Source organism: Plectropomus leopardus, chromosome 5 (genome assembly GCF_026936395.1).
Source record: "Plectropomus leopardus strain MGB_pleo_1.0 chromosome 5, ASM2693639v1, whole genome shotgun sequence".
NCBI lineage: Eukaryota > Metazoa > Chordata > Actinopteri > Perciformes > Serranidae > Plectropomus > Plectropomus leopardus.
Genome location: NC_142180.1, coordinates 1,581,563 through 1,653,651, shown reverse-complemented (window position 1 = coordinate 1,653,651; position 72,089 = coordinate 1,581,563).

Sequence of the window (72,089 nt, the reverse complement as noted above, 5' to 3'; positions counted from 1 at the left end):
ACTTCTTGGAAACACCTGCTTTGACTTCTCCACTTTCTTCTGCATAGCAAGAAAGCCGTGATGTTTCTTGTGTGTGTGTGAGAGAGAGAGAGAGAAAGAGAGAGCACTAGAGAGTGGAGGCAGGCTTCTGGCCGAGGCAGAGCTGTGTTGGAACAGAGAGTGAGAGTTTGAGACAGAGAGTGGGCTCCTGCCTCTGCTTATATAGGCGGGTTATTTTTAAACCCACACCCCCTTCCTTATTCCTTATTACTGCACTTCCTCTCTCGTTTGTTCAGGAAGCCCACTTGGCCGAGTTTCCTGCCGGCACGCCATGCTGACTCGGAGGGAACCGAGGGAATGATAGCACTGAGAGGGTCAGGCACTGGGAGCAAGAGACATAGAAACAGAGAAGCAGAGAGAGAGGGAGCGAACAGAGGAGGGGGGAAGCTGGCATTTATTCAGAGTCTGACATGCGAAGGACTGGGCCTCTTCCAGGCCTTGTTAAAGTGTCCCTCTGGAATACCTCAGAGAGAGAGAGAGAGAGTGAGTGAGAGAGAGAGAGAGAGAGAGAGAGAGAGAGAGAGAGAGAGAAAGAAAGCGAGAGACAGTGAAATGGACAGAGAAACAGACACAGGTCAAGTTTAAAAGGAATGAGAAATGAGAGAGATGTAAAGTAGCGATACAGAAACAATGACTCGATTTATAGACTTTGAACCAACCTGCTGACATCAATTTCTTAAACTGTCCTTTCACAGTTTTTTAAACCTAAAAGGAAATATTTACCATTCTTTATGTGGATATCCAACCAGTGTTGATGGTAAATGTTGTCAACTTAAGCAATAAATTCCACAATGCATTGAGCAGTATCACGCTATTACAGTATACCAGGGTGTTTAGAAATCCTGACGATATGTTTTTGAATAACATCCATAAATCCTCTTTTGATCAAACTCATTGTATGTATTGCACAGCACACACCAGCAGAGCTCAGTCTTCGGTCTCTACTGGTGGAACCCTATACAGTCTATGGGTGGAACAGGCAGCTGAACTGAAAGACACAGTGACACCTAGTGGTGGAGTGAGAAGTTACAGGACTGTAAACAGCTGGCAGCCAGCAGGCAGAGAGAGACTGTGGGGAATAATGGTGTGTTTTTACATCTAACTCGGTTGGTTTAGGATTTATCTTAACCAAATTGGAGCTGATGATTGTTGGAATGGAAAGAAGAATACGTCATTGTATAGTGCCTGGTGCTGTGTAACACCACCTTAGCCTGTAGCTATTACTTTGCAGGTAAAAACATAGCACTGGGAAGAAAAAAAAGCCTTACCCACTGAGTGAGGACAAAATCAATGGGCTTGGAGCTGAGAGCCAAAGACGGGACACTGAAATCAGAAAGTACTAAAAGATAGACACTTTAATTTCATGGGACTTGTTTTTTGAAAAATCTAAAATAATACCAGCCTTATCCTCTTAAACAGACCAAAGTTCAACATACTTATGTCATATAAGACAGTGTCCTCTTTGCAACTCATGGTTGGAGAAAGATTTGATATCAGCTCATATTTAACATTTTCACTCTGTATTTTTGATATATTTATGCTATAAGAACAATAACTATAATTTCTTAATTCTTGCAAATGCTAACTTGACGTGCTGGATACATTTGAATTTAAATCTTGATGTTTTAATGAAGTTTGTCGTAAAGCAAAAGTAGCACTCTCTTCGCCTTTGCATAGTGTTTGTCGCCGTCTTTATTTATTCGTTATCATTAGATGTCGGTTCTGAGTTTAGTGTACAAAGCTATTATTACACTACTACAGCAAAGATCACGATTTTAGAGTCAGAATACCAAAACTTCAGTTGTACGTGCACTATGTGGTTTAAACCTAAAAAGACACTTTTAAATGATCGACATGAACTCCGATAGTGTTATGTTTGGCTATCTGATTTTGATGTGTATTTGTGAGGCTTATTAGTTGGTCTTTTAGTGTTGATTGAAATGGTTTGCTTTTAGAAATCAGTTTGTGTAAAAGTTGCTACTTGTAGTGTGGCTGAGTTACTAAACAACCAATCATAAAGTTGTTCCGACAGGACCCTGTTTTAGCCCTTTAATGCCTGAGAAAAAAACTGTCTTGATTTCTTTCAAAAACATGGGAAGAAGGCTAGAAAGAAATGAATACAACACAATTACTAGAAAATTAGTAATAAAAAGAAAAAAGAAAGAAAGCTAAACAAATACCATGAAAATGACCTGAAAAAGTGCTTAAACATTATTATAATTTTAGTAATATTAAACATGTAATTATGGTTTGTATAAAAATATTTTTTTCCCCCTAGCCCCCAGCTTTTTTTTTTCTTTTTACCCTAGACATTTATTCCCCTAACTTTTTAAAAATAATTTTCTAAATCTACTACTTAAATTTCTTGTAATTTGTAAAACATTTCGTACCAAGTTGCTTATTGCCTTTCCACCATGTTTTGTAAGAAATTGCATACATTTTTTCAGGGCTCAAAGGTTTAAAAACATGTAAAAGGCGCCTGAAAGCAACAAAACAAAAGTGATGTCACTGCAGATTTCAAAGGGTTAAATACATACACACACATCCACATGATCCTTTGTGAAGCTGTTCAGCTGAAGTCTTCAGCTGTATGGGTCCACCTCTGTTTTAGCTGCTCATGTGTTACTTTATACCTTGTGAGCTCTGTGTGTTCTTGAATCACATCAGCAGAAAGTCTAAAGAACAATGTGCACTGGCATGTTTACAGCCTGTGAATACTGTTGATGACTTTGTTGTCAGGAGCATTTGACACACATCACATACTCTACCATGATTCACTCATGATCATGATAATACAGTCATTAGAAAGGATTATAACACCTTCAGTGAGCAGAATGTCAAGTGATGTGTGATTACTAACTCCAAAGTTGAATAGGGAATGTAGGAGAAAACAGAAATCAGACAAAATCTGGTTGGAAAAGGAGGGGGAGGATTCCATGCATAGCTGTGGGCCTAGTTGGACTGAGCTGTTCCTCTGTTACAGTGCAGAGCAGGAGCTCACATGGAATCTGGAGAGGAGAATTATACATAAAAAAACATTAAAAAGCATCATCATTCAATTCACGTTTGGCTGAACGGTTTGCATCATGTCATTCCCCTACTCTGTATCCCCGCATTTCCTGTCTCTCTCCGTTCCAATAAAAACATTAAATACCCCCAAATTGAAAAAAAATTCAAGTTTACATCCTCTTCACAAAGTTTAGACTGTGCTCACATATTCCCTCTGAGGGATACATTTATACACTATTCCGCACTGACTGTAGTGTATAGGCAAATCAACGTGTATGTATTATTTTAGTGTAGTTTTTACAAAAAATAATTACTTTGCCAAAAAACAAACAAACAAACAACGCAGACCTAAGTGAATCCAAGGTATGCTCTTAACATGGCATCCCTAACGAAAACTGTACAGATTCTGTGCTTTAAGCTTCGTAAGGCAATTACAACTGACTGATGAAAGCTGTATTCCTAAACCACACTGGCTTGTTATCGGCTTTCTCTAGTTTTCAGGTGTGTAAAAGTGGAAATGAAAAAGTGAATAGTCATTAAAAGCACTTTACCTGTGTTGTTGGCCATTATCAGTTGCTTCTTGAAGTTTGAGGTCAGTTGAAAAAATGCACAAACACATCTTTTTGCAGTTGGTGGCCATGTTAAAGAGGAGTTTTACAATATGATGTGTTTAAAGGAGAGTTTTATGAGGAAAATGATGAAAGCCCTTAGGGCAGTGAAGAGCTGTGAGGTCACTGCTACCCAGTTAGTGAATAATTGGTGTGTGTGTGTGTGTGTGTGTGTGTGTATGTGTGTGTGTGTGTGTGTGTGTGTGTGAGAGAGAGAGATCTATTGACTGTCAACACTATAAGAGTATTAACAACCTGGATACTGTTTCAACCATATCTGTATATTTGTGTGCATTCTGTGTGAGTGTGCATACATATACACTGCAGAGAAGAAGGTGATTTACTAGGTAGTTAACATTCCACCTGTAGCATCACATACTCACTTACATACTCTAAAAACCCAAACAAGAGCAACTACACACACTGCCAGGGATACTTTTTGAAAGAAATATTCTTGCTAATGCAACATGGCAGTCTATGTGTGTGTGTATGCTTAGCATTACAACTTTTAATGCATGTGTTACTGTTATTTCTGATTGCTCTTGACAACAAACATTGAAGTACATCTCACCATAATGGCCTAAATTAATCACTGTGTGATGGACATCCATGCAGTAGAAATCATTGTGTTTGTGGGAATTGAGTGGAGTTGGATTCATCAATGCAGCTCATGCAATAGAAGGAACTCTAATATTTAATTCCCAAGGTGGGCAATGGGAGATTGTTTTTGGTATAATGTGCTGATAAGAAATGGGCATTAGGTCCAAAAGAACATTTTTTGGACTGATAGGGCTTTGGAATTTTGAGCTGTTGTAACACGAGGCAACAGATCTACTCTGAGCTCCCGCTGGATGTGTGAGCTCCTCACCCTATCTCTAAGACTGAGCCCAACCATCCTATGGAGTAAACTCATTTTTACTGCTTGTATCTGTGTCCTCATTCTTTTCATCATCACCTCTGATGCCACACTAAACCGCCTGTCCATCTCACGCACCATTTTACTCTCACTCATGAACAAGTCCTCAAGATACTTGAACGCCTTTGGTTGGACAGTAACTCTCTCCCCACTCAGATGGGGCAATCCACCATTTTCCAGCAGACAACTGTGGCATCAGACATGAAGATACTCTCAACCAGACGACTTCACACTTGGCTTCAAACCATCCAGCAAACCAACCCAGTGCATGCTGGAGGTCACGGTGAGATGAAGCCAACAGCCAACCACATCATCTGTAAAGAGCAGAGATGCGGTTCCCCAAACTGGACACTCTTCTCCACTAGGCTGTGCATTGAGATCCTTTCGATCGATATCACAAACACTATTAATGACAAGGAACAACCCTGGCATATGACAACACCCACAAAAAAGTGGGCAAGGTGCTGAACCCCAAATAGCTCCCAGTGGCTGTGCCATCAGTGTGTGATTGTATATGACTGTATAAAAACTGAATAACACGTGGCACCTTGTACAGTAGCCTTGGCCACCAGTGTATGAATGTATGTGTGAATGGGTGAATGTGACAAGTAAGTTAAAGAGCTTTGAGTAGTCAAACAACTAGAAAAATGTTACACAAGTACAGGTCCATTTACCATTTACTTCCTCAACAGAAAGATGAAACATACCAATTTTGCGCTGTGTTTGCTGGATGTAAAGTTTGCTAACACATACATGATAGTGACTTGATTCAGTAATAATATGTCTGTGATGTGTTTACAATTTTCTCTGCTGCCCTTAGGTGGACTTTTGAAAATACTGCTAAAGGTTCAGGGAAAGACTGTAACTAAGTGATCTTTGAAGGGCAGCAAACTCCCAACTCCAGTCAGACATGCTATGCACCCACCCTGACCTCTACACATTTTCATCCGCCACATTAGGAGCATTTGGGAGCCTGCATTTGCACAGAATGTTGGCATTGGAGGCAAAAGTGTGCAGCAGAATTGTCTCATATAAATGGTTAAATGTAAATATAAATTCCTGTGGTGATGAGGCTGACAAATTCATTGATGCCATTTTCAACTAAGGTCAATGTAGTGGCACAGCATCCTCACCAGACAAATACCAGCATCGTACATTTGCTTGAATGCTTAACATGAAGAAGTTTTTCCTGACAGGAACCAAAAGAGAGCCAGACAAACCAGCGCCAGTGTTTTTAAACCACTCAACAAAGTGTGTTACACAGTGTGACTAAGAGACCCATGCACCTGCTTCCTAAAAACAGTCAACATTAGATTATTTCAACCATGACCACAGTGCTTCCCCAACCATGACCAAATTTTGGTTACCTATATCTAACTAAAACGGAACGACAAAGGTAGCAAATCAGAAAGTGCTCATATTTATTTGTAATGGCCATATGGATTGATCTGAAAAATCACTTGCAAACTGTAGATTACTATAGATATTTCTAGAACACCAGTGACTAGGTTTGTCTTTTTTAGGCATCAGGAAAAATACTTTTCAATAAAAGTACCTCTTTTTCTACCAGTTCCTGCAGGTAGATACATCTGTTTTTATGCAACCCAAATGCCACAGATAAATTACATGTACGTTTCATATAGCTGCAGTGCATGACAGTGGTCGCCAAATGTGGGTAGAATTTGTCAGTTGTGGCAGCAGCAACACAATCACAATTTTGTAAAGCTAATTCTTGGAGTAAATTGCAGCACACCATAGTCATCTTTAACACATAAAAATGATAATGCTGGGAGGCTAATAACTTTGGGGAGCCATTCATGTTTTGACAACACTCTATCAACTCCTTCTCCTAATGAGAAACTCAACACATATATATGTAATCTGAGCTACGTCACTTTTAAATGTGTTTGTGATATGCATGAAATGTAAATCTGTAACATTTTTGTTTTTTATTTTATTTATTCTGGCAACAAGGCTGTTATATGCCTTTGTCGGATGGTGATAAGAAGTGATTATAGGGAAATGATAGGAAATGAGAAGAGCTGCAACAAAGGTGCTTGCCCAGATCCAAACCAGGAATGTTGGTTCATGGTTGCTGTTTTAATCCCTAAAACACAGAAGTGCCCCACATGTTCCTCTCTTGCTTCCACCCCCCCACCCCAATAAAGGTTAAGAGTTTTTCCTTAGTTGATGTGAGGGTCAAAGGACAGAGGGATGTCCTTTGACCCATTATCACAAACTGTGATTTTGTGATAATGAGCTTTATAAATAAAATTGACTTGACTTGACTTGACATGTTGGTGTTTTTCATGCAATACCCATCAGTGCAGCTGAATTGTCAGAGTTGTGTAAGCTATATGTTGGGATTATGCGAGGATTCATAAACATGTATAAATGAGTTTCATCCCTAATAGACTTTGATTGTCATCGTTCCTCCTTGTGTACAGTTCTGCACAGTTTCCGGAAACACAAGTGCATGAAGGTTTCAGTGTGATCCTGAGGTCACATTGCTGCTCATCAGTGCATACACTCTGTGTTATATCTGACCAAAAATCAGACAGACAGACAGACAGGCAGACAGGCAGACAGACTTCTGCTGAACACTAGATAATCCTGAGGCTGGCAGGCTGGATACACACATCCAGCACACTCACAGCAGGGAAGAATGTCCAGCGGCTGTTGGAGGAGGTGATTATAAGGTTGAGTTGAAATTTTCTGGAGCTGAACCTCACTTGGAAGCATTTGGGTAAACTCGAACATCCAAGACAATCTCTCTCTCTCTTTCTCTTTCTCTCTCCTGTCCCACCCTTTCTTTCTTTCCCTCCATTTTTCCGAAGATGCCAAAGCCACAGGATTGCTGTTGGGATGGCCAGCCAGAAACCCAGTCTCCCTTTTTATTGAGGGGCAGGAATTGCAGGGTGAATGCTTACGATGTAGGCCTGTCTTTTTGGCAAAGAAAAGAAGAACATGTAGAGGAAAGAAAGGAAAAGAGGAATGGGGAACGAGAGAATACATGGGGAATCAGAGACAGAGGAGTTATCAAACACAGATCGAGACAGAGACAGACAGAGATTGCTCAGCCCACAAGATTTTCTTGCACTACTCTAAACCACAAACTCAGTCACACTCCAACATGTCTCCTTAAACTGTGCCAGCTGTCCAAATAGTGTGTCCTGGCTGCAGAACAGGTTCACCACTGTATTTCCACTTTGAACTCTGCTGTTCCAACATTGTCCGGACTGCTCTTCAGCATTTTCAGACCCAAGATATTTATATATTACAACACACATTGCCAAAGAATTCCCGTGCAGATTTCTCAGAACAGTCCTTTAAGAGGGTCATTCATGCCATAATTTATGACATTCATGACAAGTCCTTACACAATAGGTTTTCCCCCAAAAGCCACAGTTAACACTGAACTCAGCCAAAAACTGAAACTGACGTGAAATCTAAATAAACTGGTTTACATCACTGAGCATTGGACAGTTTGAAAAATTTAGACACATCTGCCCTGTTAAGAGGAGCTGAGCCTTCTCTGTCTGTAGGTGGGTTTCCATTACAGATTTGTGCAATACTTAAACAATATTTTTCCAAATATTGATGAAACACAACTGCAAGAAGACTGCATTTCCATTAGATGATGTTCTTCAACTACTCCTCTGGGAATAACATTCCAAAAAGCATGGTGATGGATGTTGAAAACATTAGCAGGTTTATTTCTATTGCTGCCATCGCACTAGCCATTTTCCAATCCAAGGCCACCTAGGCGTGTAATAGAGCCACAATGGAAAGGCGAGCCTCTTATACGTCAGAACGGCCATGCATGAGGGATTTCTAGGAGGTGATAGTCCACAATTTCGCAGAGGAATTGTGGATTTTATAACTTCTGGATGATCTACTTAACTTTTGAAGAGTTGTGCGATGCAATAACAGCTCTTGTAGCGCCTGCTGTATCATGCCCGAGGGAGCCAGTTCCTACTGACAAGCAGATACCCATAGCATCATGGGAGCTAGAAAAGCCCCCCCCCCAAAAGTGTTTCCATTGCTGTTTTGCAAAATATGGCTTTTTTAAATTGCCACCTCATGTGAACATAAAAACGTTTTTTTGTGATAGATGGAGTTGTTTTGAAATTGACATGTTTCCATTTGCAGTATTTTGTATTTGCAGTTGCAGTTTCAGTTTACTGGCAATTCCACAATGAATATAAGGTGCAGGCGACTGTGTTGTCTTGTAACACCAAACACTGCAAATTAACACTAAACTTTTATCAAAATCAAACTATAATATGACCACTGTGCCTTAATTTTCCTATAATTTACCACATTTTCTTACCTTTTCTTTCTCTGTAACCCTCTGTCTCTCATCAGCAATGTCCACATGTTTCTAAAGCTCCACAAGCAGTCTTGATATAGTAGTAACCCTTGTGCTAGCTTTTTGATTGGAACTTTTAGCAAGGCTTCTAACTAAGTCTGAGACTAACTAGTCTTCTATCAGGAAACCATGTTACTCAATTTTTACACACATACCCTGTGTGTGGGTGTGTGTATGTGTGTGTGTGTGTGTGCGTGTGTGTGTGTGTGTGTGTGTACTTGTGTGTTTGTGTGTTGGCAGTTTGGTAAAAGTTTCCTTCAAGGAAAATTCAGAATGACTATGTTGTAACCTTTATCTTAACTGGGATCATTGGTGTGTTCTTTTTTCCTGTGCAAATGTTTTAAAGGCCACACACTGAGCACACACTTTTTCCCCATATAAACAACTTTTAAAAGCTGCCTACCTCCCCACCACCACCACCACCACCACCACACACCTTTGTTGAACATATGCTCATTGGCATTGGACTTAAAAACTTATCACTTAATATTAGGGCTCAAATGATTAATTTGTGATTTATTGCATTTCTTAATTGCATCTTTCAGCAATTTCAGTTCCATTATTTTGCACTACAAACAGTACAGCCTCTTTAACAAGTTGGTATTTATTTATTTTTTTTAAATTAGCACATTAATTACAGACCGTAATTGCAGCAGGATTAATGCGTTATTGCTGACAGCCTGACTTAATACTATATTCACATACTGTATATATTCACACAGTGACTTGGTAGATAGCTTGATATGGCACAAACGTCTACGTCATGTGGTGATGTACGATGGCAGGTGTCCAGACAGGGCTTTACAAATAAATAGCAACCAATGCCTGTCCCACCTAACTGATAAAGGAGGCCAGCCGACTCTCTCATACAGAATGCAGTGATAAGTGGAATAACTGTCGCCGGTGATGAACGTAAGGGCAGAATGATAAACTTATGGTTTAAGGGAGTCAGCTGTAGATCACGTCTCTGTAATCCAGAAATGACAAGAAGACAGCTTCGACAATTTGCTTCCTGCATAGCATGGGGAAGTTTGTTCTATTTCTACATGAATATCCATTTTTTGTCTTAATTTTGTTGTAGGTTATCTATGTGAAATTTAAATGTGAAATGTTGATCTAGCCAGATACCAAGATATTTATACTGGTAGACTTTTTCTATACGTTGACCTTCCAGAGTTGTAAGTGAAATATTGTCAGTAAGATTTCTATTTCTAGTTTAGATCATGTATTGGTTTTGTCTGCATTTAGGATTAATTTCAGATTAAAAATTTGTGTAGTTCTTGTTGTAGTGTTTCAGTGGCTGACTGTGCAGTGTCGACAAAGCAATACAGAAAGGTGTCATCGGCATAAAGGTGGAATTATAACAGCGCTTTGCTCCGTTTAATGTCTGTTATTCTGTTTACCTGCTGTGGGAAATCATGATACGGCTGATGAATGTCTCTGAGAATTTTTCTTACTCGACCCTCTCCTGCACGCACTCCCATTGAAGACAGATAGCCAGTCATAAACTTGCTGCCATAAGATGGGCCCGTCTGTTATGAGAGAAATAGCCATTTAATCAACGTTTTATTTAACAGACAGTAGGCAATGCACGGAACATCAGGCCAGTTGATTAACTGTAGACCTAAACAAGCAAGAAAACTTACCTTATATATTGAGCCATGCACCACCCACACTGTAAAAAAGAATATGATCAATAAGTCATAGTAAGTTATTTCTTTAAGTTACTTCTATGTAACATAATGAGTTATGAAATTTCAACTTAATATCACGAGTTAAGAGTATTCCAATTCAGGTTTGTAAGTCAGTTAAATGAAATGTAAATTTCAATGTCTTAACTTAACTCATCAGTGTAAATAGTAATTTTGGTAACCGGATCTCTCAGCATCAAGGGCCATATTAATGCACGTTGCAAATAGTCCCGGAAATTTGGTCTTGCCTAATATGGGACGAAGCTAACAACAAGGGTATAAGAATTTTTTAACACTACATCCCCATGCTCGTTCTGGTTGCAATTCACCATTAACAGAAGAGGAACACCAACAGAGCAGATCGGCACGGTTAAAATGCAAGCGGCGGATGAATATGTTTTGCCAGCGAGATCACATAATGTGACCTGCGGCGCAAATATTACTGCGCAGTAAAAATAGTCCCGGGAATTCGGTACTAATAAGGGATAAATAACAAGGATGTAAGATTTTTTTTAACACTACAGCAGGTGCCCCACCCGATTTTTAATTCGCCATTTACAAAAGAAGCAGAACACCACGTGAGCACATAATCGACGGTGAAAAGGCAAGCGGCGGAGGAATACGTTTTGTCAGCGAGATCACCGGCCCTTTGTGTGACCTGGCGGCGCGACGGCGGGACTTTTCACAGCAGCGAAGCAAGGTGAGTGATTGCATTCCTTTTCAGTCAACTCGATTTTTAAACTAGTAATAATAATAAAAAATTCAGTTATTGTAACATTTATACACGCAGGTTAGTTAGTGGAAGCTAACCAGGTTACAGTATTGTGAATACTTTTTACTTTCATAAAGAATAAATACAAGCAGTCAGACTCTTACAACATTCACCCCTCAGAGAAGCACATTCATGGCGCTTGGTAAAAGTTTTGTATGGTAACCGTTGTTTGTGGCTGAGCTAAGCGGCTTTGAAAGAGGTTCTGTGTGTCGTGATATTCCTAATTAACGGTGTGTGCGTACGCCCGCCTCTGCTGTGTTGTTACTGAGCTGCTCCAGAGAAATTGAGAGGGTTATTTAACATAACCGGGACTGCGAGTTGCTTTTTCTCATAAGCAACGTAAACGTTTGTTTTGTGTTCAGCTCAAGCTAAACCTGAGGGTTTTTAAGACGCGGGAAAAAGTTGACTAACGCCATCTTGGCTGTGGGGGAGCTGCCATTAACCCTTCAAATCCTAGTGCGTCATCGGCCACACGTTTGGGCTAGCGCACTTTGGAATACCATAAATGTCACCGTTTGTGCTATCGGAAAACATCCAACGGTTTCTGAAAGCTGAGGCGTTTAGCTTTACAGCTAATATGGTGTTATTACAGTAATTTCATTTGCCCCCCCCCAGAAAGCTCTTGAAAAACACACACAAAAAAGTATGCTCAGTTTCATTTTTTCCCCATTAAAACACTAAAATCAAATTCCGTTTTAGTGTTTTCTTCATTTTAACTATCATTACACTCTGACAACAGGCAGTAAATCATAAATAACTGCCAGAAAATGAAAGTTTCTTCTTGAAAATGGGCACCAGCACTCACAGGACATTTTCTGACCTTTTGTAATCAAAATAAGAAAAAAAGACCAGGCGGACATTTTGAGGCTCAGGTCTTAAAGGGTTAAGTAGGCTTTGCAGCAGAATTATGTTCATGTTGTTTGGTGTACCTTACAAGACAGAGCAGTGACAAATATATATATATATATGTGTGTGTGTGTATTGTAGACACACTTTTTGAACTGTTTTCCTTTCCCGTTTGCCAGTAATTTTGTCCGTGATACTGCATGTAGTGTTAATGGCAAGATAATGTTAAACCAAAGGATTTGATATTTTGTTAATGCTCCAATTTTTAAAAGCTAAATTGCTAATGCTAAATGGTTCTGATTACTGTTGCCATTGTGTGCAGTTTATTCTTTGTCATTTTTCAGCTCATATGACTAAATACAGGTTATTTATACTATGTTCTAATTTATATTCTGTGTTTCAGGTGCAGATGGTTCTTTCATTGAAGTTTGGCTGCAACTGTGGATGAAGTGGAGTTGTAAGTTTTGCAGTTTTGCCACTTACAATGAAAAACAATAGTGAGTCATTATAAAGACAATCATGGACGTGGAAGACGGGCTTGAGCTGCATTTATCCAAACTGTCTAACAGTTCTCCAATCCCATGCAGACTTTGTGAGACATACAAAGGAGCACAAAACGGATCAAATCCAGTTGCTAAATTACGCTGTGAACTTTGTACTTTTCAGCACCAACCAACATCAAACAATATTTTCTTCATTTAAAGAGACATTTGAAAACTAGAGAGACTGTGAATTGCCCATTTGTGGGATGCTCTTTTAAGTCTAGGGTATTCTCAACTTTTACTGCCCATAGAAGTCGGTATCATCGTGCTTCTACGTTTCAGGATTTCAGACCTGACCTTGTTGTTAGGTGCCACAGTCAAGCCTTTGTAAATGATGAAGAGGATGACTTGGATTATTTAGTGTCACCAGATGTGTTGACTGAACCTGATTTTCAGCCTGTACATAAGTCTATTCAGCGGTATTGCATCCCTTTTACTTGACTGCAAGCCGTCCTTCATGTGTCACAGTCAGCAGTTCAAGTAATTGTGGATGATTTATTTGATATTGGTGAAAGTACTGGACAAATAAGTAAGCAGGCAATTGAAAATATTTTGAAGGGACATAATTGCTCATCTGAAGAATTGACATTGTCATTAACTGAAGCATTACGGAGTGCAAACCCACTCACTTTGCTTTCAAGAGAGGGACCTCTAGGCACAGAGTATAAAAGGCAGTCATTTTATAGACAATATTTTTCTGTCATTGAACCTGTTGAATATGTTTTGAGTATACAAAAAAGGTCTCATACTGTCGTTTATGTCCCTATTCTAAAATTACTCTCTGAAGTTCTCAAAAGAGAGGAGGTGCAGCATGTATTAGGGAAAACAAAGCAGGTTGAACAGTCTGGCCACTACAGGTCATTTCTGGATGGTGACTATTGTAAAGAAAATCAAATTCTCTCAGGCCAAGATGTTAGTTTATGCATAACCTTGTACATTGATGATTTCGAAATTTGTAATCCTTTAGGCACATCCAGAAAAAAACACAAAGTCTGTGGTGTTTATTGGGTTCTTGCCAATTTGCCAAGAAAATACAAGTCAGCACTGTCATCAATCTATCTAGCTTTACTGTGTAAGACTGAGCATATCAAGATTTACGGGTATAATAGGGTTTTGGAGCCACTGATTAAAGATGTTCAGTATCTAGAAACAGTTGGTGTATACGTGGAGAAACTTGCTTGTAATGTAAAAGGGACCATTGTGTATGTTGCTGCTGACAACTTGGCTGCACACTCCTTAGGTGGATTCCAAGAATCTTTTAATGTGGAGAAGTTTTGTAGGTTTTGTCTGGCTAATCGAGAAGAAATACAGACTTGTGATGTTAGAAGTGGGAACTTTGTTTCACGGTCACCAGAGTTGTATGATGGAGCTGTAGATGTGTTGAAGCAGAGTGAACTTGTGTCTGTTGATGGTGTGAAACGAGAATGTCCTCTTAACAGATTGGCAGGTTTTCATGCATGCAGAGGCTTTCCACCTGATTTTCTACATGATGTGCTGGAAGGCATTGTACCTGTAGAACTAAGTCTGTGCCTTGCAGATTTTATTTCTAAGAAGTATTTCACATTGGATGAGCTTAATAGTGAAATACAAGGTTTTCCTTTTAAATTCTCTGACAAGACAAACTGCCCTCAGAAACTTCCATCAACTTTTAAACAGAACAGGACTCTAAATGGTAATGGACATGAAAACTGGAGTCTTGTGCGTTTCCTTCCCCTGATCATCGGTCACCGTGTTCCAGAAGGTGATCTAACATGGGAATTAGTCCTTGAGCTCAAAGACTTGGTGGAGTTATTGTCGACCCCATATTTCACTCCAGACTCAGTTTGTTATTTACAATCAAAAATATCGGACCACAGACAGTTGCTGCTGACAGTTTTCCCACATAACAAGTTGCGTCCCAAACATCACTTTATTGAGCATTATCCATATCTTATTCAAAAGTTTGGACCCCCAATTGAGTGGTGGACAATCAGGTTTGAGGCAAAACATTCTTTCTTTAAGAAGGTTGTGCATGATGCCAACAATTTTAAAAACATTCTGCTTACCCTGGCCACAAGACATCAACTTATGTTGGCACATTATCTTGAAATGCCAAGCATTTTCAAGCCTGAGACTGAGACTGCAAAGGTGTCTGATGTGTGCCTGGAAGTCTTAGACAGTGGTGTCAGACAAGCTATCTTGAATAGATACAGTGATGTTGACACAGTTGGACTGACCCCTTATGTCTTCCTAAATGGAACAAAATATTCAAAGGGAATGATTCTCCCTGCTGGGAGTACAAGTGGACTACCAGACTTTGGAAGGATTTTGGAAATATGCATTGTGCTGGCTAGTAATGTTTGCTTCATTATTGAACCTTTAACAACGTACTATGTGGAACATCTGCGGAGTTATCATCTTGTGAAGAAAAGTCCTACTGAATGCCTCTTGGTGAAACCAGAGGATCTCAATGACTACGTGCCACTGGTGTCATACTTCATTCAAGGTCGTCTCTTAGTCACTCCCAGGACATTCTTGCTGAAATAAACATGCTGTAAGTAATTACACACTTAATTAGGGCTGAACGACCTTAAAAAATGTCCAATTGTCATTATTTTGACTGCTTTGATTATATTGCAATTAAGATGATTTGTGTTACTAGAGGGAATGATCATTTTACATTATATAATTTTATTGAAAAACATTAAAATCACTATAGTGTGATTTTTGCAGGAACTGGACCAAACAAAGATAATTCTTAAGTCTGTAGAATATGGTTTTAGGACATCTATTTAGAATGACAATTTTAAATTTAAAATGGCATTTTGTCTTTAACAAAATGGCACCTCCGTGATGTGAAAATTTAAGTAGGCCATATTGCAATTTTGATAAAATTTCAATTAATTGATCATTTCAATAAATTTGACTATTCAGCCCTAACTCGTATACATGCATAATATACATGCTTATATAGATTCAGTGGCCATTTTATTAGGACCCCTGTGTAATCTAATGCAATTGTTTACAACAGTTCTGCCCCAAATTCTACTTTTGTTAACCCTCATATCCTCTTTGGGCATTTTTGTACATTTTTCTTAACTTTGATTTTTTTGATCTGGTGATCTTTTTGGCTGTGTTACAGCCTGCGGCATGAATTTTTTCAAAAACGTGTCTTTTAGTTACATTTTCTTTCATGTCTTTTATACTCTGATGCATTTACTATACTCTGGACACCTTCGTGCCAAAAATGTACCCGCACAAAAAAACTGCTATGAAATCATAAAACATCTATATTTTTTCTGATTTTTTTTTTCATAAATCACTTAAATAGCTTCCAACTTAATCCAAAATATAAAGCATTCAATAATTTTCAGGATTTTCACCATTTAAATGCCAGTTTAACTATTTTAATTATGAATTATTATGACATAAAAGACTACATCTGAATAAATTTTTTTTTGCTTATGAGAAAAAAAATATCTAATTTTGGCCACTTTTGCCTGTACTCTGGCCTATTATATTTTTGAATAAATCCTATTTTGTGATTAAAAATGTTTAAGGACAGACATGTGGACCCTTTTACTGAATATTTGAACTTAAAAGGATATATTTTTTCTCCCTTTTCAGGTAAAAGTGGTCTACAATGCTGCTGCGCGTTATCATATCAGAAAATGAAATCAGACGTCTTTCAATTGAAGACATCCCCACAAGTGTTGAGGAGCTGTACCAGGTGTTAAGAGCAAACTTTGGCCTGAGAGGTGGATTCATTTTGCAGTTTGAGGATCCGGATTTCAATAATCAGTTGTGCAACCTGACAGATATCAAATACCTCCCTGCAGAGCGGGCAACATTAAAAGTTGTGTTCATAGCTGATGACGTCTCAGATTCTACACTGGACACATGCAGCTTCCCATCTCTCAGTAGTGTGGATTCTGCCGAATGGCCTGACCCCTTCCCGATTCCACAGTTCTCACATGATGTGGAGCTCCAGCTGAAAGAAGCAAATTGTAGGTATGCTAAGGATGGATCTGTGATGGTGATTCCTAAAGGTTTAAAGACTGGTATCCTTGACACACTTGCAGACAGTATGTCGAAGATTAGTGCTTATCCTGACAGGCATCACTACGAGAGTGTAGCCAAATCGCTCGTAGAGAAGCATCCCAGTCTGAAGGACCCAGGGTCTGAAAAAGGATGGTACTCGTGGTTTCACAGCCTGAAATTTAAGCTCGGAAACTATCGGCAAAAGTTAAGTGCTGCAGGATGTCCTGAGGTCATAATAAACAAAAGAAAAGCAGGAGATGTCAAGGGAAAACGTGTAAAGAAGTCCAAGAAAGGTGAGGTCAACTACTGTCCAGATCCACCTGAAGGACAGACTTCTGACGACTTGGAGGAAAAGCGTAAGATGATGGAGGTTGAAATGCTGAAAAGGACCCTGATCACCAGCTGGTAGAAGACCTGATGGCCGCTACGTTTTCCCAGCGCAGAAAAGAGATTGTTGGAGATCAGCCACTCATAACAGAAGTCACTTCCAGATGGCCTGCTCTGTTCAATGAGAGACAGGTAATCAGTTACACAATTCAATCGAATTTTATTTAGAGTGTAAAATTACCATGCAACACATTGTACATTAATTACACAAAGACATAAAGCATGTTGTGTCAGATACTGTATACTGTGTCCTATTCAGCAATGTGTTTGACTAATATTTTCTGTTTATGTCTCCTCAGATTAGGGCAGAGTTTAAGAGAATCGTCACCACAGACTTGCTGGAATCTTTTCTCAACGGACTTGATGGCCTGGTACCAAGACTGCTGGAGATGTACAAAGCAGCAACCAGGTCTGGAAAGAAGCAATCACTCAGAGACATTTTGGACTGCCTTGAGAAAGATGTAAGTGGAGGAGCTGATGACCATAAACTTAGGCACCCTTTGTTATGTTTGCTATAAGATTTTTATGGTACTGCATGTTCCTTTGTCTCGTAGGACACAAAGCGAGAGGAGGAGGACTGCTGCTCTGCTCGGCCTGCCACACTTCATAACCGCGAAGATCCATCAGACGTCATCAGGATGTGTAATGTAAGACCATAACTATATCTGTCATTCAAAACTGCAGATGTGTGTATGTTTTTGTCTGTTTCACTTTTGTTGTTTTGTTTGTTTATCCTATTGGCTGTGTTCATTCTAATGGTCATAAATTTGGCTTTTTTTTTTTAAATAAAATTTTCATATTTAAACCGTACAACCTTAAGGATAAAATGTTCCCATTGGATCATTAAAACTAACATTTTGATCCCTCTGCCGTTACGAGAGTAAAGAAGACCATTTAAAGGATTAAAATCCTGAAATGAATTAATATTTGGTTTTTATGTTGGTTCAGACTGTTCTGGGGACCGACGGACAAAATGGGGGGCATGACTTCCTTGTTCTATTTTTAAGGATTATGATGACTGAAATTTGAATTAGCCTTGTAAAGCCTATTTACTTGTCGGCGACAACAATTACATTATCATTTCTGCTTTTTCAAGGCTCATGTTGGGGCTCTGGATGAAGCCATGAAGGGATGCAACTTGGCCTACTGATAGGCTATGAAGATGCTGAACGGAATGCCTTTCCACGTGAGGTCTTGATTGTGGCAGTTGTGGTCGAGGAGACGATTGTGCTGCACAACATGAAAGATGTGCCATTCAGCTTTGCCATGCTGATGGGCGTCATCTACTGTGTGAATCTTGAGTATCCAGAAGCCATGAGGTATTCCTTTGAGTTTCTTCAGAGAGTGGTGATGAAGATCAAAGCAGACCAAGCCTCTGCTCGAGTACACGGTATAAGAAACAGGATCCTGAGGTACAAACTGTAACTTCTGTTCATCATCTGGAAAGAGTTCCTTGTCAATAATTTTGCTCATTCTGTTGAATACAGACTTGTTGTGTTAGAGGCTGGTTTGTCTGAGACTTTAAAAGGAAAGACTTGTATTTCACCAAAAAAAAAAAGTTCCCATTTCTATCTTTTCAGTGGAATAGGACTGAAGTGGACATGGAAATTACACACTTAAAATAACTTTAAGCACAGTCTAAGGATATAAAGAACTGATATTGACCCACTTCATTTTGTTGGACTGATTATGAGAGGTGATGGTCTCTGCTGTTCTCTGCTCAGGCAGAATTTTATTTAAGACATACTGTATGTTTTATGGATGTTGAATGCAGTTGTATGGCAAGCCCTTTTTAACATTTAATCAGTAGGGCTGACTAGTATTTTAGTTTTCACTAGTGGAAATGATATTTTGTTTTAATTCAGCAAGTTGCAGACATCTACAATGAACATTTCCATTAGTAAGCAATTAATTACTGATATCAAGAATTAACATTTTGACTAGTGAGAAAATAATTGTAGATATCCTTAATTAGTCTTGCTAGTAGTCAAAATTACACTATGGATATGCTAGCTCGGGATTCAAAGTAGTCAAAAAAAAAAAAACATTTTTGCTGTGTACATTTGCTACCACTACTGATTAAATGTTAAAAGGGCTTGCAATATACTTGTCCATTGCAGTAGTCCAAAGTAGTTTCAGGATTTACAGCACAGTTATTTAACCACTTCATTTTAACCACTTCATTTTCTACTGTTCTCTGCTCAGGCAGATGATTTTCTTTAACAGATTTTTGAATGTGAAATGCACTTTTACACAAACCATAAGAACAATCACAGGGTTTAAAGGATTTCTATTGGCCCACTTCATTTTGTTGGACTGATTACAAGAGGTGATGGTCTCTGCTCAGGCAGACTATTTTTATTTAACATACTATATTATTTTATGAATGTTAAATGCCATACTTGTCTTATGTAAGCATTCAACAGTCTCAGGATTTAAAGCATGGTTATTTAATTGTTTTATTTTAAACTGATGGTCTGGGGTGCTCTCTTTTCAGACATGATTTTCTTTAACGCATTTTTTGAATGTGAAATGCACTTCACAAATCATCAGAACAGTCACAAGTGAATTAGGGCAGCTATAGGGTGACTGTTGTTTAACATATTGTTTAAATTTTCTTATTTAACATGCATAACAGTCTCACTTCAACACACATCGGTTTGTTGTGTAGGTCTTGGAGATAAATCCTTTCATTTATTTTGGCTTTTAGCATTGTGTGTTATCCGGCGTCTGCCCTAAGTGTGTTCAAATGAGTTGAAGGCTGAGGCAATTGTTCAAATAAATGTTTTTGAACAGATAAGTTGTAAGTTTGTTGTGAAACTGGTAAACTTGCCATTATTAGTCAAGATAAGGCATAAAAATTAAAAATGTTAGTTTAGTTAGCTTGAAAACTGAAGTTAATTTGCTGCCTTAAAAACATGAGTAAACATAACTTGAAAATCCAATTGGTATGAATATGGTAATTTAAAAATGTGAGTTGAAATAGTGTGGAATTGTGTGTTTCTTTGACAATAGAAAGCAAGTTTTATTGAATGTATAATGTAACATCGTAAGTTGTTTTAACTTGGACTATCAAGTTCAAACAATGAATTATCATTAATTAAAGACTTCTAGAACTTAACTTTGTGAGTTGAAATAATGTGGAATTGTATGTTGATTTAACAAGACAAAACAAGTTTTATTGAATGGATAATGTAACATAGTAAGTTGTTTTAACTCAAAGTATCAAGTTCAAACAATACATTATCATTAATTAAACAACTTGTATAACTTAAATGTGTGAATTGAAACAAAAATTATCTTTAAGTTGAGTTAACTCATGTTTATGAGGCAGCAAATTAACTTACGTTTTTAAGTTGAACCACCTTGATTTTTTTTACAGTGCAGTAGCTGTGGCAACTTTTGATCCACTCAGGTTAACTTGTGATACAACATCTGTCCACCATATATCATAATTTATAGCCTATTGAAGGCTACAGCCATCTATGTATTTCATCCCATTTACATTCTGCATAATTTATTAATTAATTGAATGATCTTTTCGTACTAAAGATAGCTGATATGTTCTTATTGGGACCAAAAATAACGCCCAGCAATAGATTAATGTCATAATGTTTCAGCAGACACCGTCAAATGAATGAGATAATGAGGTGAAACTTTTGAAATGTTTATTTCCTGGTTTGTCCGCTCGTTCTCAGAGGCCACGTCTACAAACACATCTGTCTCTATCAGCAGTTAAACTGACCACCAGTCAATCTGTGACACCGGCAAAAAAGACAAACTTCCGGGTCACGCAGATCAGACAAATTAAATAATAAAATCAAATTCAGCCCGTGGCCCGTATTTCAACTTTCCTTTATTTGATCCAGATTAACAAATGGGATATTGAAAAACAAATTAATTTTCATTTATTTGTTTTCATTTCAAAAAGGAAAAAATGGAAAATGTCCCGTTTTTTAATTTATCGTTTTTTGATTCTCAATTGAATATTAATTGAAGGAATGATACATGAATCCATGTATCATTTGTTCTTTCTATTTTCAATTGGCAATCAAAAATGAAAAAACAAAAAAATGCCTGGTTTTTAATATTTCAATTTCAGGATCAGATCAAAAATACGAAATGGAAAAACGGGCCACATTGAATCAATTTGATTTTAATATTTAATTGGTTGGATGTACGTGACCTGGAAGTTTTGTCATGAGCGTTAGCAAACATAGCTATGCTAGCTTGCTAGCTGCAACAATCTATCGATCTGGACCAGCAGCCAGGAGCCACCAGCCCCATCAGCCATGGACAGCTATGTGTTGTTTCGAGGAGCAAAGCGTGTCACCCTAAAAGAGGAGGACATGACTAACGAAAAAATAGCCAGGATTTTCCAGGTAAAAATAATCTGTCACTTTTTTGTTTTTTCATTTTTGATTGCCAATTGAAAATAGAAAGAACGAATGATACATGGATTACATACACTATTCTTAACCCCTTATCTATGACTGTAAGCAAATTATTTGAGAAGCAATCAAGAACCAGTCAACACTCATTAACACTAATAAGGATGTAGCTACTAGCTATGTCACAGCTGTTAGCATTGATTTTAAGCACTTTAAATGTAACACTATGATCCAGTTTATTTATTTAATCCTATAGATGTTGTCAGTAAAGCAGCAGCCTCTGCTTCATTCTCAGTAGATGGAAATCAGACACCCAAGTCCAACACATTTACCATTGCAGAACGAGGGGAGGTGACACAGGAAGAAACAGCAGAGTGTCACAGGGCTGCTGCCCAGTTTATTGTGAAATACAGCCCTTCATTTCAGTGGAGTGAAGTTGCTTTAGGTTTGGTAGATAACTGCTGATAGGTATGCTAAGAATTAAGTTTAAGCTGCCCCAATAACAATAAACGTTAATTAACGAAGACTATAGTTATTATTGTTATTATTATTATTATTATTTTTTTTTTAACTCAAAGCAAACTGTGAAGATTCATGAGAAGCTCTACTGTAGAGAAACGTTGCAGTTCACTCAGTTTGTGAACGTCGGGTCAGTCAAAGAAAAAGCTCCATCATAAGGCACACAGGACAGGGGAGAAACCTGCAGGTCAGGTCAGTTTGTGCAAATAATATGTCAAAGGAAATCTGAATAGCCAGTGTCACATAAGAAGTCATACAAATCATAGAGTTTCCCAGTTTGTAGCAAAAACAAAATATCTTAATTTTTTCAATTTTTTTTTTACTGCTTAAAATGTCATGTCTTTATTTTTGGCACCAAATTGTAGAGAGTAGTATCGATAAGAGTACTGATATATGTACTGGGGCGGCTGTGGCTCAGAGGTAGAGTGGGTTGTCTTCTAATTTGAAGGTGTAATTGGTTCGATCCCCGGCTCTTCTGGGCAACATGTTGAAGTATTCTTGGGCAAGATACTGAACCCCAAAATGCTCAAGATGCTGCGTATGCATGCGTATAAATGGTTACTACCTAGTACGTGGCACCTTGTATGGTAAGCTCAGCCGCCACTGTTTGTGAATGGGTGAATGTGACATGTCTTTTGAAAGCGGGTTAGGGTCAAAAAGACTAGAACAGACTAGAAAAAGCGCTATACAAGTACAGTACATTTACCATTTACCATAAGCAGTATTGGTATAGATCGAATCCAATTGATGCCAATCCCTAATCTCACCACAGCGAAGCGTGCTGAGCACCAAAACTGAGAAAGAATTGTAATATAAAGTAAAGGATGTAATTTATTGTACAGGCAGGCACGCTGCTCATGTTCACACAGCTAAAGAATTCTTTGGCAGTAAGCCTGCTGGTGATAACTTCAGACGAAGATCTGACTTGTCTTTCTTTCCAGAGCTCGTTCAAACCTGTGTTTTTCACTTTGACTGGTGGTGAGCTTGTGGTCGGGTGCTGATCGCACTCAGGGCTGCTGGGTTCACAGTGTGTATTCACACTTCACTTATATGATTTTGGTTAAGAGGAACAGAGTGAAGGCCCTGTGTGTGTGTGAGTGTGTCTGTGTGGGAGTTACTGTGCACATGTGCATTCAGGTATTACAGTGCAAATTTCAACACACATTTCAGAGAATTTGTGTGTATGTATGTGGTGTGTGAGACCATGTGCAGGTTTAATTAGCATCGTTGCAGCAGGATGTGCGGTCTTCAAACCACAGGAGAGGTTTCATCACACATTCTTTGCTCTGTTGACTCAGGTTGACACCTATATGCTCTGCAGCGCACATCACCCACAGATCGATGTGAGATCATTCACTAATAGTTACACAGCAACAACAATCATTTTTGTAATGTTTGATGAGAAGATTGATGTCGGCGAGCCCAGTAAAGACATACGAAGGCCCAGTTTTTAACCTGCCTCAGCACAAAGACCTTCACCATGTCAGTCACTTGCAGGGGAGTCACAGCTTTACATTAATAAGGAGCCATAATACACAACACACAGTGCATGTGCATCACAGAACCTGCAGTTTTTATTTCAGCACATGCGGTAACAGGTTAGAGCAGCCACACTGCCTGCCTGAGCTGCGGCACATGTAGAGAAAGGGAGTCTCACCAACATTTCCATGTGACGTGCAGTTTTCTGCAAAAGTAGACAGTGATTATGGTTTTTTAATAATTATATTGACATTATACAACCTTTTACTACAGTTTCAATGTCTCAGAAATAAATATATATCTGTTTTACTTACCCTTTCCTGTTTCTGTTTCATAATAAAAGCCCTCTGACAATGTTTAGATTAGATTAGATTAGATAAGATTAAATTAACTTTATTATCCACCTTAGTGGAAATTTGTCTTTGGCTTCTCCAATACATTAAATTACGGACAAAAACAAATAAAACATTAGATACATTACACCATACAACAACAAACAAATTGTGCAAATAGAAACAGCAGCAGCAGGTGAGAATATAACCTAATATAACCTACAGAAAATGCACTTAAGATCCTTTGGTTTCCCTGGTGCAATCATTTTGCATTTAGTGCTTGTATAACATATGGAATAAAAGATTTCTTTTAAATGTTCAGGCTCACCCTTGGGGCCCTGAATTGGTGGCCGGATGGAAGCAATTCAAACGTCAAACCAATTTAAGGGGTATGAGGCATCCGGCGATATCTGTCTGGCCTTCCTAACTACTGCTGTGTTAAATATCTCACAGAGTTGCTTTTGTGGCTTGTCAAACACCTTCCTTGCAACACTGACAATTGTGGAAAGCTTGTTTTTGTACTTCACACTCACATTGCCATACCAAACAGTTATATCAAACTGTGAAATACTTTCAACAAGGCTTCTGTATGCCATTTCAAGTATATGTTGACTGACACCAAAGCTTGTCAGCTTCCTAATTAAAAACAATCGCTGGTTTGCCCTCTTAAAAACACTTCCTGAGTTTTCACTAAAGTCAATTCAAGTCAAGTCAATTTTTTTATAAAGCCCACAAAACACGGTTTGCCTCAGAGGGCTTTACATCACCTAAGGAAAAACTCACGAAAAAGAACCCCTGTAACGGGGGAAAGAAAGGGAGAAACCTCAGGAAGAGCGGCAGAGGATGATGAGGGATCCCTCTTCCAGGGCGGACAGACGTGCAATAGATGTCATAAATATCAGTTGATTACAATTATGAAAAAAAGGAAAGAGAAAGAGAGAGGGGGGGGAGGGAGGGGAAGAGATGCACAACAATAATGGAAACAGCCGCATGTCATATTACAATAATGATGGATGTAAAATTACTAAATGCACTCTATGATAATATTGTGGGTGTTGATAAGAGTCCCATACTTATATTGATAGTGGAGGCATGGCTCATAATAATGGCAGTAGAAGGTTGAGTCAAGCACGAACACAGGCATAGCTTCAGACAACTTAATTTAAGCTTAAAGTTTGATCAATAATGGTGCCAAGATACTTAAAATGGTCCACTACCTCCACAGGCTGGTTGTTAAGTACAACAGGGCTAATGTTACTAACTCCCTTTGGTTTTGTTTGTATTATAAGTTATTTTATTTTAATTTCCAAATTACTGGCTTGACATCAGTCCTACAATATAGAGACCTGACTAAAATAAGCATCCTCAAGGCCATATCATCAGCATATTTAAATAGCTGAACATTACTACTACTCACAGTCATGACATTTGTATAAATTGAAAACAACAAAGGCGACAACATGCGGCCTTGCAGCACTCCAGTATTTAAAACAAGCTTGTCTGAGTAGACCCCATTCATTAAGACTCTCTGAGGGTGGTCAGTTAAAAAACGTCTGATCCAGTGAATAAGCTCGCCATTCATGTTGATCATAAAAAGTTGTTCTAAAAGAGTGTCAATTTGCATAGTATTAAAAGCAGTACTAAAATCAATAAAAAGAACACGAGCAAGTGAGTTTGGTTGTTGCAAACGTTTAGCTACATGATCACAAGGGTAACAGCTGCATCCTCTATGCCCCTATGTGGTCTATAGCAACACTGAAAGGGGTCAAGTTGATCACTGACAGAGAGCATAAGATGGGTGCTGAGCACTCTCGCCATACACTTAGCTAAGAGTGGAGTGAGTGCCACTGGTCTAAAATCTTTAAGAGCCATTGCCTTAGAGATTTTAGGCACAGGTATTATTGTAGATTTTTTTCCATAGGTTAGGAAAAATGCAGCAATTCAGCAGAGTCTGAAACAGCTGAGTGACAACTCCTCTAAGCTGTTAAGAGCATGACTTAAGCACCCTTCCTCTGAGGCCATCAGGCCCAGGAGCTTTGTTGGGTCTGATTTTGAAGAGACACAAGGCTACTTCATCCTCGGGAAGCTGGATAGGTTCATATCTGCCTTTCTGATCACAGATAGTACTGCAGCCTACTTCTGGGTCTCTCACATCAACCCTTCTATAGAAGATGTTTAAATCATTAACAAATTTCCCACAGTGTGCTATGTTAAAACTTTGCTTTTTCATTTCCCTGCCGATTATTGCGTTCAATCCCTCCCATGCATGTTTTGCTTTACCTGTACAAAACCTTTGCTTTATCTTATTTTTAAAATCTATCTTGGCTGTAAAAACTCTATGCATGAACTCCTCTTTCTCTTTTGCTAAATCCATTTCTCCTCTTAAAAATACAGCCCTTTTCTCATTTAAACATATTTTAAGATCTTTCAAGAGCCATGGCTTGTTGTTACTGAACACAAGTTTCTTAGTTGTGATAACAATGTCCTCACAAAACTTAATATAGTATGTAATAGTATCTCTCCGTTCATGTGGATCAGATGATGCGTCAAAAAATAAGTTCCAGTCTGTGGTGTCAAAACGTCTGAGCTCCTCCTCCCCATCATCAGACTATTGCTGTACAGTTTTCAGGTTTGGTTTTTCACGTATGATTTTCTGTCTGTATGTTAAGACATTGTGATCAGACTTTCCAAGAGGAGGCCGGCTGACTGCCTTGTGTTGGGGGGAGATGAGGTGACAGCTGACATGTGTTGAAGTCCCCCAAAATAAAGACCAGCTGATCTGCTGATGGGGAGAGTGCAACATTGAAACTGTTGGTTAGGACTTCCACAGCTTCTTTACTTTTAGGCCTAGGGACATAGACAAGGATAATGGTGATTTGCCCAAACTCCCGCAGTAAGTAGAAGGGTCTAATGGAAAGACAGCAGCTCGTAGTCTCTAGTGCACACTGTCTGGAGCACTTTGAATTGTGTGGCCGAGGTATTGTCAATAAACATGCAGAGACCTCCACCGATGGATTTATGAGATGACACCTTATCACGGTCAGACCTTATGACTGCATATGCCTCTATGTCAATACTTGCACTGTCCTCGTGAAACCATGTCTCAGTAAAGCAGATCAAGTTACTCCTACGAAAGTCCTCATCAGAACGGAGGCATATTGTGATCTCATCCAGTTTATTGTTCAGTGATCTAACGTTTGACAGGGTCATAATGGGAATCGGGTATCTGCTTCCTTGCCTTCGCAGCCTGTTGCAGACTCCCTTCCTCCAGCCTCTTTTCTTTCTTTTCCTGCCTTGGGCTTTTACATGATAGACAGGTAAGACAGGGTTAAATCCAACAAGGTCACCTTTATCTCTAAGGGTGACAAGAAAGTCCCCCACTTCCGTCATTGTTCCCGATTAAAGCAAAATTCTCGCGAGAGACAGCTATAGGGTGAAAAAAAAGCACCACTGCTCGACAGTGTCCCGTTTCCATTTTGCATAACAAAAAGACGTAGACAGAGAACACACGTTAACTTCATGTTTAACTGCCAAATAACCACAGACAAACACAGGGTCAACAGCCGTGCTGCGTCCCTCCAGATTGACAATTGATACATCTGATTACAGAATCCAATCAGTTGTTGACACAGTGCATTTTATCGTGAAATATTTGCATTATCATTGTTGACAATGCCGTGGCTTACACAGCTTCATAAATGTGTGAGCATCATCTTTTAATTGTGGATATACGGTAGTTACAGCAGCAGGCAGAGGCAGCCCTGTGGCAGTGCTGCAGCATCAGTGCATCAGTTTGGTGAGTTTGCCGTCACAGGCTGCTCATACATGCAGTGTGGTCCCAGCGTAAGAGAAACTTGATTAGTGTGCAGGGGCGTACCAGGGGCTTTAATTCTAGTTTTCTTTTATGAAGAGATCCAGTACCAGCTGTTATCAATTCTATATGTGAGTCTGACAGACAGAGTGGAATATGAGGCAATTTAAACTGAATGTTGAAGGATTAATCACCTTTTGCTTTAGATGTGTTTGACTCTTCTTTTTACCCATTTATCTGAAGCATACTGAGGTCTTTTATCTTATTGTTGAGAGGAGAAGCTGAGTTTCTCAGAGAGATAGAATAGGCACTTAAATATGTAATCCTTTCCTTTTAAAGAAAATGTGAGACAGATCAGGCAGTTTCACAACCAGTCATTTTATTTGCAGCCTGTTTTTGTCACCTTTTTTGTAGAGAGATTACTGAGCTGAGTAAAAATAGAAAAGGCTTTACCATGGAGTTGTAGAGTTGCATCAAAGACTGATGCATGGAGCAGTTAAGCAAATGATCTATCAGGGAAAACAAACATACAGAACATTTGTATAGTTTGTATTAATATCTCCTGTTATGGAGATATTGACCAATCACCCAAACACCTCTTGCGTATTATATATTATCACTGTAGTTGCAGTCTGTAGATTTACAGCATTCCAAATGCAAGTTTCTTTAGAAAAACGCAGACCACTGCCTTCAATCTGAATGTGGCATCGTGAGCTAATCTAGCAGGCCTTTTCACCCAAATTAGACATGTTTGTGTTTTGCTGTGAAAATTTGGTGAGTTGACGTTATTTTTAAACTATAAGAAAAACGAAAAGATTTTCAAGATTTTCAGCACTGTGGATAGATGCATTTTCTTTTAAGTCAGAAAACTTAAAAGTGTCCTCATTGTGAACTTTTTAGATTCACAGAAATTACCATGGACCAAAACATCAGTTGTTGAGAGAACTTACCATAAATCTCCACATTCAGTTCTACCTACATGTGTGAACAGACCCTTTCACACTTTAAGACTGAGTTGAATCCATCTGTCAGTCAGCTGACAACAGTCACATGCATGTGTGCAGCTGGAAGTATTAACGTAAAGACCAGATGTAGCGCATCATATGGAAAGTCAGGAAAAGGGGTCACACAAATGAATATACCCATTTTACATTTTACTCATTAGGAGCCAAGTCACAACCTGGCTCTGGTATGTGTGAATAAGCAACTGACAGAGGGAATCCTGCACAAATAATCGGCCAGCCATAGGTGTCATTTACACTGAGGACACTGGGGACATGTCTCCACCACTTTTTGGAATGGCCGATTTTGATCCCCACACTTTTTAAAGACATTAGTAAAAAAAGCCCTGAAAGACAGATTGTTCCTTAAAATGTTGACTAACTTATGAAAAAACATTAAAAGAGTTTATTTGCACAAAGAGAAAACATACAATGCAATGTTTGTATGTATGTAAATATATATATTTGTGTATATATATATATATATATATATATATATATATATATATATATATATATATATACAAAACAAAAACAAATGTGCACTCCCAAAAAAAGTAATGTTAGGAAGAAAATAAAATCCTCCAACTGATTCTAATGTGACCCTAAAACACGCACATGCTAATCAGTAACTTTGACTTTTTGACAAAGTCACTCAGAATTGTGAACATGCCAACATGCCCAGGCGGTTATAAATTAATCCCCAAACAAAACTGAACATAATAGCAACTCATGCCTACATGCGAACTGACTCAGCAGTGGTAACATTAAATGAGAAAGTTTTTTAAGTGTCACTGGTGACTTGAGTTTATCAGCAGAATGCAGGAAATGCAGTGTTTGACCAAAATAGCATATGTTGAAGCCCATTTAAGAAATGTCCCCACCACTTTTCAACACAAAGTGACGCCTGTTAAGCCAACAATGCTATTATTTTTTATTATATACAAGGGGGAGTTGTTGCTATTTTTGATTCAAGCTTAGCAATTCACTTAACTATTCGCTAATTCGCTAAACTATAGTTCATTTGAAAGCCTTTTTCTTAGTCTTTCTCACCCATCCTGGAAAACTCTAATTTTCCAAAAACTCCAATTCTATTTGTTATAGTGAACCGCGCCCCCGGCCCATACTCTGAATTTCTATCTGAATTCTCTGAGCTTATATCAAGTTTCGTGCTTAAATCAGACAAAATTATTATCGTAGGGAATTTTAACGTTCACATGAATATTAATAGTGATAGCCTTAATTCTGCTTTCTCCACGCTTTTGGATTCAATTGACTTCAGTCAGTGTGTAAATGAACCCACCCACCACTACAATCACACCCTTGATCTAGTCCTTGCATACCGCATCGATATTGAGGATTTATTAGTCTTTCCTGAGATTTCTGCTTTGTCAGACCATTATTTCATAACTTTCAATTTTTAATTACAAAACTACAAGCCTCTCAGCAAGAGTTACTATTCTAGATGTCTATCTGATTCAGCAGTGGCTCAATTTAGGAAACTGATTCCATCTGCATTGACATCATTACCATGTCTCACAGCGACTGAGAATACTCTTACTAACTTAAGTCATTCTCAAATTGACTGTCTCGTCGATAATGCTACTGGCTCAGTGCGATCAGCTCTTGACTTTGTTGCACCCTTCAAGAAGAAAATAATGAAACAAAGAAAATTAGCTCCATGGTTTAACCTCCAGATTCGCAAATTGAAACAAACATCGCGAAAATTTGAAAGACATTGGCGTTCGACCAAACTGGAAGAGTCCTGTTTAGTCTGGCTGGACAGTCTTAAAGTGTATAAGAAGGCCCTCCGCCATGCCAGGGCAAACTATTACTCATCATTAATTGAGGAAAACAAAAACAATCCCAGGTTTCTTTTCAACACTGTAGCCAGTCTGACTCAGAGTCACAGTTCCATAGAGCCTTGTATTCCTTCGGCCCTAAGCAGTGACGACTTTATGACTTACTTTAATGACAAAATTATAACTATTCGAGATAAAATCCATCACCTCTTGCCCTTACCTGACTTGGCCCCGGACACAGATAGCCTGGATATGGCAGCAAGGCCTGAAATTTATTTGGACCGTTTCTCTCCCATTGACCTTCATCGACTCTACACTTTGATTTCTGCATCTAAGCCATCAATATGCCTGCTAGACCCCATCCCAACTAAGCTCCTTAAGGGAGTTTTGCCCTTATTAGACAACTCTTTATTAGATATAATCAATGCGGCTTTATTACAGGCTATGTATCACAGTCCTTTAAAGTAGCTGTCATTAAACCTCTTCCAAAGAAGCCCACCTTTGATCCTGAGATTTTAGCTAACTATAGACTGATATCTCCCCTTTATTTCTAAAATCCTTGAGAGAGTGGTTGCTCATCAGCTCTGTGACTTTCTCCAAGATAATAAATTATTCGAGGACTTTCAGTCAGGCTTTAGAGTTCATCATAGTACAGAGATGGCACTTGCAAAAATTAATAATGCCTTATTTATCGCTTCTGACACAGGTCTGGTCTCTGTTTTAATCCTATTAGATCTCAGTGCCGCATTTGACACCACTGACCATCAAATCTTACTGCACAGACTGGAACAGTTAATTGGCCTTAATGGAACGTCACTAGCCTGGTTTAAGTCATACTTATCAGATCGTTCCCAATTTGTTCACATCAACGATCAACCCTCCACACATACTAAGGTCTGCTTCAGAGTGCCACAAGGTTCGGTGCTTGGACCAATCCTTTTTACTTTATATATGCTTCCTCTAGGCAACATAATTAGAAAGCACTCTATAAATTTCCATTGTTATGCTGACGATATGCAATTATATCTATCTATGAAACCAGATGAAACTGATCAGCTAGACTTCACACATGTCTTCAGGATGTAAAAGCCTGGCTGAGCCGTAATTTCCTGATGTTGAATTTAGACAAAACTGAAGTTATTGTTCTTGGCTCCAAACACCTCAGAAGCTCCTTTTCCAACAATGTAATTTCTACACATGGCGTTACCTTGGCCTCTAGCACAACTGTAAGGAACCTCGGAGTTTTATTTGATCAAGATTTATCTTTTGCCTCCCATATAAAACAAACTTCAAGGACGGCTTTCTTTCACCTGCGTAACATCGCAAAAATGAGACATATCCTCTCCCAAACAGATGCTGAAAAATTAGTACATGCATTTGTCACCTCTAGGCTGGATTACTGTAACTCCCTATTATTTGGTTGCCCCAACAAAACACTTAGGTCTCTCCAACTGGTGCAGAACGCTGCTGCTCGTGTTCTAACAGGAACCAAGAAAAGGGATCATATTTCTCCAGCTTTAGCTTCTTTGCACTGGCTCCCTGTGAAATCCATGATTGAATTTAAAATCCTCCTCCTTACTTACAAAGCTCTAAATGGTCAGGCTCCATCCTATCTGTCGCAGCTCATAGTTCCTTACCAACCATTAGAGATCACTGTGCTCTGAAAATGCAGGGTTACTTGTGGTTCCCAAAGTTTCCAAAAGTAGGATAGGAACCAGAGCCTTCAGCTACCACGCTCCTCTCCTATGGAACCATCTTCCAGTTTCGGTCAGGGAGGCAGACACCGTTTCAACTTTTAAGGGTAGACTTAAGACCTTCCTCTTTGATAAAGCTTATAATTAGGGCTGGCTCAGGCTGCCTGGACCAGCCCATAGTTAGGCTGACATAGGTTTCACCTGCCAGGGGACTTCCTATGATACGCTGAGCTTCTTTTCATTCTCTCAATGCCGCCATCGGAAAATCATGCATGTCTGTTAACTGCATTGCCGTTTGCAAGCTTAGCTCAGTAGTTTAGCTTAGCCTTGCATCTGTGATAGCCATGTGGTACTGTCACTACATGGGGCTCGCAATTACAGAACCTGGGTCTGTTGAACTGCACTACACTAATCCCGTTGCCTCTCCGGAGCATTCCTGCTCCCTTGTTTCCTAGTTTTCCAGGATCCTGGCCGTAACCTTGGCTGTGCGTGAACGTGGTGATAGCTGTGCTGATGCTGTGACCCTGCGTTTGGTTGTGCTCGTGCTGTGGCTGTACTAATACTGTAGTTTTTCCTTGGGTGATGTGAGGGTCTAATGGCAGAGGGATGTTGTACACTGTAAAGCCCTCTGAGGCAAACCATGTTTTGTGATAATGGGCTCTATAAATAAAATTGACTTGACTTGACTTAAACCTCCAAATGTTGTGTAACTTACTCTTAGTTTATACAATGAAAATAAATGACATGTACATATACAAATGCCACTGGCATGCTGATTACATCATAAAATATGTTCATGACCCCTATAAGTCAAGTATTTACCAATCTCTGAATGTGTGTAATGCACATACTATAACAATTATTTTGGAATTTTATTTTTTTTTGACAAAACAAACAAACAAAAATCCAATATGTGGAATAACCTCTCACCAGCCCATGCAGAAGAGTCAATATCATATGACTAACTGAATGTCGTTGCACTCTTGCCTCAGTACAGTATATAGGATTGAGAGGGCTGACGTGCCTATAGACAATGTGAAGACTCAAGCAGGAATTACTCTTCTGCATGGAATTGATGCCACACCTATGGCCTAGGCTCTACATAGTTGCGTACCCTACATAGCCTGACATGCACTTCACCAGAAATGTGACTAGAAGTTGCGGCAACACAGACCTCCTGTTTCTTTTTGTAAACTGAAAACCATTGCCCCAAAGCTGTCATTTACTTTTATTTCACAGATAGAAACACTTAATTGCAAGGACAATAAAGCCCCCTCAAAAGAGAATTTTAGGTAGGTATCTGATTTAGCCTGGCTTAAGTCAAAGAGAGTTCACTAGCCATTATGCTACTTTCTGCAATGTAAAATGTCATAAGCTTATGCTACTAATATTAACATGTTGCATTTGTGGGGACAACAAGTTAATTATAACACATTTGTTTTGTTGGTGAGCCGTGTGAGTTGTTATGAAGGTACACTTTGTAACATTCCCTTTGTTAAATGTTGCTGTTTCTTGCTTTATGTGAGTACAGGAAAACTCTGCTGGTCACAAGTCTAACGAATGCAATTTAAATTGTCATAGGCCTGTGCTAACTACATTAGCATGTTGTATTTATGGGGAAAAGGTGTGATGAAGTAAAAAGATGAAGTAGAAAGAAAAGTTTTGTCTGTGAACCTTGCAAGTTATAATTGAGACAATTTCAGTACCTGTGTTTGATATTGTAGTATGGTATTGTAGTTGTTTTTTTGCAAGCAAGCAAAGATTATTTATAACACCTTTGACAGACACCAGTCAGAAACTGCTTCACAAACCAAATAAAATAGAAAAAATCAAAATAAAACCCATATCATGTAAAAATTTGTTTTAGGTGTGTTTTAAAACAAACACTTAACGGAGACCCCAACAGCCAACTAGCATTTTGGAGGTGTAACAGCAAAGTGATATAGACACCAACACACAGGTAGAAATGCTTACAACAGCCGGGGCCACTTGAGTAAGCTACGATGGCTCTTTGCCATATCTTATGCATACATATGAATCTGCCTTTAGTTTCTCTATTGTTTTGGTCAGAAGCAGCCTCGATCTCCATGGTTAAAGGCCATGGCTCTTCTCAGCCTCAGTGTAAATGGACCTGCACTTGTATAGTGCTTTTCTAGTCTTTTGATGACTCAAAGCACTTTCAAACTAATAGTCACATTCACCCATTCACACACACATTCATACAGTACGGCCGTGGCACCATCGGAGTGTGAGTGCATATGAGTGGTTACTAAGTAGCAGGTGGCACCATGTATGGTAGCCTGGGCCACCAGTGTGTGAATGGGTGAATGAGATTGTAGTGTGAAAGTGCTTTACAAGTGCAGTCCATTTACCATTTTATTATATGCCACTGGATGCATCAGGCTGAAATGTTGATGTTCCTGTGTTAACTACCATGTGTTTTTATTACCTAAACATAACAAGGTTTGTAGCATAATCCAACCATGTGCTTTTGTTGACATCCTGGCAGCAGTAGCAGCATACCGTAATGTTAACAGCAGATGCAGAAGGATACCTAGAGCTTATATGTAGATGCAGAGGTCAACTGACAAAGTGATGTGACAATTTGGGATGAGAACGTATTGAAATGTCAGATTACTTGGATTTTATTTTGAAGATAGTTTGCCAAAATACCATCTTGTAGTTGAAATATGTCGTAATGAGTAAGATGGATGAGTATGACTTTACCCAGCCGGGCTGCTACTTGTCAGCTAAGTTGCCCAAAACTTCAGTTTGTATATTGTTATTTTAAATCTGCTCTGGCAAATTTTGTCATTCTTGCTTCTTCAGTGGGAGAAGCATTGTGGCGGCTGTAGAACAGCTCTGCTGAAAGCCACACCAAGGCCACTTCAAGTTCAGCTGAGCTCAATTCATTCTCTGTGCGGTTTATCATGCTAAAAGAAACTGAGCACTGAGAGCTCACAGACGTCCCCTAACAGATATTTAAAGTGTAATTGAGTGTTTGGTGGATTCAGAACTGTAACTCAAGGGCACAGGTTAGGAAACCTTCAATATTATAGTGGTTGGGGGGGGGTAAATAGGGATTTTGCCAGGGTGGTCTTTTCCCCTATAGTCCAAACACAGGTGACAGAACTGGTTAAAGACATACCAAGTGCAGCTGGGTGGCTCCAGGGCTCACACACGTAGACACACACACACGGTTATATGCACCGTGCATTCAGCCACTACATGGTCACAGATATGCACTTAAAAATGGGCTACACACACACACACACACACACACACACACACACACACACACACACACACAAGAACCTTGTAGTGCATGCACACAAATGTACGCAAGCAACAAAGTTTGTACATTTACACACCATGAACTCACAGATATTCAGACACACACATGTAAATATACAAGAACATTGCAGACACATGTGCCCAAACATAGAAACAATTACATCTCACACTCACATACACTCACTCCCTCACAGATACTCTTACACAGTACAGTAATTGTATGTTTTTGGTTTTGTGCTGTGGAACATTTAGGCTGGCTGAGGGGCATAATAGTGGGTAGCAGGGCACCGCTGCACGGTAAGTCACCAGACGCTGGAAAATACCAGTTGGGTCCGTCTTTGTTTGTCTAAGTTGGATAAAAAGGAAAGCATGGATGGCTGTGATGCCGGTGTGTCTTGGAGGCACCACATGATTGTGTCTTTGTGGCACGAGGTGGTTGTATGTCTGTGTTTGTTTAATCTGCACAGAAATAAGAAAAGGAAGGTGAGGGAATGTTGTGGTGTTTGGTGCCTCTGAGTCTTGAAGGCTCCATGTAGCTGTCTATCTATACACACACTAGGATGGGTGTTTGTGGCATAAGGTCTTTTTTATACTGGTATTTTTATTGTAGAGCTCAAGGTGGCATGACATCTAGAATTATACTGGGTCATCTGATAGAACTTGGACAAAGACTGTGATACCTTTTTCCATTCAAAAATGCATTTACTCATTGGGTCAACATTGTTGAAGATAGGCCTGCTATATCTGTTAACTTTAGACCACAAAGTGAAAATACAGTGTGGAACCAAGGCTAGTGAACTGTAGCTGGAATCTCTCCCTATAGGGATCATCCAAGTTTTGCACGGGGTGTCTCAAGTCAAAAACAAAAACAAACACAAAAACAATGAAATCATAACCCTACAGTTGAAATGGCTGTCTGAACCACATCTCTCTCCCGAACTCATATCTGACATCTAATGACAAAACTGTTGGTAATTTTTAGTGCTGGGCCGTTAACGGCGTTAACGTGCTGCGTTAACGTGGGATTCTTATCGCGCGATAAGGAAATTATCGCGCGATAAACTATTCACTAAATTGGGTCTATACAGTGAGCAAGGCGCCAATTTCACTTTGTTGTTTAAGCGCGGATGTATACCTGGTCGAATTACGCGGAGGGGGCGTGAACAAGGCGGAAGCTGGTCTGCCTGAGTGACTGGAGTGAATCAAGCCGTGTCACAAAGCTGCTGACCGTTAATGGTCTTCTTCATGACCTCTAATGTAGGCCCACAGTTCAGTTAGGGTCATGTTATCAGAGGCTGCGCCCTCTGCTGTTCATTCCAGTTAGCAGGAAAAAGCTTTTTCCACATGGAGACAGAACCTGTGTTCCTAAATGTCTGTGTTTAACAAAATAAAAAAAAGTTAAACACCAAAGTAAATCTTATGGAACATTATTTTTCTTTACCAAATATTATAGTAGAACAGCTTTCTCAAGCATTTTGTGATGCATTTTCATCATTTAGATAGATAGATATTATTTTGAATGTCTTTGGCAAAATTCAAATCTATAATTTTAATCTAGATTAATCTAGATTAACTACATGATTGCAGTGAGATTAATCTAGATTAAAAAAATTAATCTATGCCCAGCACTAGTAATTTTATACCGGAGTACTCCAGGGCTGCGTTTTTAGTACCCTGCTGTACCCCTGTACACACATGACTGTGTAGCCACTTTAGACTCCAACACCATCATCAGGTTTGCTGAAGACATAGCTCTGGTGGGCCTGTTTACAGATAACGATGAAAAGGCCTTCCTGAAAGAAGCAGAGGACTTGACCTGCTGGTGTCAGGACAACAACATACTCCTGGACGTCAAACAAGACTAAGGAGACGATAGTGGACTTCGGGGAGAAGCAGCAAATGAACTAAGCACCCCTTAACATCAACAGGTTTTTGGGGAAGAGGATGGACAGCTTCGAGTACCTTGGTGTCCAAGTCACTGAGTGCATTCCCTGAATGCTGCATACTGAGTCATTGGTGAGAAAAGAGGGCAGAGACTGTTTTACCTTAGATGCTTGAGGAAATTTAGAGTATCACCTCAAATACTGAGGAATTCCTGCTTCTGCACCATCCACAGTGTCCTGACGGGGAGCAGCACTGCCTGGTACAGAAACAATACTGAACAGAACCACAGGGCCTTGCAAAGAACGGTTCATTCAGCTGAACACACCATGGTTGCTGAATGTACATTTTGATGGCACTGACATTTATTTCATAAAGTTACATTGCAACTTCATGTGACATATTGTTTGAATTCTTACTTCCTGATGAAAAAATTGTATAAATCTTAAATAAAAACAGAATGCAAAGATTTCCAAATCTTTTTTGACCTGTATTCAATTGAATACAGTACAAAGACAAGATATTTATAGAATAATATAGTAATAATAATAATGATAATAATAACAATGATAATGATAATAATAATAATAATGTTTATTAACCCCTTTGTTTTCAAATATACACTCATTCTGTATTTGATGCATGCCACACTGCGAAAGTTGCAAAGGAGGCAAGAAAGCAATGGGAAAGTTGTGGAATGTTCAAAAAACACCTGTTTAGAGCATTCCACAGGTAAACAGATTCATTTGAAACAGGGGATAATATCATCAGTGGGTATAAAAGGGGCATCCGCAAAAGGCTCAGTTGTTCACATGAATGGATTGCCATTTGTGAAAAACTGTCAAAAACTGCATGGTAAAGCAGGCCAACAGTTTAAGAATTTTGTTAAGAATTTCTCAATACACAATTGCAAATAATTAAGAGAGTTCATCATGTACAATCCATAATATCATCTAAAGATTAAGACAATCTGGTCAGTAAAAGTAAGGCTGAAAACCAATGTTGTAATGAATGCCTGTGACCTTTGACCCCTCAGACTGCTCTGCATTTATAATGGGCATGATTGTATAAAGGATATTGCTGCATGGGCTCAGGAACACTTTGAAAAACCATTGTCAGCAAAGAACAGTTCATCTGCAAGTCCAGACTCTACCATGCAAAGTAAAAGCCAGATATCAACAACATCCAGAAACACAATTTGTTCATAAATCAAGAATGGGAAAGAATTTTGGAAAGAACTTTCAAAACTTCAACAATTAGTGTCCTCAGTTCCCAAATAGTGCTGTTCAAAGAAAAGTTGAGGTTTTTCTAAATATGTTGCAGGCATCAACTTCGGAATGTGAGTGTATTTACAAAAAACAAATTTTATCAGTTTGAACACTGAATATCTTTTCTCTGTATTGAATATAGCTCAGTCAGAAAAAGATTTGCAAATCATTGCATTCTGTTTTCATTTAAGTCTTAGACAGCATTCTAACTTTTTTGGAATTGAGGTTGTAATAATGCTTTGGATCAATGCTTTGGTTTTCTCCCATCTTGACTATTCATTCATCTTCCGTAACCGCTTGTCCTTGCAAGGGTTGCGGGGGGGGGCTGGAGCCAATCCAAGCTGTCATCGGGCGGAAGGCAGGGTACACCCTACGCACTACACCTACACAGGGCTGATACATATAGACAGACAACCTTTCACGCTCACAGTCACACCTAAGGGCAATTTAGAGTCACCAATCAACCTGAGCTGCATGTCTTTGGACTGTGGTAGGAAGCTGGAGAACATGCAAACTCCGCACACGGACTGAACCCCCTTCCAACCCGGGTTCAATCCAGGGACCCTCTTGCTGTGAGGCAACAGTCCTAACCACGTGCCGCGCCCCAATCTTGACTCTTGACTACTATACTATTACTATTAATATACATACTGTGCAGGTGACAATGACACCTTGTCCGTATTAGACACATTTTTAAAAGTGTATTTCAAATCATACCACTAACTTACAAAAATACCTATCTACAGCTACTGTCTCTCATACACCCAACCATTGGCTTTGGTCATTGAACACAACAGCATTAAATGTATGTAAATGTATGTAAATGTAAACAGTTTAGAGCCTTTTCATATTACAAATCAAAACAGCATTACAATAAATATCTGTCATAGAACTTCTTTAAATTCCTAAAAGAAACATTTTTTTTGTTTGCTTTTATCTTTTGTCTTATTTATGTAATTGAGGTTTCATGACATTTTTTCTTTCTTAGAGTATGATTGTAATTTTAAATGTTTTGAAACCATTCAGCGTATTTTTTAAGTACAAATGTGGTTTTTATATGTAGTTTGATGTAAAGCATTAAACTGCATAGGTAGAATGTAGCTTTCTGATCAAAATGGGGGAAGAAGAGATCTAACAAGTTTACACAGTTTTATCATTTTGATGAGGATGGAGAGGCTTGAAATGAAATATATATGAAATGAAACAAATATGCAAGGGTAAAAAACTTCTTGTGACATGGACAGTAAATGCTCTTTTTAAATGTCAGCACAGTGGATATGGATGAATACCTGTGCTGACTAACGTATCAGAAAATTACACAAAAGATGAGAAACTAAACTATCTAATCTAGCTAGTCATGGCACACACAGAGATACACATGTACAGTGTCAAGGCTCCAGTAGCAGTCTGGTTTAAAGTGGTGGGTGTTCCTCACACCACTCCATTAGGCTGCCCTTCTCCTTTCATGAAGCCTGTAAATGACCTGTTTTATTGGTGGGGAGTAATTACTGGCACACATAGACTTGCTGGCGTTGACACACACACACACGCACGCACGCACGCACGCACGCACGCACGCACGCACGCACACACACACAAACATAAAGACCATTATGTACATACACACATGCACACAGACGTACAAACTGCCTTGATAGTGCTTGTAATTAGGTGGTGTTCTCTACAGGGGGCGGGGGCAATCGTCTTGGAAGTACAAAAGATAAAAGCCTCAGCTTCATATTAACCCACTCATTACTGGCACTGTTTGATGCTTACACACATCAAACAATGTTCAGGAGGCTCTTTTATTTGACTACCATTACCATCATCAGCATTATTATCGGGTTCTTCCTTCTCTTGTCTGCTGTCTGTTATCTAAGCAGCTCACTGCCTGGAAAATAAGACAAGTGTTACTTTTCCTGTAGGTGATGTCACTACTTACTGAAACAGAATATGTATTTAAATGTCATTAATATCCTAGGTCAGCGTGTTTTCTGTCATCCTTAAAGCTATTTGTGATAAAAAAAAAAAAACATTCTTTATCACATGCATTTCAAGTACACGTTCTTCCTTAAAAGTTGATCAGTTGGCCCAGTGACTTAGATTTCTTCTCAGTCTACAGCTGCTGCTGGAGGCTACCAACACCTTTTCATTTTATAGTTTATTAATGTACTGTTTGTATGAAAAACTTTTCATGGTATGAACAGCAGTATGAGCACATACACACACGTTGTCATCCCAAGTCGTCGTGTATAATATCATTAATGCTTCTTCTTCCGGTGGCGTTCTTTTTTATTGGCTGTCACACCACCCTGCCTTTGTTGTGTATGTATCGTGCTGATCCACAATTGTGTGTTTTAATATGGTATATACAGAAGTTAAATACATTCATGAAGTTTTCATAATTTTGCTTTCTGTTTTTATTACACTGTTTTTAAGTTTCGTCTTTTTTGATTCATTGTTATATGACCAGATATCTTACTGTTTTTTAGGTTCTTGGAGTACAAGGCGGGACAAAAGATGGATGTCAAACAGCCAACTTTGGAATCCTTTACCCAGAAAGTGCAACTCTACAGCCTACATTCACCAAGACAACAAGCCATCAATGAAGCCATTGTCAAAGGTTTGAAAGTTGGGTGTAGTCTGCCACTTTCATTAGTGGAAAATGGACTTTTTAAACACTTTCTTGAGATAGTGGATTGTAAGTACACACCTATCTCCAGAAGAACAATTTGTTAGAAGTGGAGACCAGGGTTGGTAAAGAACATCAAGGAAACTGTTTTAAAGAAGCTGGATGCAGAGTCGTCTATGTCGTTAACAACTGACCTCTGGTCTGATCGAAGGCTACACTCCTTCCTTAGAGTGACCGCCCATGTGTACCACAAATCAAAAGACTCCTATGCACTTGAATCCTACCTGCTGGACTGTAGGTACTTTACAGGCAGACACAGTGGGGAGAAAATTGCTTCAGTTTTTGAGGAGATCACAGAGGAATATGGTATCTGTTATAAGATAAGTTATATAATCACAGACAATGCTGCAAATATGAAATGCGCTTTCAAAGTTCACATGCCGCAGCAGCAGGCTGATGACAGTGAGAGTGAGGAGGAGAATCCAGATGATGAACACTTGTGGAAAGACATGTCTTCTCAGGTGAATGTCTTTCCTGCTTTGCCCACTCTCTGCAGTTAGTTGTGAATGATGAAATGAAGAAGTTAGGGCCATCTCAACCACCACAGCCAAAACTTCGCAATTCAAAGATAAGTTTGAGGCTATTTTTGACACTAATAAGACAATTCCAGCAGCAAACATCACTCGCTGGAAGAGCACTTTTAAACAAGTACAGGCCCTCACAGCTCTGGACCACAAAGCTCTGACTGAAATGTGCAGCAATGACTATGAGAATGTGATATTTAGTGCTTGTGAGTGGAACCAGCTGAAGGAGCTTTGTGCAGTTCTTGCACCATTCTCTGAGGCAACAGATCTAACCAAAGGGGAGAAATCTGTTATGATTGGCATGGCGGTTCCGACTGTTCTGGATTGTAAATACACACCTTCTCATGATGGAGGAACCCTGACTGCACTAGTCAAGTCAAGTCAAGTCAAGTCAGTTTTATTTATATAGCCCATTATCACAAAACATGGTTTGCCTCAGAGGGCTTTACAGTGTACGACATCCCTCTGCCCTTAGACCCTCACATCACCCAAGGAAAAACTCCCCAAAAAGAACCCCTGTAACGGGGAAAAAAAAGAGGAAGAAACCTCAGGAAGAGCGGTAGAGGATAGTGAGGGATCCCTCTTCCAGGACGGACAGGCAGGCAATAGATGTAGTAAATAGCAAGTTAAATACAATCATGGGAAAAAAGGAAAGAGAAAGGGGGGGGGGCACAGAACAATAGAAACAGATGCATGTCATATTACAATAATGGTAGGTGTGAAATTAGTAATTGCTCTCTATGATGATGTTGATAGAGATGATAACAGTCTCATGCATATGTGAAAGGGAGTTGTCAAAAGGCAAGATCACAGCATTGGCGCAACCAGGACCAGACCACGATCAGGGCGAGCGGGGGGAACAGAATCAGTACAGCCACAGCACGAGCACAACCAAAGGCAGGGTCGCGGCATCAGCACAGCTATCACCACGTTCAGGCACAGTCAAGGTTACGGCCAGGATCCAGGGAAACTAGGAAACAAGGGAGCAGGAACGCTCCCGAGAGGCAACAGGATTAGCGTAGTGCAGTTCAACAGACCCAGGCTTTGTAATCGCGAGCCCCAGGTAGTGAGAGTACCACATGGCTATCACAGAGCTAAGCTAAGCTTGCACATGGCAATGCAGTAAACAGACATGCATTATTTCTGATGGCAGCATTGAGAGAAGGAAAGGAGCTCAGCATATCAGAGGAAGTCCCCCGGCAGGTTAAACCTATGTCAGCCTAACTATGGGCTGGTCCAGGCAGCCTGAGCCAGCCCTAATTATAAGCTTTATCAAAGAGGAAGGTCTTAAGTCTACCCTTAAAAAGTTGAAACGGTGTCTGCCTCCCCTGACCCGAAAATGGAAGATGGTTCCATAGGAGAGGAGCATGGTAGCTGAAGGCTCTGGTTCCTAACCTACTTTTGGAAATTTTGGGAACAACAAGTAACCCTGCGTTTTCAGAGCGCAGTGATCTTGAGGGTTGGTAAGGAACTATGAGCTGTGACAGATAGGATGGAGCCTGACCATTTAGAGCTTTGTAAGTAAGGAGGAGGATTTTAAATTCAATCCTGGATTTCACAGGGAGCCAGTGCAGAGAAGCTAAAACAGGAGAAATATGATCCCTTTTCTTGCTTCCTGTTAAAACACGAGCAGCAGCGTTCTGCACCAGTTGGAGAGACCTAAGAAATTTGTTTGGGCAACCAAATAATAGGGAATTACAGTAATCCAGCCTAGAGGTGACAAATGCATGTACTAATTTTTCAGCATCTGTTTGGGATTGGATATGTCTAATTTTTGCGATGTTACGCAAGTGAAAGAAAGCCGTCCTTGAAGTTTGTTTTATATGGGAGGCAAAGGATAAATCTTGGTCAAATAAAACTCCGAGGTTCCTTACAGTTGTTCTAGAGGCCAAGGTAATGCCATCTAGAGAAATTAAATTGTTGGAAAAGGAGCTTCTGAGGTGTTTTGGGCCAAGAACAATAACTTCAGTTTTGTCTGAATTCAACATCAGGAAATTACTGCTCATCCAGGCTTTTACATCCTTAAGACATGTTTGAAGTCTAGATAGCTGATCAGTTTCATCTGTTTTCATAGATAGATATAATTGCGTATCATCAGCATAACAATGGAAATTTAAGGAATGTTTTCTAATTATGTTGCCTAGAGGAAGCATATATAAAGTGAAAAGGATTGGTCCAAGCACTGAACCTTGTGGCACTCCAAAGCAGACCTTTGTATGTGCGGAGGGTTGATCATTGATGTGAACAAATTGGGAAACGTTCTGATAAATATGACTTAAACCAGGCTAGTGATGTTCCTTTAAGGCCAATTGAGGTTTCAAGTCTGTGCAGTAAGATTTGATGGTCAATGGTGTCAAATGCAGCACTGAGATCTAATAGGATTAAAACAGAGATCAGACCTGTGTCAGAAGCGATAAATAAGTCGTTATTAATTTTTACTAGTGCCGTCTCTGTGCTATGATGAACTCTAAAGCCTGACTGAAAGTCCTCGAATAAACTGTTGTCTTGGAGAAAGTCACAGAGCTGATGAGCAACCACTCTCTCAAGGATTTTAGAAATAAAGGGGAGATTAGATATCGGTCTATAGTTAGCTAAAATCTCAGGATCGAGAGTGGGCTTCTTTAGAAGAGGTTTAATGACAGCTACTTTAAAAGGCTGGGGTACATAACCTGTCAATAAAGACGCGTTGATTATATCTAATAAAAAGTTGTCTAATAAAGGTAAAACTTCCTTAAGGAGCTTAGTTGGGATGGGGTCTAGCAGGCATGTTGATGGCTTACATGCAGAAACCAAAGTATAGAGTTGATGAAGGTCAATGGGGGAGAAATGGTCTAGATAAATTTCGGGCCTTGTTGCCATAATCAGGCTATCTAAGTTCGGGGTCAGGTCAGTTGAGGGTAAGAGGTGATGGATTTTATCTCGAATAGTTATGATTTTATTATTAAAGAAATTCATAAAGTCGTCAATGCTTAGGGCCGAAGGAATACAGGGCTCTATAGAGCTGTGACTCTGAGTCAACCTGGCTACAGTGTTGAAAAGAAACCTGGGATTGGCCTTTGATGAAGGCCCTCCGGCAGTCTCTGATGAAAAGATTTTCTGGAATCTTTACAAAAACAAACATGACGAAAGAGAGCGGAACAGAGGAACCTTTTAACCATAATGTGTACTTTTTGGCCACCATGTTGGATCCACAGTTTGGCCTACGTTGGGTGGATCTGGATGTTACCACTGGAGGAAGTGCAGCATCAGTGAAGAAGTCAAGAGATGAACTGAAGAAGTCACTAACAGGTTAGTAAACATTTTTATACAGATCTTCCTGTTTAAAAATAGCCCAAAATAGTCTTAAAGTGGAATTCATGGTGTTTTAACTAGATTTAATTTGTCACAAAACATAATACAATTGTTGAGCTACTGAATCTGGTATGGTGTTTATATTTTACCTGCAAGGACAGTGCCTTCATTGTTTTTGAGTATTTTTGTGTTTTTCAGACACTTTTACCACAGAAGTAGAGAACATGGAAATTAAAGGAGATGCAACAGAATCAGACTGGTGGCCATCCAGTTATTCGCCACCAGTCAATTTGCCACGCCATCTGTCACGCAACAAGGCTCACAAGAAGCGCAGCACGACCTAGGATTCAAGTATTGTAACACAGATTGGCAAATACTTTGATGCTATCCAAGACTCTGACACTGGCAATGCACTTGACAGGTTGGAGACAGGTTTCCTCAACTCCATTTGGCACTGAAGGTGCTGTCGGTCCCCTCCTCTTCGGCACCAGTTGAGAGGGTTTTTAGCAGAGGTAGCATTATAATGAGACCCCATCGTGTCCGTTTGTGTCACAGAAAGTTGCAATCTCTCATGTTTCTAAAATGCAAACAAACTCTACTTTAAACTCACTTCCCATGATGATGTATGATTTTTGAGGTCATGGCCATAGTGTTTAGAAACTTTTATGTGCCTGTCCTTGGTGGTAAGCATTGAGTTAAAAAAAGAGTATTTTGCCTCTGCAGTTTCTTTGGGCAGTGTTTCCCAGTACTGGTCCTCAGGGCCCACTGTCCTGCATGTTTTAGATGTTTCCCTCTTCTAACACACATGATTCAAATGAATGGATCATCATCAGCTTCTGCAGAGCTTGATGACGAGCTGATCATTAGAATCAGGTGTGTTGGGGTCAAACTGAAAGTAAGTGCACCTGATGTTAAGGTAATAAATGCACAATGCAAAGGGAATCTGTGAGCATCCAGGTACATCCAATCACTGGCCTTGCAAACTGTCATATCGGAATTTATGTGGGTGTCTGGCATACATCCATGGTTTTGGCATTGCTGTACATCAATGCAAAGGCACAGATACGCGCTGCACAGTGTTGAAATGGTCTGCTGAAAAAATAGAAAGCCGTACCACTGCTGTGATATGTTGTGCCAATCACCAAAAAACTGAGCCCCACTGTCAGTTGCCTTGTCATAGGGACAGCTTGCCAACATTTTGAGTCTTGATGTGACAGCAGTGTTGGAGGAATTGTTTTTCCATGAAAGCTTCCACTTCGCAGTCCCACCACTCCTGACTCTCCTGGACATACCCACACCTCTCTCCAAAGGACTACCAGCAGTAGCTAGTAATAGAGCTAGTGGATCAAAACCCCGTTTTTACAACAACCTCTGATTCCAAAAATAAATGCCCATTGCTCTGAAGGGCCACTTCTATGAAAATATGCCACACACCTTCCCAAATAGAGGCACATGACTAATAATTATGCAGAATGACCTCTGACCCCTCTGTGACTCTGTTGTGCTTACCCTGAAACTTAAGCCCTTTCTCATTCTAAACTCGTCAAATAGCTCCACTCTGTCAGTGCTTTTGGCGTACAAGTGTGACGTGGTGTCAGAACACGGCCAGACATAACCGGTGGCGTTTGTTATCATATGCTGGCGAACAGCTGGATGGCAGTGGGCATGTCCATATGCAACACACACGTGTTCACATTGCGGCAGGACAAAACTTGTTGTGTGCTGGGTGGGGAGGTGGACGGGTCCCACAAACAACCGATTTTTCATTTGCTTCTTTTGCCTAAACTTAATTAACTACTAACTAACTATCCCTGACTTTGTTGCCTAATCCCAACCATTGTGACAGTTCACACTGTTGTGTAAACATAGGGACCATGCTGCTTCATTCCACCACATGTACATTTGTTGACATCACTGTAACTGCATCCTGGAGCATAACAGCTGACACCAAAGTATACCTGAAACGTCATAAGTAGACGCGAAAGGTCCTGACAGAGCAGCACCATGTGATAAGGTTGGGGTGAGAATGTGTTGGATATTCTTATTCTAACCTTTACCAATTGCCATAGTTAAAAGGTCAGATGACATCATTCTGCTTAAAAATCAGCCATTTGCTTCAGTCAGAGAAACTGCATGTCTGAACAATGGGCAGTCCCCTGTTCAACATACAGTATGACCAATTGTTGAATCATTTGGGAGATGTAGCTTGAACCAATTTGTTATTTTTTTACCCGGAAATGGCTGTCTCGTAATTGTAATGTTTGTTGTTGTTCCAACATGCATGTGTGTGATGTTATTGGTAGTACGTGAGCTGTTTCAGGGGAGAGAACCATTCACACTGATCATAAACACAGGTCACTGGAAATATGAATGTGGACAGTTTAGGCAGAAAGATTGGATCTGGGGAAAACAGTTGGAATAGAGCATTAACCCCTGTAACATCAAAGTAACCTCAATGCAGCCATGAAAGTCAGTTAGCCTACTGGGTAAAACTATTTTAGAGGATCACTATGCAGTGCATGGACAAAAAAACCCAAACAAACAAACAAATCGAACCAAACCAAAAGAACAACAACCAAAAAACAATGTATTGCTTGAGATTCTCATGGTCAGGCATGCATATTGATGTGTGCAGTTGTGCACATGTACATTGTAAACAGATGGTGGTAGAATATAAACAGATCCTACCCATTACATTAGTTTGTTCTTGCTCATCATCTGTAAGCACTTTAGCACACAACTGTAGTGACGGTCATTTTCCCCAAACAGGTGATTAGTTGGAAAATCAAACAAGATTGATGGAGGAAATCGAAAGGATAATAATAAATTGGACTCATCTCTGCTGTCATCATCTAATTTGTTGGCTTCAATGTAAACACTGTACATTCCTCTGCAGACACGTCAGTTACAGTCACTGTTCCAACACACCACCCAACTACAGGACGACCTTGAAAGCACAATCCAGTGCATGTTTAAACCGCAACGTTGATTCGTTTCTAGATGAGTTGATAGAGCACTGATTCAAACCATAAAACTGTTGAAAGAGATTCGATAGCAAACTTTTTGAGGGGAATGTGTCACTCCCCATTGTTTTTGGGCGGCTGTGATTTGTTTCACTACTGTTTCTGGGGATTTTCCACATTTTAGTAACATTTTTACATACATTACATACACACATTTTTAACTGTTTTCTAACTGACAAGGCCCAATGTGGGAAACTGCAGAGATGAGTAACCTGTTTGTTAAAAGGTTTGCATTCTGCACTTCAACAGCTTGCTTTGTGTAGATTGTATCCCAGGCCCACATTTACGATATTTAGACTGTATATATGAACAATAAAAGAGATAAAAATGAAGATTCAAAACCAAAATTACTCACTAAACATGGAATTCAACAGAAACATCTGGGATTAAAACCCACACTAGGAGCACATTACTTTCCACATTTTGACTGTTTCACTATTCATTCAAATCATCGGGATTATCTCCTTTGTTTTGCAAAGCAATGACTTATCTCCTTCACAACAGATGCAAACCAAGCTGACTGTACTGAAACCAACTGCTGTTTTCGCTTTAACTCGAAGAGGTGAATAACAAACATCAGAGGTGTTTTCCTCTACACAGAGTAAGTAAAACCACATCCTCCATGCTACACTTCACTCAATTGTGCATGCAAACGATCTGTGCCTACCAGCAAGAATGTGCTCTGTATGTGTGTGTGTGTGTGTGTGTGTGTGTGTGTGTGTGAGATCTGTTTTTCTGGATGTATTACGCTAAAGCTCTGGCCAACCAAACCAGTAAAACCCAGAAAACCTCAGGCTGTTTCACAAATGAGCTGCTGTGACACTGGTGCATGATCCCTGACTGCAGCTGTGAGCACAACAGCGTCCAGCATGCAGCACTTAATTAAAAGTGCTACATTTCACCACTGTAGCACTAAATTGCAGCCACAGAGACTTTCATTTAATAGTATTATGATGTAGTGTTCAGCTATAACCTCAACATATCATGTTCAACAAATAATCGATTACATTATGTTTTCAGAAAAGTGCTGATTTCAGATGCAGACTTTATTCCTCTTCACTGTATGACTTATGTCATCTAAGGAATAATGTGAATTTACATGAAAGGTTTATAGTAGCATTTTATTTTTCTGGTAAAGGCTGTTGTGCACATTGGTTTGTCTCCTTTTTTATCAAAACAATTTAAAAATGAAAAGTAATTTTACTTGCAGTGCCTGAAATAACTCCTACAACTTAAGAAGAGAAAGGGTTTCTAGTCAGGGACGTCAAGGGTTCCAGAAGAAAAGGTTACCTTCATCTTATACAATGTTATGTAACTGACAGTTGGAGCACTTAATGTATTGGATGGACATGAAAGTTCAACCATTAGTACAACAACTGTAAGAAAATAGCTGGCTCTTTGATAAAAAGTCAAAGTGTTCTTTATGGCAATTTTGGATCTATGAGGCTTATGAGAATCATAGTATTTAGAGGAGAGGGACAGAAAAATTGCGGTAAAAACGCCACAACTGTTGTATCATGTATATGTTACTTATTCTCATCAAATGGGGTCTCATTCACTCTTTTGTTCATGCTCTGCTGCCATGTAGTGGTAAAATTATACCCTATACATGTGTTTGTGTATGTGTGAACTGAGGTGAAATATTTCACTAATAGGTCACACACTTTATTGTTCCAAGCCAGTTTCTTGGTGAACTGAATAACAGCAAGGCAAGGGAGGTTATACACAAAATAACTGAGAAATGGAGTTCTGGTACAGACTGGTGCCAAGAGAGATACACAGAGAGAGACACAGAGAGTTACTTGGCTATGGCTTTTACTGTTCTACATCAGGGATAGGCATACAGTGAAGAGAAACAAATCTGGAAACTTTTTATTACTGCACCACTGAGGACCGTCAGTAAATGTAATCTTAACTGGAGTTTACATTAAAGACAGGCTATGCAGGATTTTCCTGAAAAAAACATTGTATATACTCATACAAAGATATTGCTATCTTGCAATCATCACTATGACCCACTGTGTGTTGCTGTGTATTCGCGGCCTGCAGAAACTCTACCTATAATTTCTTTGTATTTTCTTGCTTTTTTTTTATTTACATCTACAGTGCTCAGATGAGACTGAGGCTTTGTAAAAAGTAGTGACCAGGTGCCAGCCTGTGAGCAGCAGGCATCTAAAAGAGAAAAAAATTAGTAAGCAGTATAATATAAAGTACAGTAAGGCGTAACACCGAACAAGAGTGAACCTGGGGTTGGCTTTTACCTTCACCTTCACCAGGGGATATGTTTACCAGAGCCGGTTCTAGCATCATATTAGGGTCATATTAGGGTGGGCTGGCTGAAATAACAGGTGGGCAACTTGTTTGGTATGTACAGTTGGATGATATAAAAGCCAAATAGTGGCCGATTTGAACTGCAGTCCTGATGGCACTGAAAAAAATGGTTTTAGGTTTAATTTAAGAATAAGAATCACTTTATTGATCCCCAGAGTGAATTTTTTATTTTATTTTTCTCATTCTGATTTTCTCCCTTTGTTGGGCAACAAATGGGGCCGTGTGTGTGTGTTTTATTGGCTTTGCCTTGCTCAGTGTGTGTGTAAGTGTGTGTGTTACTGTCTTTGTCTTGTTCGGGCTGCCACTGTGCCGGGCCGGCTGCTCTACAGAAGCCCAGCCCTAGAGACGGTGCTGCTGCTGCAGCTGCACTGTCAAGACACGCAGACAAGTGCTCGGCTCTTCCTCCTGCCATGCCCAGGTTAACTGTACAGCCAGAGAGAGGGAGTGAGCCGCGACGAATGTACGGTTTAATCTATTTAATTACATCACATAAGAGACAATAATTATTTATCTAGCTTGCTTTCTCCTTTCGTTCAGTGGATGTCAGTTTTAATGTGCTTGTATTCGTCTCGCTGGTGAACACATCAAAAAGACGCAGAATACTGATGGAGAGTGGAAGAGCGGTGTCGCTGAACAAAGACCCCGACAGGTGCAGCAGAGACCGAGGAGGGTCGTATATTTCCTCGCAGGTCAAAGACAATAAACAGACAGGGTGGCTATGTGAGCTAAGTCAGCTAACTGTTTGAGTGAAGCTTAGCGAACACAAACAAACAACAATGACAACTAATCACTGACGGAATAGGGCGGGTCTTGTGTGATATCAGGTGGGATTCATAATAATGGTTGGTGAATTTTGGAGGCCGGCTGTAGGCTGCCCACCCAATCATCAAAAGGAAACGATCCTGGTGTAGTCTCTTCTATTTTTCCATTGGATAAAGGTTTTTCCGTTAACTTTTGATTGGGTGGGCAAGACGGAAGTTTGGGTGGGCTGAGCCCACCCCTGCCCATGCCTACATCCGGCCCCCATGTTTGCACATCATTACAGAAAAGCCAACCTGCATCCCAACCAGAAAGCCTTGATGAATGGGGAGGTGAAGGCTCTTCTCAGAGCTAAAAAAGCTGCCTTTCAGTCAGGGGACAAGGAGGCATACATCATCGCCAGAGCACAACTGAGAGCTGGCATCAAGGAGGCTAAGAGGAGACATCAGTAGAGACTGGAGAGAGACCTCAGCAGCAGCAGCACTAAAGACATGTGGCAGGCGATTGAAAATGTAACAGGCTACAGAAGAAGGAGGACCCACATCATATGTGAGACCACACTGCCGGACGAACTGAACACATTTCACGCTTGCTTTGACCTCCTAAATAAGGACTCAGCTGTGAAGTTTACTCCGCCTCCAGAGGACCAGCCACTCTCAGTGAGCACAGCAGATGTGAGACAACTTCTGCTGAGAGTGGATATAAGCAAGTCCACAGACAACAATTCCAGGATGCATACTAAAAACTTGTGCCGATCAGCTTGTTAATGTTTTAACTGACATTTTTAACATCTCACTCACACAAGAGACTGTTCCCTCCTGCCTCAAGACAGCCATCATCGTTCCTGTGGCTCTTACCCCCATCCTGATGAAGTGCTTGAGAAATTGGTTCTCCAGCACATCAAAGACATCATCCCTGCCAGCCTTGATCCTCACCAGTATGCTTTCAGAACCAACAGATCCACAGAGGATGCCATATCTACTGCTCTTCACTCAGTCTTCACTCACTTGGAGAATAACAACAGCTACATCAGGATGCTGTTTGTTGACTTCAGCTCAGCATTCAACAAAATCTCTCCCAAAAAGCTGATTGGAAAACTTAACACTCTGGGCTTCAGTACAACACTCTGCAACTGGATACTGGACTTCCTTACATGCAGACCCCAGAGAGTTAGGATTGGCAGTCTCACCTTCTCTACATTAGTGCTCAACACATGACCCCCCCAGGGCTGTGTGCTCAGCCCCCTCCTGTTCACACTGTACACCCATGACTGCACTCCCAGACATCAGGAGAACTGTATTGTGAAGTATGCGGACGACACCACCATCATTGGCCGTATTACAAACAACGATGAGAGTTCATACTGGGAGGAAATCGACAATCTTGCTGAGTGGTGCACAGAGAACAACCTACAGCTCAATGTCAGTAAAACCGAGGAGCTGATTGTTGGTTTTAGAAAGAAGGAGGCAAAGACACACACCCCTGTCTACATCAGAGGAGCAGAGGTGGAGCAGGTAAACACCTTCCACCTTTCTTGGAATTACTATCACTGAGAACCTATCTTGGTCATCACACATCACCTCCCAGGTTAAAAAAGCACAGAGAAGGCTCTACTTCCTACGGGAACTTAGGAAGGCTAAATTCGAGAGCAAGATCCTGGTTAACTTTTACAGAGGAGCAATAGAAATCATACTGACTGGAAACATCCCGAACTAGCCTGGTTTGTGCATGGCCCAGGACAGGAGGGCTCTACAGCGAGTGATTAAAACTGCCCAGAACATCACTGGTTCCCCTCTACAGAGCATCAGTGACCTCAGGGAAGTGAGGTGTCTGCACAGAGCTCAAAGAATACTGAAAGACAGCAGCCACCCCAGCCACAGTCTGTTCATCCTGCTGCCATCTGGAAAAAGATGCAGAAGTATCCACTGCAGAACCACCAGACTACAGAGCAGCTTCTTTCCCCAGGCTGTGAGATTCCTGAACTCCTCCTTTGATGCCAAAGATGTAGCAGGATTTAGGATCACCTTGAATTTAATTTCTTCTCAAACTATGTTTAAGAAAAATGACAATAAAGTTACCTTGTACCTTGTACACCTTTTAAAAAAATATTTGCTTTATTACAGTGTAAGTCTTATTTTGGTAGCTTTTTCCATAATTTCTATTAGTGACCATCGTCTTTATTGCTGAGACAGTCTGTTCTCATTCTGAACTCGTCAAATATGTCCCCTCTGTCAGTGCTTTTGGCTTAAAAGCATTATGCCGAAAGCCACCTTACACATCCACCTGGAACGTGGCTGGATGTCGTGAGAGTGTGGCCAGACAAAACTAATGGTGTTGTTATTATACACTGGCAGATGGCTGGAGGGCACCAGGTGTGTCCACATGCAATGTGCATGAGTGGCGTCACTTGAGAATGTGGCTGGATGGATTGTGTAAACAGCTGATGCTAAATTGTCATAAATAGATGCAGAAGGTCACTGACAGAGCAACACTTAGAGTTGTGATGGGATGAGAACATGTTGGCTAAGAACATAGACATTGTTTCAAAGAAGTTTGACAGGTAACATCCATGGAGTGTATAACAGCGGATGTAGCTAGGTCACCCATTCATTTGTGGACCGCCATTTTGAAGCTCCAGTTCAGCTTTTTCGCAGTCGTCATCTTGGTTTTTTGGAGCCACAAGTGACCATAATTAGAGAGGGTGGAGCTGTGGAGGACTGAGTGGTAGGGCTGACTCACAAGGTTGGAGGTGTCCAACAAACCCTGGATTTTAATGCAAGAATCTGGTGTTTGATCTTGTCTGACTATGGTATTTTTTTTTCTACATCTTACTATGTGCCTCTTTTTCCTAATCTTAACCATTCATGCCAACATGTGCTTTTGTTGGCATTCTGGCATTGGTTGCCAGGTGCTGTCTTTGCCTAAACATAACCACGAGCAGTGTAATTCCACTATGCACTTGCGTTAACATCACATTTGTGGCATCCCGGAAAATAAACAGATGCAGAAGGATACCTAAAGCATAATATGTGGAATGCAGAAGTAATAACAATCATAACAACAACAACAACAATAATAATATTAATAATAATAATAATAATAATAATAATAATAATAATAATAATAATAATAATAATAATAATAACAATAATAACAATTACAATAACAACAATAATAATACATTAGATTGGAGGAGAGGAGATGGGTTTTGAGGCAGGACTGCAAGACGGTGAGGGACTCAAGTCACAGATCAATGGTGAGTGTGAGATTGTCAACTTTCCTTAAAGTGGATTTGGAACCGATGAGGAAGAGTTCTGTTTTATCATTGTTGAGTTTGAGGAAATTATGTTGCATCCTGGTTTCAACTGCTGACAGGCAGTAGTCAATGTTGTGGGTGTTGTTAGTGTGACAGTGGAGACCCAGATTGAAGTGGTGGAGAATTTGACCGAGGGGTAGAATGTGGATAATAAAAAGTAGGGGGCCAAGTACGGAGCCTTGAGGAATGCCTTGTGTAACTGTGGCAGAGGTATCATTGTGTAGAGAAATGAAATGGGATCTGTTGGAGAGGTAGGAACGGAGCCAGGTGAGTGCAGTACCTTTGATGCTTTGAGTCTGGTGAGCAGGATGTTATGGCTCATGGTATTGAGGGCTGCACTCAAGTTGAGGAGGATGAGGCCCTTTTCAAAGTCAAGCTTTAAAAAATATATAAGTTAATAGTATTTTCTTATGTCATTGAGTTAATTTTTTAACCAACATCAGTCCTAATCAAAAATATCAAATATCGATTCATTTTAGAATATGTGCCATGATTGAGCCACTTTTATCTGCTGATGAAGGCTGTGAGATGAGGTTGAAAGCTGCTGAAAAAGCTAGCATGTTGTCTTTGAGTTGAATTTATTTTGTCAAAGGACTAATTCCAGGGTTAACAAGATCCAAGCTGTAATGAGTTGGAATCCACTTAAATCATACCTCTGACCTGTCTCCTTGCAGAAGTGAGAACTGGCAAAGTTTTCTCGTTTACTGATTTTTCTCCGAGGTCTTCAGAGTTCTAGAAAAACACAAAACGCTAAAGGAGATGAACAAATCCATCCCTCTGTCTGTGATCAGCACCATCTGTTGGGCCATTTACTGCTACAGTGTGTGAGTGTGGTCTTACCTGCCGCTCAGAGGTCACAAGGGTAGTCTGAAGTGGTTGAAGTGAATCAAAGCATGCTTGCAGCTGCTGAGGAAAACAGCAGGCTACCCCAAGATTGTACATTGTCCCTGTGAAGCTATAACCTTAAGATGACACAAAGATGTAACCACTTTCAGATTGTTAGTGACTTGTGTGTGTGTGTGTGTGTGTGTGTGTCTGTGTGTGCACAAGCTGCATGTCCAAACATACTATGAGATCCACTTGACTGTGCAGGTGTTTCTTATCCATTAATCCTCTGTGTGCATCTGCTGTATATGAGCCTGTCGCATATATAAACAAGCACTCTCAAAGCTTGTGATCGCATCAAAGCCTGAAACATATTTAGATGTTAGGCGGAAAGCATCTAGCCAAAAGTAAAGATCTAAAACCACTTGAACAAACTGACAAGAGGGGGGAGGACACAATGTGTGAGAGGGACAGAGAATACATGAGGCATACATGCCAGTGGGTGCATACACATGAGTTTAAGGGGGGGAGGGGGCTTTTACTTTTCAACACAAAGAAAAAGGCTCTGGTCTGTGCCCATACCAAAGAATAGCCTTTTGGTGGTTATATGTGTGTTTTTTTTCAAAAGAAATATTACATTTTTGATTGTTACAGTGTTACATAGCATTTCAGAATGACATACAATAGCCAAGATGTCTTGACCCTTTGAAACCTGAGGAAATTGGTTTGATTTCTCTCAAAAACATGGGAAGAGGGCAACATCACCTTAACAACACATGGCCCAATAATTAGCCAAAAAAAATTGAAAAAGAAATTACCTTAAAATAAGCACAAAAAAGTAAAACAAACAAACAAACAGAAAGAGCCAAAAGAGTGCTGCTGGGCCAGGTACTGCACGCTGACTAGAGGCGTATCATACTACTGCGAAAGATTCCCTCCAGTTGCGTTACAAACTAAAGCCACCTGGCAGCGTACCATATTACCATGAAAGGTGGCTTTTGGCGTTGGTATCAAAGCAGTGGTAATTGAAACACATTCTCTTTCTAATTTGTCAAATCTTTGCAGTGGTCTTCTGCATCGATATATTACATTTCAGGTATCCTTCAGCGTCTGCTGTTTATTTTTCGGGATGGCACTACCATAATGTCAACAAATGCACATGGTGGAATGATGTGGCACATGGTTATGTTTAGACAACACAATCACATGACAACCAATGCCAGAAGGTTAACAAACATACATGCTAGCTCTGATGGTTCAAATAAGGGAAAGAATGAATATAGTAAGGTGCAGAAAAAAAACATCACATTCAGATGGGAAGTGAACACCAGACTCCTGCATGGCATACATTACAGGTGCCCTCAGCTCCCCTTATTAAGTTGATACTGGAAGTGTTTCAACCTGATGCCATCCTGTATTATTTCATGCGGACATGGCAGGTGTTGTCTGGCGGTGTACAATAACACTACGAAAAGTTCTGTCTGGCCGCATTCTCACCTGAGGGTGTCCTAGGCGTTCCATCCACATGCCACCTTACGGCAAAAGCACTGTCAAAGTGGCAGCATTTTATGAGTTTGGAATGTGAAAGGGCTGGTGGGGAGGTTGTAGGCAGCCACATGCTTCTATCTAACCAGTCCTTAATGAAGTGACAAGGACATTAACAGTCTCTAGATTCACTCTCTGGAACATTACCAAACCTTGCATCAAGACCATAGTGGTATTTCATCCCTGCACCATTCTTCATTCAATTATGTCCTGCATTTTCCAGAAATTTTTTCCACAATCCCAAAGTGTAAGTTTGAAACTGATGTTCTAAAATGGTATCTAAAGATCTATTGTATTTTCTGACGCATGGTAGAGAACTTTAAAGAGGGTACAAAGTTAAAGGTAAGTACAGGACAAACTGAAAGAAGCTTTTCAGGCTTATCCAGAGCCTTCTCACTATATTGAGGGGAAGTATAAAAAAGTGAGAGAGGAGGGAGTGAAGGCAGCAAGTGATGAAGAGAGGTCAAAAGGAGTGGAGGAAGAGATAGATGGGATAGGGGTTTGCTTGGGGATTGTTAGTGGCACCAGTGAGGTTGAGGACATCTGCTTTGTGTTAAAGAGTGAACTGGGCCTCTCACATGATGAAACCCTGCCTGGCGCTCAACAGCACAATAAGATACTGCCATTGGTCTCTCCTCCTCCTCCTCTTCCACCAGCCAATCAGGAGCCAGCAGACCCTGAGGAGACGTTACACCAACCTTGCAATCCGTCCTCCTCCAGCCCTTCACACTTTGTACCTCTCTCCTGCCTTTATGCTGCATTCACTTCAGATGGGAATTGCCTTCTAAACGTCTTTATGTAATAAGATTATGGAAGATGTGACATATCATGACACACACCATTTGTAATTTTTAGTTCATCCTTTATGTTTTAAAATAACACATGACCCTACAATATACAATGTAGTTCTACAAGAAGTTTTTGTTTATGTCATCACAAATGTACATATGTCCACCCATTAGCTGGATAAGAGTTATTTTTTTGGTTGCTGGTGAGAAAAATCCTCATCTACACCACCTAGTTGCCATGAATTTGAGAAGTTAAAGAAAATCAGGCAAGAGAAATTTACTGCATGAAGATAGAATGTGTAAATCCATGTACAGTATCTACAGTTTCCTCATAGGACTTGAATGCAACATTAGCTGGACAACAGCTGTGTGGGTTTCCCCCTCTATTGCCTTGACAACCAGAATCCCTCACAATAACAAACTGGTTAACATTTTTTCTTCCTTGTTTTCCCTCTGCTGGATCTTACCTCACATTCTCTTCTTCTCATATGTTTGCTATTTCACTGCAGAGTTGTTGAACAGCCAGTGGATACAGTGCTACAAACTGTACAATAAGAAAAGACTGTCAGCAGCTCTGTCAAAACTAAGTGACTATTCCTTGCCACCATAATACTTATTTTGCCTCTCCATAGATTGGTTAATAGTTGGGAACTGATTTAGTTTTAGAAAGGATACAATGTACATTTATGATTCCATATCACAGTTAGGCAATCTATGTTGTAAAAAGTCATAAAAACACAGAATGGTTTGTTGTTGTAACAAGAGCTACTTTTCTGCTGAAAGGACCCTTTCACTGGGTATGAAATCTAAAAAGGTGATATATGCTAAATAAAATGTGTATATGCTTACTTGCAATCCAAAGATCAATAAAAACGTTATCAGTCCACCAGGGCACCTGAAGGTGGAGCAATGAAGAGCAGATTATTTGTCATGGGAAGTACCTCTCAGCCCATGAAAACATGAAATCACAGATGGCTCTGGGGGAGCTTTGTGACGTCAAATAATAATAATAATAATAATAATAATAATAATAATAATACTAATAATAATAATATCTTAATGCTCTTGTTGGCTTGGGCTTGGAGACCAAAGACAGGCCTCAATCATCAAGTTATGGGCCCCTGACCAACTTGGCATGGTGGTCAAGTGTTTTTTTTTCTTGGATAAATTAAATATAGCACACAAGGTATATGTGGAATACTTCTAAAAGATTGCTGGTAAAAGTCCTGCATTCAGACAAAGTGCAAAGGCATCACCATCAAATTTAAAATACCAAAAGTACCAAAAATACAAATAGGCACAATGTAGAACAGCCCGTGTCAATTATCCCTTCAATCATATAATTGGATTATAATCATTGGTACATTAATATGTTAATTACTTCAATGCTGCAGCTGGTAAAGATCTCTGTCTTTCTGTATATCTGACGATCTCCTCCTCTACTCTCTCCACCTTCGTCTCAAGTCTCAGGGGAAAGAATATGGCTTTGTGACCCATCCACCACCTCAACCTGCCTCCTACTCCTGTCAGCTGTGGTCACATGATCACAGCCATTTAAAATACATGGTTAAGCACAAAGTATTGGTGCGTCAGTACGTGCTATATCTATGTATACATGAATATATGTAGTATATGAAAACATCCTGGTAAACATGATTTAAACAACGTGAGGTCATATTTTTTTGGACTGGCTGATTTCTTTCCATAGTAGACCTTGCATTTTAAATTTTTAAATTTGTTTTAAACTCCAGGCAGTCATTATTTTCCATTTAACAAAGTACAGCATTAGCATGACATGATTGTTAGACACTAAAAAAATGAATGACGAATGATGAATGATGTTGTTATGTGCTGGAAGGTAGGAAAAAGAATTCAACTCTAAAAATTTGGTATAACTTTTGGAAAACAGTTGGCAGCATTATAGTGATATAGTAAGTCAATGCCTCTTGTTTATACCCCAGCTGTTTTATTTATATTTTTCATTGCTTCACATAGCATTTCACTTGTGACACAAGCTCAGTTTTCATGATATCTGTTACTTTTTCCTGCCCGTCTTTCCCACACTTTGTGTTGCCTTGCTCTGTTCATCTCTTGCTCTCCTCGTATGCTGTGTTACATCATTTCTGCTCTCAGTCTGACGCTCTTACTTAGGTTAGTGCAGTCACACTTTATCATCACACAGACACACACACACACAGCTGGGCCTTAGCTCATTCTCCCTAGTGGACAACATTGGGTCACTCCCTCTGTGTGTGTGCGTGTGTGTGTGTGCGTCATACTCCTGATGTAGTCAAAGCAGTGTGATTTATTGCAGTAATATATGTATTTCTCCACAAAGACAGCTTCATGATAGAGTTCTGAGAAGGCAGCAGTTGACCAAACCTCTAGATATTGAACAAAGACAGGCTGTCCATCTTTTCACAGTTTTTTCTACAGTTGTGCCAAGGAATGCTTGAACTTCATGGAACTGTACAAGGCAGACAAAGGTTAGGATTTTCTTTATGCTCAGTAGGCTTTTGATGAAATGAACAACCTTGTAAACATACCATGGTGTGAAGCCAACACTTAGGCAACTGGCTATAACGTGCAATGGAGTCATATTTTCATCCACCAATGAACTGCAGCTGAATAAAGTACTGACTAGAGACAAGTGACTGTCTGTTGTGTAGTGATTGGTCAGTAGGCAGTTGGCTGGAGGCAAATGTTTATTTTAACGGTGCATTGCAGCCCAACATTGGATTATTTTTTTCCAAAAACATTAAGCAATGGCAAAAGAATTTATCTTACTTTCTGTCCAAGGGAAATGTTTTGCTTGTAAATGAACAGTTGTCAGACATGGGGCTGTTGAACACATTGTCATCCCAAGTCATCACATGTTGCATCTTTTCCATGGACTTCAGTGTCTAAATATTACGCTGTATCCTTTTGCAGCCTTTTGCAGTGTCAACACATGCACATGGTAGATTTACACTACATGTGGTTATGTTTAGACAAGAACAGCACATGGCACCTTCAGGCTCCCTATATTACATTGTTACCAGCAGCATTTCAATGCGTTTTTAGGTGATGCTGCAGTTGCCATCTGCAACTCATTCTGTCTGTCCATGTCCTAACTTGATGCTGTCCCGTGGCGTTTCATGCAGACATGAAAGGTGGATTCTGGCATCACAATTTTCCACCAAAATCACTGTCTGTGGTGCTATTTTCAGCATTTCTCATTCTGAACTTGTCAAATACCTCTGCTTTGTCAGTGCTCTCAGGATTAGTGCATGACGCCCAGAGGCACCTTACCTTTTGGAGGATCCTGATGTGCTGACGTAAGTGTGTTACCTCACTTCTGGTGCATCTTTGTCTGTCTCTGGTAGCGTCTCTGTACTGCTCCTGCGAGCGATTCCCAGTGTTAATGTTCTAACTTGCTCCTTACTTTGGCTGCTTTTCACTTGTCTGTGATTGAAACTCACTCAAGTTTTACACAAACACTCACTGCTGTCTTCCCGTCTCAGCGTTTTTTCCTGTTTAATCACACAGCCGTTCACTCACTGTTAGCTCGTAAGCTTCTTTACTTTAGCTCTGATTAGCGATGGCTTCTCTCCTCCCTCTTCTGCTGCTCTCTTTAGCTTGTTGTGCCAGATGTTTAGTTACTCCTCCGCCTCCTTTAACGATACTGGTACTTGTAATAAGTGTAGTTTATTTGCCACATTGGAGGCGAGGCTTAGCAATCTGGAAGCATGGCTCCCCATCGTGGAAAATCCCTCTGTAGCTGTGGTAGTTAGCAAGCCCCCTGTAGCCGGTGCGAACCGACACAATGTAGCCTATGCTAGCCATCCCCCAGCAACCCCCATGCAGCCAGGAGGCTGGGCGACTGTCCGAGTGAAGCATGGTGGCAGGCCGAAGCCCACGGTTCACCACACACCCCCCCTTCACATTTCAAACAACTACTTCCTACTCAGGACACAACCCTGGTAATTGGCAGCTCTGTTTTGCGACATGTGAGGTTGACACCAGCGGCCATAGTCAAATGTATCCCTGTAGCCAAAACGAGTGACGTCGAGGCAAATTTAAAGCTGCTGGCTAAGGCAAAGCGTACATTTGGTAAGGTCGTTATTCACATCAGCAGCAATGACACACGGTTAATTGGTGTCACGATATCGGACACCATAATCTTCTTTGGACACCTCCTGAATCTGACCAGTGATGACATGTTTAGCTGCATGTCGTCATTCAACTGCTGGTTGTCGAGGTGGTGTCCAGCAAACAATGTGGGCTTCGTCAATAATTGGCACTCTTTTTGGGCAAAACCTAGTCTTATCTGGAGGGATGGCATCCATCCCACTTAGGATGGAGCCGCTCTCCTCTCTAGGAACCTGGCCCAGTTTATTAGAGGCTCAAAGCATGACAATCCAGAGTTGGGACTAAGGGGCAGAGTCGCAGTCTCACACTCTAGGACAGTCACACACCCATTGTGTAATAAGAACGTGTATGTCTCCCGATCACTTAATTTGTTCAAATCTAAAATAAACAAAGGGGGAGTTGTGCAAGAAAATCTCATAAAAAAATAATACATCTGCTGTCAAAGAACATCACAACAGGCGAATTAAATGCGGACTTTTGAACATTAGATCCCTATCATCTAAGGCTCTTTTAGTCACTGATTTAATATTGGATAACCATATTGACTTATTTTGCATCACGGAGACCTGGCTGTGTCCTGATGAGTATGTTAGCTCAAATGAATCCACTCCTCCTGATCATGTCACATTGCTTGAGACACTGGCCAAGGAGGGGGAGTCGCTGCTATTTTTGATTCAAGCTTCGCAAATCACCCTAAAGCTAAGCTCTATTATAGTTCATTTGAAAGCCTTTTTCTTAGTCTTTCTCACTTTCTCACCCATCCTGGAAAACTCTACAGCTCATTCTAATTGCTATAGTTTACTGGGCCTCCGGCCCATACTCTGAGTTTCTATCCGTATTCTCTGAGTTTATACCAAGTTTAGTGCTCAAATCAGACAAAGTAATTATCGTGGGGAATTTTAACATTCACATGGATATTAGTAACGATAGCCTTAGTGCTTCTCCACACTATTGGATTCAATTGACTTCAGTCAGCGTTCAGAGACCCACCCACCGCTACAACCACACCCTAGATCTTGTCCTTGCATAAGGCATCGAAATTGAAGATTTAATAGTCTTCCCTGAGAATCCCGCTCTGTCAGACCATTATTTAATAAGTTTTGATCTTTCATTACTCGATCACACGCCACTCAGCAAGAGTTACTATTCTAGATGTCTGTCTGATTCCCTCTGCATTGACCTCATTAATATGTCTCACAGTGACTGAGAATACTTTTACTTACTTAAGCTAGTAAAAATTACTATGATTAATGACTTATTGATTGCCTCTGATAAAGGTCTGGTCTCTTTGAATCCTATTAGATCTCAGTGCTGCATTTGGCACCATTGACCATTGAATTTTACGACACAGACTGGAACACTTAATTGGCCTTAAAGGAACGGCACTAAGCTGGTTTAAATCATACTTATCAGATAATTCCCAATTTGTTCACATCTACGATCTATCCTTCATGCATACTAAGGTCTGCTTTGGAGTGCCACAAGGTTCCATGCTTGGACCAATCCTTTTAAATTTATATATGCTTTCCGAAGTCAACATAATTAGAAATCACTCTGTAAATTTCTATTGCTATGCTGATGATACGCAACTGTATCTATCTATGAAACCAGACAAAACTGATCAGCTATCTAGACTTCAAACATGTCTTAAGGATGTAAAAGCCTGGATGAGCTGTAATTTCCTGATGTTGAATTCAGACAAAACTGAAGTTATTGTTCTTGGCCACAAACACCTCAGAAGCTCCTTTTCCAACAATGTAATTTCTCTCGATGGCATTGCCTTGGCCTCTAGCATTACTGTACAGAACCTCTGAGTTTTATTTGATCAAGATTTATCTTTTGCCTTCCATATAAAACAAACTTCAAGGACGGCTTTCTTTCACTTGCGTAACATCGCAAAAATGAGACATATCCTCTCCCAAACAGATGCTGAAAAATTAGTACATGCATTTGTCACATCTAGGCTGGATTACTGTAACTCCCTATTATTTGGTTGCACCAACAAATCTCTTAGGTCTCTCCAACTGGTGCAAAACGCTGCTGCAGGTGTTCTAATGAGAACCAAGAAAATGGGTCATATTTCTCCTTGCACTGGCTTCCTGTAAAGTCCTGAATTGAATTTAAAATCCTCCTCCTTACTTACAAAGCTTTACATGGTCAGGCTCCATCCTATCCGTCACAGCTCATAGTTCCCTACCAACTTTCAAGATCACTGCGCTCTGAAAATGCAGGGCTACCTGTGGTTCCCAAAGTCTCCAAAAGTAGGATGGGAGCCAGAGCCTTCAGTTACCATGCTCCTCTTTTATGGAACCATCTTCCAGTTTTGGTCAGGAAGGCAGACACTGTTGCCACTTTTAAGGGTAGACTTAAGACCTTCCTCTTTGATAAAGCTAAAAATTAGAGCTGGCTTAGGTTGCTTGGACCAGCTCTTAGTAGGTTTAATCTGCTGGGGGACTCTCTATTATACACTGAGCTCCAGAGCTCACGGAGCTCTGGGGCATTCCTGCTCCCTTGTTTCCTAGTTTTCCCAGATCCTGGTTGCAATCATGGCTGTGCCTGATTGTGGTGATAGCTGTGCTAGTGCTGGGACCCTGCCTTTGGTCATGCTTGTGCTGTGGCTGAACTATACCCCCGACTCGCCCTGATCGTGGTCTTGGTTTTACCTTTGCTGTGGTACCTGTCTGAAACTATGCCGGTGTTGTGGATCCTGGTTGCGCTGATGCCGTGATCCTGCTTTGCACAACCTTCTACTGCCATTATTATGAGTCACGCCTCCACTATCCATATACGCATGGGACTTGACAAGTGAGAAAGACTAAGAAAAAGGCTTTCAAATGAACTATAATAGAGCTTAGCTTTAGGGTGATTTGCTAAGCTTGAATCAAAAATAGCAGCGACTCCCCCTCCTTGGCCAGTGTCTCAAGCAATGTGACATGATCAGGAGGAGTGGATTCATTTGAGCTAACATACTCATCAGGACACAGCCAGGTCTCCGTGATGCAAAATAAGTCAATATGGTTATCCAATATTAAATCAGTGACTAAAAGAGCCTTAGATGATAGGGATCTAATGTTCAAAAGTCCGCATTTAATTCGCCTGTTATGATGTTCTTTGACAGCAGCAACATCAACTCCCACAATGTTTGCACATAACATAACATGCTATCATGGAGTGCATTTAGTAATTATATAACTATCATTATTGTAGTATGACGCATTGTTACCATTATTGCTGTGTGTCTCTCCCTCTCTCTTCCCCTCTCTCTTTCTCTTTACTTTTTGTCATCATTGTAATTCAACTGTTATTTACCACATCTATTACACGTCTGTCCGTCCTGGAAGAGCGATCCCTCATCATCCTCTGCCGCTCTTCCTGAGGTTTCTTCCATTTTTTTTCCCCGTTTCAGGAGTTCTTTTTGGGGAGTTTTTCCCTAGGCGATGTGAGGGTCTAAGAGCAGAGGGATGCCGTATGCTGTAAAGCCCTCTGAGGCAAATCCTGTTTAGTGAAAACGGGCTTTATAAACAAAATTGACTTGACTTGACTTGACACATGTCCACACGGAACACGGCTGGACAGCATCAGCTGAGAACATGTTGCGCCTGCATGATACATGCATGGGCAACATCACTTGAGAACATGACCAGATGAAACTTGACATGAAACACAGAAAGATGATGTCATGTTGAAACACTGCAGGTAACGACGTAATATAATGAGCACAAGTGCACCTATAAAGCCCACAAAAAATAGACTTTTATGCAGGAATCAGGTGTTTGCTTCCTATCCTGAACATGGCTAATCCTAACTATCTGTATCAGAATGTGCATTTGTTGATGGTCCACATAGATTACCATGAGCTCATGTTGTGTAAACATAAGGACATGCTGCGTCATCCCACCATGTGCATTTGAAGACATCATGGTAGTGGCATTCCGGAGCATAAACAACTGATGCAGAAGGAGGGTCACTGATAGAGCGCCATAATGTGACGAGTTGGGATGAGAACAGGTTGGAATGGCCTGGTTGAATGGACACAGGATTACCAGGAGTTTGTGCATGCAGCACAATTCAGCTTTTTGCCAGACAATCCCACTGTATTTTGCCAACAGATGAAGCAGAATCTGACAAACTACTGCTGAGGCTGATGAAGTATGATGAATCTTAAAAACATCTGTCAGCTGAGTCTGATTTTTGAACATGTTGTGGGCTGAGGTGATGCTGCAAGGTGATGACCTGAACTAGCAGTCTATAACACAACTAAAACCAACACATTTATGTTCAAAAGATTTACAAATTATTGTCCATTCTGGAACGAAACTATCACTGGTCCATCCATAGAGGTACTAGGATAAAATAAACAACAGAGACCAGCGACTTGAGTGATTTACAAGAGAAAGTAGAAGGTAGATTTACAAATTTTAAAAAGGAAATTTTATTGATCCTGCTACATCTTTGGAGATGAAGGGTGAGTTGATTAAAATCAGAAGCTACTATAAAGATTCCAGCCAGTTGTTTGGGTATGTTGCTGCTGGTGGCATCATAAAGTTCCTGCAATGCATTTTTTGAATTTGTATCAGAGTCTTGTGTCCTTATGGCTCCCATCAAGGTCCGTCTATTCAGTGCAATAACTTGATCCGGGATGTTAGGGGTTAACAATGTCTTTGTGAAGATGTGTGCAAGGCAGTCTCTGATTTCCTGTTGCTGAGTGATTCTCAATCACATCTCATCCACTGTATTCTCTTGCGACCGGACATTGGCCAGAAGAAGTTTTGGTAGAAAAACAACGATTGGTCCAAGTCGGGTCAGCCTCGCCCTGATGCCGGCTCTCCTTCCCCTCTTCGCACAGTGCTTTCAGTTTTGTTTCTCCCCTCTGGTCTTTTTGGCGTATGCCATTGGTGGGGATCCTCTGGCTGTCTGCTGCATTCAGTCCAAACACCACACAACTTTTCCCAATGTTGAGAAGTGCTTCTCTATCGTAGAAAAGTTGTGCTGAAGCAGAAGGGGCCATGGAGTCGAAAAAATAGAAAAATATAGTAAAAAAGTAGCAAGGATTTGAGGAGCTACAGGCTGCTGCATCTAGATACACTGATGTTGGCTCTTAAACATGACAATTGACTGCAAAACAGCAGTTTCACTGTGTAGATTAACAGACGTCAGCATGTGTTTATTTGTGTATGTGTATGTATGTGGGGTATGCTTCAGCCCCAGCTGCATCTGACCACAATGGTAGGCCACACCAGCCTCAGTGATGTGACACACCTGGTGCCCCTGCATCAATGTCACCCTGTGGTTCAGTAATGGGGACATGAACCTTTGGCCCGCTGTGATAGGTGGAACAAAGATGGCACACCAGCTGGAGCAGAAATCTGCAGATAAAGATGCTGTGATAAACATTAACATGTGCACTTGTTTATTACTGAAAGGGTGAGTGGAAATTCATATTCTTAAAGAAAAATTTTCAGAGGATGGGAAAAGTTGTACTGCAAACCTTGAAAAATAAATGTTGAATGTTTCTGTTGAATTTTGGACTGTATCTAGTGAATTAAAGTTGCAATTTTGTAAATGCAAGTGTGACTTTGTGCAAAGTGCTCAGAACTAACCATCTGTGCCATCATGTGCTGTTTATGCCTAAATATAAGCATGTGCCGCATCATTCCTACCATGTGCTTGTGTTGACATCCCGGTAGAGACAACAGATGCAGAAAGATACCTAGATCTTAACATGTAGACATGACAGTCCACTGCAAAGCGGCAACCTGTGACGACTTGCAACGTGCATTGCAGTTGATGACAACATACAGGCTGCTGCCTGCAAAACAGCAATAATGGCTCCCGCAGCAACAAGTACTAATGCCAGTATTGTAAACGCAGCCATAAGTGAAGTTATTGCAGAAATAGAAGTAATAACAACAATTAAACAAGAACAAGAATATGCTGTGGAGAATTTCTCGGAGGAAAATACATTTTTGCTGTTCTTCTGACTGGATTTGGTAAAAGCTTGATTTACTAGCGGGCTCCATTGCTGAAAAAGATGTTCCCTGGTACAAATACAATGTTAATTGTTGTGTCATTGCTCTGTCAGTGCTTTCAGCATACAAGCATGATGCCAAAAGCCACCTTCTGCGTCCAACTGGAACGTGGCTGGACAACATCAGATAAGAACGTGCTTGGTAGTGTTGTTATCATATGCTGGCGGACGGCCTGATAGCAACGCGCACCTCCATATACGCATGGGATTGTTACTTGAGTTTGCAGCCACACGGAACTGGTCACGTGCTAATGAAACATACACAGAAATCACCAACAGAGTGGTACTATTTGACAAGTTTGGAGAGAGAACGCACTGGCCTCTTTTACCCAAACTTAACCATCTTGACTATTGTGCCTAATCCTAACTGTTGTGATGGTCTGTGTGGTTTCGGTTTGCTGTTGTGTAAACATAAGGACTGTTGCTGAGTTTGCTTTACCCAGACTTTAAGATCACCTACACCTGAATAGTCACATGAGGGCCGTGGGAGCTTCTTAGCACTAAAACACCATTCATACAATATCATTTCTGGTTTTGGGTACACAGGTTTTATGTAACACTTTGAATGTTGTATGATAAATCTAGCATGACTCTCATATGACATTTAAAGCTGCAGCTAAGCAGTAAAAGTTAAGCCTTGTGTATTAATTTCAAATTTTTGGTCTCATGCCATCATTTGGCTGTTGCTAGGCAATGTAGAAAACTGTAAAATTTAAAGATGTTTGAGTGGTGGAGGCGTAAGCAGTCATAAAAACTCAAAAACAATTTACTAGAAATATGAAAAAAGTACCAAAAGATAATATAATGCATCTTGTTTTTATAAATGTGTATAACAATAGCAGAAGTATGAATATTAATTAAAGCAATAGTTTTAGGCATTAGGCAGAACCACTGCAGCAGTGCAACAGCATGCAATTCTGATCCGAGGTAACCCACGAGACAAGGGGGCAGAAAGGCTCCGGAAAAGAACCAAAGTTAGCAACATTTATTCAAGGGACATGAATGTTTGAAAATAGAGAGGGAGAGACAGAGAAAGAAGGAGAGAGGAGCTAAGTGTATCACAGGAAATCCCCTGGCAGACTAGACCTGTATCAGCCCAACTAGAAGCTGGTCCAAAGAGGAAAGTCTTAAGTCTACTCTTAAATGTGGAGATGGTGTCTGCATCAAAAAACTGTGAGATGGTTCCACAAAAGAGGAGCCTACAGGTATGTATCAGCTAAAACTGTATATACGGTGGTCTGAAGTATTTGAGGTGCGCAAATTCCTCCTGTATGAACACCAGTTTACGTGTGGGATAAAGCAGTGTCAGGAAAGGTTCTCCTTGAAACATGGAGCGACATTACTTTTTTGTGCTGCTTTCAGAAACCTTTTGGAAGTATTTGAACCCTAAGAAAAATGGTGTGATGTGTTTAAAAGCACACATGATGAAAAGGCAATGAGCAGCTTGTTAAGAAATGTTCCACAAAATATCTAGTGACACAAGAAAAAAAAGCTAGGGAAAAACTATATTTATAATTATCATAATTACATACTTTTAAAATTATTATACAATGGAATTATTATAAATTGTTAAGCTTTTTTTCCAAGTAAGTTTCTTCTTTTTCCCCCCTTTTTTCTTTTCTAGCTAGTTATCCGTTTAAAACCTGAACACCTGGCCATATGACACATGATGGCCAATTTAGCTGATCATTTTTAATGGAAAAAGCTCTAATGAAGCCTGAGTTTTGTGCCACATAACCACATATGTTTGTCAGTCCCTCAGCACACCTGATTCTCCTCATCCTCATCCTCTCCCTGCTCAGAAATGTACCCTATGTTGTGTTTAACCCTTTGAAACACATTTGGTTTGATTTCTATCAAAAACATGGGGAAAAAAAAACGATGACCAACTTGTTAAGAAATGTCCCGAAAATTGCGAGAAATTAGACAAAGGTTTTGAAGAAAATTATATTTTATGGAGGAGGGGAGAATTTTAGAAAAATATCAAAAACTAGGGACAAATATCCAAAATAATTATATATATCATTGCAATTACATATTTAAAATTATACCACAGAAAAAAATACAAAGAGATTTCAGATTTTGAAGGGATTAAAGCTATTTTCATGAGAAAGACCAGCCAAACTGGCCACCATGTATCATAAGGCTGGGTGTCACTGTTTGTGCTGTATGAGAAACACACTTTGTGTTTGAACACAGATTTATTTTGGATACTCAGTTACTGTGTAAGATGTTCCAGATGGAGCTGAAGGTGCCCACCCATCTCCCTCTCCTTCACATTATTTCCCACCTCCTTCTACTCCAGCAGGTGCTATATAAAGCCTTCTGGAACATACCACAGAGCAACCTACCTCCCACCTCATTCCCCTCACACACTCATGCACACATGGGCACAAAAGCTGTTTTACTGAGCGTCATTAGCACTGCACACTCCTGCAGACACACCATGGCATCCTTCCTGTCAGAGAGCTGCTGGGGGGTCAGGGGAGGTGGTGGGGAGAATTGTTGCTAGAGGCATCCTTCATGTGTAATTCTTAAATGGAGTACTCCTACAAGGTTGTCATGGGAGTGCAACACACACTGTAAAAATACATCTTTAAACACCATGGAAAAAGTAAGTAATGAAGGTTTAACCACTGTTTCTACTATGAATATCTACATGATCATTATTATTAAATAATTTCAACAAAGGCTCCTTTTTGCCTGTTCAAGACCGGAATACCGGGCCGTTAAGTTGTCTTACCATCCTGTTTAAAGGGTACAATGACAGAACTGGGGGACAGATGTGCCTCACCTTTAAGCCAGCTACCTTTAAGGGACAACTGGGAGGACAGGACCATGGGCAGGACAGATGTCACATTTTGACTATGTGCTTTGCATCACAAGAGACATGAAAAGCAGCTAGCAGCAGTTTGCAGCTAATTCAAGGAAGACCAGGGACCGAAAATGTTCATAAAGTCAGTGTGCAAGGTTTCTTTTTCTTTTTTTTGGATGATGGTTTAAAAAGTTGCCTACAATCAGTCTTATATATATTATTCCATATCTAAACAGTCAACAAATCCCACCTGAAGATCCAAACCAAAAGTGAAGTGATTTTACAAACAAGCATTATATGTGTATCCAAAACCTGATATCTCTTATTCCTCTGTTCCATAGAGCTCCATCGTTGTCCAAAAAATTGAAAAAAGGTTTATGCCTGCAAACTGACACCAGACTACAAACTGATTAAAACAGAAATATTTTGGGGGCCCAGTAGCTCTCCTGGTAAAGCGGGTGACCGATTCACAAAGGCAGCCCTTTTCCTTCAAGTCGTCCTCTCACTCTCCCCCCTCACGCTTGAGCTCTTCTATGCAAAAGCCAGAGAACAGAGAGTACTTCATAAAACCGAAGGATTTCATTCCCAGTTGCATATTTGTCAGCTCAAAATATTTATTACAATTCTACAGTTACATTTATACTTGATACAAGGGGTTAAAGGAGTCCAGATTTATGGTTAACCCTTTAAAACCTGAACAAATTGGCTTGATTCGTTAAAAAAAAAAGAAAAACCTACATGAAATTAAGCAAAAAAAAAAATACAAGAAAAAAAGATAGAATTTAAAAAACCCTCCCAGAACAAACAAACCAAATAATAATAAAATAAAAAAATAAATAAATAAATAAAATAATAATAAATACATAGATAAAACAGACAATAATTATATTAATAAAAAATATAAAGTAGTAGTTTTCTGAACATTTTTTTTCCTATTTATTTGTACCATTTTTACTTCACAAATTCTCAGGTCTTTTTCGTGTCTATAATGTCTTGCATTTTGCAGGATAAACCTACCAAGCTGCTCAATGCCTTTTTATTCATGTTTTGTAAAGAAATCAAACCAGTTTCCTTAGGATCAGAGATTTAATTGCATGTAAAGGGCAAGTGAATGCAGCATAAGAAAATTGATGTCCGTGTTTCAAAGGCTTTAACATTATATTTACCCTTGCATATAATATATGCATATAAGATATGCAAGGTATCACGTGCATCAGAAATTTGTAGTGGGAAAATCAAGCAGCTTAAGCTGAGCAAAGCTCAGTTTTTGTCCCAGGGACCCAGGTGGTTACTGTCAACATCACTAAATCAATAGCTAATACTTACCGAACATTATCACATATCTTT